Raw genomic sequence first — 67,240 nt, 5'->3', positions numbered from 1 at the left:
AGCCTTGAAAACAAACAGAGAAAGGGAGGAGACAGTCTGGTCCACAGTCCGAGGTCCATGCCACAATCTAGGGCCTACTATGGAGCCTTGAGACTGGGGTGCAGCTTTCAAGGAAATGGTCTGTATGGGTTAGTTACTTGGAAGGAGTCCTCCAGAGAGGCACAAGGCCTCCCTAGTCCAAAGAAGAATAATTCAAAAGCTTCTGATAGGAAAAATATTTTTTCCTAAAGATGGCCTTTTTCAGCCCAGAGATGATGGCACACGCCTTTAATCCCAGCACTTGGGAGGCAAAGACAGACAGATCTCTGTGAGTTCAAGGCCAGCCTGGTCTACAGTGAGTTCCAGAACAGCCAGGACTGCACGGAGAAACCCTGTCTAGGAAGAAAAAAAAAAAAAAAAAGGTGGCTTTTTGTTTGTTTTTCAAGACAAGAGTCTCACTATGTAGCTCTGGTTGCCCTGGAACTCTCCTATGTAGACCAAGCTGGCCTTGAACTCAGAGATATCTGTCTGTCCCAGTCTACTGAGGGCTGGGATCAGAGGCATGCATGACACTATGCCCAGCAAGATGATCTTTTTTGAATAGGGGTAGTCTAACCAAGACTGATCCTTAGCCCAGCTTTAGCCCCAGTCTCAAGGACAGTGCCCAATTTCCGGCTGAGCTGCCCCCAGGTCTGCTGGTACCTCCTTAACCCCTCTCTGCTACCTTCAGGAACGCAGGCCCAAGGCCCAGGAATTCCTCTTATCTCTCAAAGCTGCTTCAGAACAAAAATGAACCCCTGACAGTAAGACTGTGTCTAAAATAAAACACCAAATTTCTGTGTGAGGGCTCTCCAGAATTTTATGCATGTATTAGGTGGCATGTGGAACAGCCATCCTGACCCATGTATGCAAGGCTGTGTAGGCACTGGTCTTCTCTGGGGGAGGGGCTGTTTTACATGCCATCTGGAGTCCTTCCTCAGCCATTTAGCTTGTGGTCTTGAATGAGGTTTTACTTCACATCTGAAGTATAAGGGACTTGCACAGAATCTTCCAGAACCTTCCTGTTTCTGTGACTGTGGAGATAGGATTTTGATATGTCACCCAGTCTGGTCTTGAACCCCTGGACTCAGGCCACACTACCATCTCCAGGTAGCTGGCAACTGCAGCCACGCCTGGCTTCTCATGGGTATTTTAGGATTTGGCGTGAAGATGGTGACCCCTTAAACGCCCATGCTTGTCTCCTGAGAGCCCCACTGGGCATTCCTCTCTCGGGTCCAGGATTCCTTGTTTCGTGAGCTGGGGGATGTCCCCTACTCCACCATGCCACTTAGTCCTTTGAGGTCCTAACTTCACCTCCCCAGACACTAGAGTACAGAACACGGGTTGTCAATGAGGACTCTGCCTCTGGCTTTGGAAAGAGAGAGCTGGGAGGTTTCCAGAGCATATGGCAATCAAGAAGTCCTCCTTTGGTGTTCTAGTTTCAGATTGCTGTCTGAACCCACCTTGGTTGGGTTCTCTTTCTTTTCCTTTCTTCCCCTTCCTTCAGTTCTGAGGATCGAACCCAGGGCCTCACACATGGTAGCCAAAGACTCTACCATTGAGCTGTATCCCCATTCTCTTTCTACTTGTATTTTGAGACAGAATCTCACAAACTTGCCTAGGATAGCCTTGAACTCACTCTATAGTCCAGGCAGGCCTTGAATACGTGATCGCCCTGCCACAGGCTCCAGAGTCGCTGGGCTCTGTCTTAGGTCAAAACAGAAAACACAAAATGCAAATCACATTTTCCTGTATGGGTGAATGTTGGGTAGAAAATAATTAGATAATGTAATAGAGACCTAGCTGGGAGGGTAGAGGTGGGCAGGTGGGAGGGTAGGGGGTGGGCAGGTAGAGATGCCTACTTTGGGGTCGGGTAGAGAACACCTTTTGGGGGGGTGGTTGAAAACCTGTCTAACCAAAAAGAAGCCACCCTGCGCAACTCCTAAGGGGCAGATAGTTCTAGACTGAGGAGCAGTGAGTACAAAGACCTCACGCAAGAGCAAGTTTAGCATCTCAGCAAAGCAATCGGGCTGCCTGGGGAGACAGACAGGCGGTGAGATTGAGGCAAAGACAACCCGAGGTCGGCCTTTGGGGTCTCATGGGTCTGGTGAGGGCTTCAGGCAATGGGCAGCCACAGAGCCCTGGGTGAACCCATGATCTGATTTCTGCTTAAGAACAACTATTTGGCTTTGTAGCGAAAGAAAAAGGATTGTAGGAGGCAGGAGGCTGGTAAAACGGCCCGGAGGAGCAAGGATAAGGGCTCAGGCCAGCGGATGATAGACGAGGAAAAGGTGCCAGGGTAAAGAGGAACTGAAAGTTGTTCCGTTTGTTTTTTGTCTTTATGTCACTAGTTTATTTACAATTTTATTTAGCAATAAGAGGTCAAGAGTTTAATCCAATTTTCAGATCACATCTCTTAGACAATCTTCTATCTGTTACAGGGATGAATTAAATATCCTCATTTTTTAAGTAGCTGGTGCCTTACTATAAAGAAGGGAGCAAGCCGGGCGGTGGTGGCGCACGCCTTTAATCCCAGCACTCGGGAGGCAGAGCCAGGCGGATCTCTGTGAGTTCGAGGCCAGCCTGGGCTACCAAGTGAGTTCCAGGAAAGGCGCAAAGCTACACGGAGAAACCCTGTCTCGAAAAACCAAAAAAGAAGGGAGCAGCAGGGGCTGGAGAGATGGCTCAGCAGTTAAGAGCACTGACTGCTCCTTCCAGAGGGCCCACATGGCAGCTCACAACTGTCTGTAACTCTAAGATCTGACACCCTCACATAGACATACATGCAGGCAAAACACCAATGCAAATAAAATAAATAATTAAAAAAAAGAAGGGAGCAGTAAATCCAGATCCAAAGCACACAGTCATCATAGCCAGCAACTGCCACTTGTGAAAATATGGAACACTTCACGAATTTGTGTGTCATCCCTGAGCAGGGGACATGCCAATCTTCTTTGTATCGTTCCAATTTTAGTGTACGTGCTGCCGAAGATAGAACTGTTTTTGTTTTGAGACAGGGTTTCTCAGTGTAGCCCTGGATGTCCCGGAACTTGCTCTGTAGACCAGGCTGGCCCCAAACTCACAGAGATCCACCTGCCTCTGCCTCCTGAGTGCTTGAATTAAAGGCGTGTGCCACCACCACCCAGCTCAATTAATTTAGTTTTTTGAGATAGTTTCACTATATAGCTGTGGCTGTATGTAAACCAGGTTTACTCTGAGCATACTTTTACTCTTCTCCTTGAACCCCCACACCTGGCCAGATATACTTGTTAAAATAACGACCATAATAGGTGCTCTTCTTCCTCTTCCATTTGAATAATGTATATACACAGGTGTGTGTGTGCACATTTTTCACTTAATGAAACTATTATGAAGATTTTTTGTATGTCAGTACACAACACCTATTGCCCATTGCTATGAATCTCTAGTTCACATTCCATTTTAGAGATCACTTCAACTGACGGAATTCATTGTCTATTGACAGATATTCAGTTCTTCCTTTTTTTTTTCCTTTCCTTTTTGAGACAAGATCTCACTATGTAGTTCTGGCTAGCTGGTCTGGAACCTGCTAATGTAGACCAGGCTGGTCTTGAATTTACAGAGATCTGCCTGCCTCTGCCTCCCTCCGGAGTCCTGGGATTAAAGGTGTGCACCAGCACGCCTAGACTTCTACCACGTTACACTTGGATGGGTATTCATAGGAGTGGAAAGGCTTGGTTAGATGGTATGTGTGCACTCCAGTCAAATTATTCTTTTTTTTTTTTTTTTTTTGGTTTTTCGAGACAGGGTTTCTCTGTGTAGCTTTGCGCCTTTCCTGGAACTCACTTGGTAGCCCAGGCTGGCCTCGAACTCACAGAGATCCGCCTGGCTCTGCCTCCCGAGTGCTGGGATTAAAGGCGTGCGCCACCACGGCCCGGCCAGTCAAATTATTCTACAGAGCAGTTGCACAGCATGCTATTAACCTAGCAGCGAAGTTGCTTTAGTGGTTTGTTTACTCGTCTCCCTTCTCTGACCGCACACCATGCCTTGCTCAACCCTCTGTTCCTTGTGCACCATAAATAAGGCACCCTTACTGTGGACTGTCTCCCAGTGTTTGCTCTAAGAACACAGCCAGCTTGCCTTGAGCCCTCACCACACTGTACAGCTGTCTTTCTTCTCCCTGGACTCAGAACAGTTCTTTCTGAGGGCAAAGGGAAGTGCTGGGGATTGAACATAAGACCTTGAATGAGTGCTGGGAACCACTGCGTCCGACATGGCTTGGTCCTAGAAACCTGACTAGGGTAATGAGGGAATGAAGAAAGGACAGACACACAGACACACTTACAGAAAAGCTGAGATCAGGTGAGCTGTGCTTGCTCTGGTGGTGGGCGTGAACTACACAACTCCAAGAAGCTCCATGTGTCCATTATGCACAGGAGAAGGAGGACTGACTTAGGCTCACCAGAAGGCCTGGGTAGGGAGCAGTCTCAGGTTGCAGGCATCTCTGAGGAGGGAGGCTGAAGTTACTAGCTTTTGCACACACTGCTCAATTATTTGTAAACACTAGTATTTCGACCGGAGAAAAGCTTGGCCATTCCTCTGAGCCTCGTGGGGAGGAAGGCTTTGCCAATTTCCATGGGTCTGAGGCATTGCTGCGCCATGTCAACACTGCAGATTCACTCCGAACTTCCTTGGCTCCGTCCACTCCTTACACATTCACTCGGGGCTTACTCTGCTCCCCACGAGGAACCGCTTCAATTCATCACCTTTCTCCTCTCACTGATGGAATGGCCGCCACACGGTAGAGCTCAATAAGCTCAAACTGAAGGAAGAGTCCATGAATTTCCAGCCTGCGGCTCACACAGCAAACCAAATGTGAGTTCGAGAGCAGGTTAAACTAATGGAATGCATTATGAAGAGGGGCAGGGTTGGGGAATTTAGCTCAGTGGTAGAGTGCTTGCCTAGCAAGCGCAAGGCCCTGGGTTCAGTCCTCAGCTCTGGAAAAAAAAAAAGAAAGGAAGGAAGAAAGAAAGAAAAGAAAGAAAGAAAGAAAGAGAAAAGGGGCTCCAGGCTGAAAACCTGAGAAAGGGGCAACGGGTAAGTCTTACCAGGGAAAATGTTCCAGGGACAACACCCTGCCAACAGACAAAAAAATCCCAGGGAGAGATGTCTCAGTCGGTAAAGGGACCTGCCGCCAAGACTGACCAGCTGAGTTTGATCCCTGGCACCCACCTGGTTGAAGGAGGGAAGTCCCACACGTTGTCCTCTGACCTCAACATACCATAGCATGTGCATCTCCAAGACAAAATAACGACAAAGTCACTCATAGATCTAACTTGCTTTCCTTCGTGATTCATAAATAGTCTGCCCCCATTCCATAAATAGACTGCAGATTCACACTAGTAGTAGCAGAACACAGTGGGTCTTGTAAAGTGGAAACAGAGAAATAGAGCAAAGGGGGAAACGCTGACCAGTGGGCACCAGGAAACCCAACAAGAGAAAATAAGGATCGAATCACTTTTCCTTAGTCCCAGTCCTAGGGCTGAACCCAGGGCCTTGGGCACACTAAGCTAGAGCACTGTGACTCACCTACACCCCCAGCCCACTTCTGCTTCCTTTTTGAAAGGCTCAAAGCAGACAGAGAACTCTTTAGTACGATGACTCAAGATCAGGACCCTCTGTATTAGTAGCAGCTGGTCCACCGTGGGGTCTATCTGCTTCTCTAAATACTCAGTTTGATGTTATACAGCATTTAGTACGACTGACTCCATGTTGCCTCGCTCTGGTTTCCCAGAGCCTTATGCAGGTGCTCAGTCCAAACAATGGCCTTCCAGCTGGATAAAGATCAGAAGTCTCCACTGGAATTATTTTTTTCCACCAGGCACATAGGCATAGGTGTTTAGGGTGCTGCAAAAATGTTCACTGAGCTCCAAAATATGAACATAAATTTTATTTGTTTTTTTTTCTCTTTAATTTTTTACAACTATTTATTTATTCTGTTGGAGTTTTGTTTTCCCCCTTTGGGGCCCTGCCACCCAGCTCCCAAATAAATACACGGAGACTTATTCTTACTCATGAATGCCCAGCTTTAGCTTGGCTTACTTCTAGCCAGCTTTTCTAACTTAATTTATCCCATTTCCCTTTATGTTTTGCCTGTGAGCTTTTTACCTTTCTTTATTCTATATATCTTTCTTTCCTTCTCTCTCTGTGCCTGGCTGTGTGGCTGGGTAGCCGGCCCCTTGGCATCCTCCTCTCCTTCTCCTTTCTCGCTTCTCCCTCTTCCCTAGATTTCTCCTCCTATTTATTCTCTCTGCCTGCTAGCCCTGCCTGTCCTTTCTTGGCCCAGCTACTGGCCATTCAGTTCTTTATTAGACCAATCAGGTGTTTTAGACAGCCAAAGTAACACAACTTTACAGAGTTAAATAAATGCAACATAAAAGAATACAACATAGCCGGGCGGTAGTGGCGCACGCCTTTAATCCCAGCACTCGGGAGGCAGAGCCAGGCGGATCTCTGTGAGTTCGAGGCCAGCCTGGGCTACCAAGTGAGTTCCAGGAAAGGCGCAAAGCTACACAGAGAAACCCTGTCTTGAAAAAACCAAAAAATAAATAAATAAATAAATAAATAAATAAATAAATAAATAAATAAAATAAATAAAAGAATACAACACATCTTTGCATCATTAAACAAATGCTCCACAGCATAAACGAATGTAATACATCTTAAGCTAACATTCCACCACATTCTCTGTGTGTGGTGAGGGTACCTGTGTAGAGGCCAGAGGAAGACTTGTGGGAGTTGATTCTCACCTTCCACCAAGTAGATTCCAGGGATGGAACTTAAGCCGGTTTGGTGGCAGGAACCCTCACCCACTCAACCATCTTGCTGTCCCTGTCTTTTTTTTTTTTAATCTCCCTTTCTAACTTTCCATGTGCATGCTGGGAATCAACCGTGAGTCCTCATAACATCTGAGCTATCTCTCCAGCCCCCTGTCTTTGTTTTTTTGAGTCAGGGTCTTGTGTAGCCCAGGCTTGCCTTCAACTCATGATCCTCCTGTCTCCACATCCCAAGTGCTAGAATTATAGGCATGGGCCACTGCAGGTACTAAACAATAATTTTTTATTAAATGTATATAAATATAGTGATATTTCAATTATTAAGCGCAACTCAACTGTATTATTTATGAATTATATATTTAATGTGGAATTTCCCACATTTTAATGTCTTGTATAGAACAGGAACCTAGGAAACAAGAAATGTAGTTCATTAGTACAGTGACTGCCAAGTAGACTTTAAATTCATTTTAAAAAAGTAAGTCTCATTTAGCTCAGGCTAGCCCTGACCTATGTAGTTGAGCCAGGCCTTGAACTACTAATCCTCCTATATCCCCATTTCCTGGTGCTGGAATTGTAGGTGTGTGCTACCACACTAGCTGCAAACTCTAGATTCTAATCCCAGAACAGGAAAAAGAAAAAAAATAAATGGAAACTAAAAAGTTTTGTTTGTTTTGAGACAAGGTCTCCCCAAGTAACCCTGGCTGGCCTGGAATTCAAAGAGATCCACCTTCCTCTGCCCTTTGAGTGCCAAGATTAAGGTATGTGTGACCACACCTGGCTTCCTTTCTATTTCAGTTTCCCAGAGTGAACTGAGGTGGCACATGCACCTCCCAGCATTTAGGAGTCAGAGGCAGGGAGATTCCAATTTGGAGGCCACCCTGAACTATACATTGAGACCTTATCTCCACAAAAAATAATAATTTCCGCCGGGCGGTGGTGGCGCACGCCTTTAATCCCAGCACTCGGGAGGCAGAGCCAGGTGGATCTCTGTGAGTTCGAGGCCAGCCTGGGCTACCAAGTGAGTTCCAGGAAAGGCGCAAAAGCTACACAGAGAAACCCTGTCTTGAAAAACCAAAAAAAAAAAAAATAATAATAATAATAATAATTTCCTCATCCCTACCAACTGGATGGTCAACTTCAAGGACACTATTTATGTTATATTTAAATGGAAGAAGTGTCATTCATAGAAAATACAGGGTGAATGATGCACCCCTGAGCTGTTGGCTGGGTGAATGAAGATAATCCCATGATAATTCTTGTGAATTCCACATCTCATTTTCATAACCTTTAAATTCTACCCTCCAACCCCAGTTCCCTTTCCAGGGTATAGAGGAAAAAAGACCATGAATGAAAAGAATGGAGATGGGGGAGGGTTTAGTTACATGACTTCAAAACTACAGTGAGATTTGGATGCTGTTGGTTGGGCAGAGTGATGGGGGTCACAAAAGCAAGCCTCTAATTCCCAAGTGTCTGACTCAGGGTATGTGCATATAAGTGCAGTGCCTGCCGAGGCCAGAAAAGGTCATCAGATCTTTTGGAGCTAGAGTTACAAGTGGTGTGAGCTGCCACATGTGGATGCAGGGAACTGAGCTCCGGTCCTCGGCAAGAACAATACTCATTGTTAACTTTTGAGCCATCTCTCCAGTCCCTGAGAAATTTTATATTATTGTTGTTGTGCATGTGTGTGCATAGTGTGTGTATGTGCGCGTACACACGTGCTTATGTACGCGAATGCACATGAATGTCAAGAGGACAACTTTATGGAGCTGGTTCTCTACTCCCACCTTTATGTGAGTTCTGAGGATCCAACCCAGGTTACCAAGATTGTGAATCAAATTCCTTCACTCACTGAGCCAGCCACTTGGTTGGCCCATTCAGACAGGTTTTTGTTTTGTTTTGTTTTGTTTGGTTGGTTTTTGGCCAGACAGTTTTAAGTTGTTCATTCACTTAAAAAAAGGAAAAGGTGGCCGGGCAGTGGTGGCCCACGCCTTTAATCCCAGCACTCAGGAGGTAGAGGTAAGTGAATCTCTGTGAGTTCGAGGCCAGCCTGGTCTACAGAGCGAGTTCCAGGAAAGGCTCCAAAGCTACACAGAGAAACCCTGCCTCAAAAAACCAAAAAGAAAGAAAGAAAGAAAGAAAAGAAAGAAAGAAGGAAGGAAGGAAGGAAGGAAGGAAAGAAAGAAAGAAAGAAGGAAAGAAGGAAAGAAGAAAAAAGAAAAGGTTCTTGCAGTGTCTCACATGAAGCCAAAGTTCGCTTTAGTGTCAAAGGTGAACAGGACAGGAAAGGTCTCCATGCCTTACAGGAAAAACATGCCACTGCATATTATCCTGCCCATGTTAACAATCATCCTCAACAGGTGGCCTTTAATTGATAACAGAAAAACAAGCAAGCAAAAGGACCAATGACATGATATAAACCAGAAAGAGCAGGAGGCTCCGGAGACACGGACCTTTGGAGTCGATGTCTGGAGCAATGGGGTAGAGACCAGCAGGCCAGGTCATGCAGGGTTGAGAAGTTAGTAGAAAATTTTAAGAAAGTGATGGGTCAAATTTGAGTTTTAGAAAATGGAGCTGTGATGAGGTTTTTCTTTTTTTTTGGGGGGGGGTTTTTTTTTTTTGAGTTCTTTGTTTTGTTTTGGTCAGCCTGACACAAGTAGGGTCATCTGGGAAAAGGGAACCCCAGTTGAGAAAATAAATGCCTTCATCAGATTGGCCTGTAGGCAGCCTTTGGGGGACACTCTCTTGACTAATTGATATGGAAGGGCCCATGCCACTGTGGGAAGTGCCAAGCCTGGGCAAGTGGTACTGAATGCTATAAGGGACCATGCAAGCTAGAAAACAGCACTCCTTCGTGGCCTCCACTTCAGTTCTTACCTCCAGGTTCCTGCCCTGGCTTCCCTCAATGATGGGCTGTGATCGGGTCTTGTAAGACAAATAAACCCTTTCCTTCCCAAGTTGCTTTTGGTCATGGTCTTTATCACAGTGACAGAAAATTAACTAGGACAGAAATGTCTACTGGAGAGGACCAAAGTAGGGACAAGGACACCTATTAAGAAGCTCTGCAGCTATTTTAACGGCAGTGTCTTTAATCAAGGTGATGGCACAAGAAATAGAAGTGGAGAGCCCAGAACATTTGGAAACTGGAATCTAAGAGGGCTAGTGACAGAAGGGGCCCGCTTGAAACAAAGAGACCGTGGAGATAGAAGAGAGAGAAATACAGTAGTTTGCTCCCGAATACACACCACCCCTTCCCCGTGAATGCTGTGTTAAAAGTAGATAGCAGATTAGAGGCGGGGCTCCCCGCCCACTAAAATCCGGGAACTTTTATTTAAAGTGGGCAGTCGTCAGCGGAGGGTGCAACGATGAACACAGGTACTTCCGGCTGTCACGGAAGTAGGACTTCGCACTCTCCCAAGCTCCTCCCTCGGCGGCCGGGCAGAGTGACAGGATGGCCGGGCAAACGGCGCGGCTGCTGCTGCTAACCGTGGCAGTGGGGCTTGCGTGGGGCTCCCAGGGCGACCGCGAGCCGGTGTACCGCGACTGCGTGCTCCGGTGCGAGGAACGGAACTGTTCGGGGGATGCACTGAAGCACTTCCGCTCCCTCCAGCCAATCTACATGAGCCTAGCTGGTAAGCCCCACCCTCCCCGGGTAAGTCCCGCCCATTGGTTTTAGCCCCGCCTATTGCGCCCTTCTGCTTTGGAATCTCAGAACCTCAGTTTCCCTATGGGTTCTTTCACAAGTGTTTATGTATGGGACCTCTTGAGTGTGTGTGTGTGTGTGTGTGTGTGTGTGTGTGTGTGTGTGTGTGTGTGTGTGTGTGTGTGTGTGTGTGTGTGTGTGGTGGGGAAGGTCTTACCAGCCTGTCCTAGCTTTCCAGAGGCTTCATTATGTTTTATTCAAACCACCACTTGTTAAACACGGCGTACAAGACCTGAAATAACACAGGAGGCAGGCCTGCCTTTCGGGTTTATATTCCCCCCAAGCTGGTGAATAGTATCCTTCACAAAGACAGAATGGTTTGAGCCCTAATAGACCCATGCATTAAGCACTATATGCATTTGGAACTGGAAAGAATGGGGTCTGCTTCAAGGGGTGGAGGCAGGGGTCACCATGGAACAATTTAAAGAGGAGGGAATTAATATGAGCCGACATATTGAGCCCCCACACTGGACAGGCCTCATGGCAGGTCAGTTGACTTTTCACAACCCTCTCGGCTAGTGTCCCTAATCTATTTTACAGATGGGAACACTCAAGAGAGATTAAATACCTTGCCCAAGGTCACACAGTCTATAAAGTGGTAAAGCAGAATTTCCAGTTCTGACTGTTTGAACAACAGCTCATCCTCGTTATTACCCTTTCCCTTCCAGAAAGAGGCAACAGAGAGCTTGGAGGCCCTGGGAAGATCTGGGTACACAAAGCAGCTTGGTTTACCCAGAGAGCAGGGAGCATGCTGAGTAGTGGCAATAAGGGAATAAAGACAACTTGGAACCTGAGGAGTGGGGGTCAAGGGTCTGAGCTTTATTTTCGTAGGTTGAGGGAAGACACCTCCCTGGACTCAGAATGGAGAAGTATAAACCCCGGTCCCAATAGAGGGGCCTGTCCGATGCCAGGAGCTTTATCTTGCATAAAAGGAGAAGAAACTATTTGCTTTGCTCCCACTGCTAAAATCGCCTCCTCCCCCCTTTCCCCTGTGTGTTTGCCTACCCTCTCTTCTCTGTCCAAACGTGAAGGAAGATTTGAGATTTCCTCTGGTTCTCTCCAGCCTTCAGGTCCTCTTGGCCGCCATTCATGCCTGGGCTGCACCAGGCTGCGTATGCCTCCCTAAGCTAAGACATCTGCAGTCCTGTCTGTCTGTCTGTCTGTTGCAGGCTGGACTTGTCGGGACGACTGCAAGTATGAGTGCATGTGGGTCACTGTCGGCCTCTACCTTCAGGAGGGTCACAGAGTGCCCCAGTTCCATGGCAAGGTGAGTTAGAGAGTCAGGTAAGGTGTGTCCTGGTGGCCGCCAGCCCCCAGTGGGCCCAGCAGTCTGAGATGGGGAGTCACAGGGAGGGAGGGATGGGACAGGTACTTGTGCTCAGAATTGCTTTTCCAATGGTGCCAGTGTGTCCTGCTTCTGAATTTGGAGTAACAATGCCTGTGTCTCAAGCCAAGTGTGATGGCGCACACATTTGATACCAGCACTTGGGAGGCAGAGGCAGGTGGATCTCTAGAATTTGAGGCCAGCTTGGTCTATGTAGCCAAGGCTATCTATGTAGCCAAGGCTACATAGAGAGAGGGTCATAGGGAGACCCTGTCTCCAAAAAACAAACACACAAACAAAAAGGTCTGTGTCCTCTCACAGTAGTGCTGAGCTTCTCAGGACTGCCTGAGAGATCCACTGATCCTGAAAAGGTGTTTTTCCTGTAGCTTCTCCAATAGGAGACTAGATCATCAGAAATACCCCTTACATCGGCCAGCTTCTTCGTGACGTTTGACCCAATGTTATCTCATGTTGGCCTGTTGGCAGGAATTACTCTTCCCAGTTTAGCACAAAGTAATCCCGCACTCAGAGGACTATAGGAAGTAGTTGAGGAGAGATGGGACCCAGATCTGGATGGCAAGTCTGTATGGTTTCACCTGGCCTGTCTGCTGTCCCCGAGAGTCAGGCTCCCATTTCAATGCCTGCTGACCAGGGAAAGACTCATCTTAGCCAGAGACTTCTGGAGCGATTCTCATTGACTTGAGAGGATGTAAGGCTTTGGCCAAAATCCTGAGCTGAGGAACCAGCTGGAGACTTGGTGCAGCTGTGAAGGAAAGGTTGACCAGGCGGACAGGGGCTGCCTCCCCTCAGGCCTCCTCCCTATGCTCCTTTTTCAGTGGCCCTTCTCCCGGTTCCTGTTCATCCAAGAACCAGCTTCTGCCGTGGCCTCGCTCCTCAATGGCCTAGCCAGCCTGGTGATGCTCTGCCGCTACCGTGCCTCTGTGCCAGCCTCCTCCCCCATGTACCATACCTGCATGGCCTTCGCTTGGGTAGGTAGCCTGGCAGAACACTCTACACACCCTGTTCCGAACAGAGGAGCGCTTCCATCCCCAACAATGGGCTTCTAGCGACAAGCTGTTCTCTTTCCCAGGGCTAACGTGTGTGGTAGTCGGGCACAGTGGAAATGGAAGGTGTGACACCTTCCTTCTTACCAGGCCAGTCTTCTTGGGAAAGAGGGAGGACACACACTCTTGTCCTAAGTGAGGAAACTACAAAAAGACTCCATCGGGCAGTTTAGTAACATGGATGGGAAGTGGGTTGTAGGGAACATGTGCTGGAACTGCTGGTCTTTCCAAGACCTCTCTGGAGCATTGATGTGTCTTTTGTTCTGGCCCAGAGGTCTTATTAGAGCTCAGCCTAGTACTGGTCTGTCCCTGGAGAACTCGGGTGGGTCCATCTGAGTAGGAAAAAGTTCTCAGCCTCACCAGTATGGCTGGTCTGAGGAACTAGAATCCGGGGCCTGGGATCATTGGAGAACTGCAGACCTGAGTACAGAAGGGCGCTGGGTACAGTAAGAAGGTGCAGTGGATGTCTGTGGGGCAGAGCTTCTCTGACAGATCTTAAGGGGAAAAACCATCTGCTCAACTCGCCTTCCTGCTCTAAGAGCCTCCCTTTGTGTTCACTGGATACCCGCTGCATGCCAAGTACTTTACCAGGTACTGGAGCCCCCAAAACATGTGAAAACACACAGGTCTTGCCCTCCCGTATGGGCTCACAGTCACACAAACGATGTCAACGCACAGCCTTGAAGAAACACAGAAACGGGAAGGAGCTGTGGGGCATGTGATGGGGCTGCGCCCCTACAGGGCAACAAGGAAAGGCCACCTGGGATATGAGACAGACAGGAGGATTGGAGGTGTCTGGGGAAACATGAGGAGAGCAGGGGACTCTTCTAGACAGAAGACAGACAGTGTGAAGACAGCAAAGGGCATCTGTAGGCCAGAAGAGCCAGGAGTCACAAGGCAGGACAAGGAGAGAGGGGCAGCTCTGGGATCTAGTGGCTGGAGGACTCTGACCATAGCTGATAGCACAGGTGTGCTGAGATGCACAGGCCGACCCTGCCATGGCAGGGAGATGGACATGGAGTGGGGAGGCAGACCTAGTATCTGCCCTTCAGTGGTAACATTAATTGTTAAGGGCTATGGAAGAGCAGCGAGGCGGGGCGGGGGGAGAAAGTTAAGAGTTTGGGGCAGTTGGGCAGAGTGACGAATCCTGTAATCCCAGTACTCAGGAGGCTGAAGCAGGACTTTGAGTTTGATGTCACCATACACTGCATATTTGAGATCCTATCTTTATAATTTTTTTTTTGCAGGATATGGTGACCCTTAGTCCTAGCCTTTAGTCCCAGCACTCAGGAGGCAGAGGCAGGCAGATCTTTTGAGTTCGAGACCTACCCGGTCTACAGAATGAGTTCCAGGACAGCCAAGGCTACACAGAGAGACCCTGTCTTGAAAAACAAAAAGAAAGCAAAGCAATTTTTAAAAAATTGAAAACAGTAGTTGTAGCTGTATGCAATGTTATTCCAAGGCTGTCCTGAACCCCAGTGAGCTCTTGAACAGCAAGCACTATGGAGGAAGACCACGTGCATGTGGTCCTGGTCTTGTCCCCAGCATTTGACCAACGTTTCCTCGTGGGGTCCTTGTCACGTGCCTGTGTTCTCTGAGTAAGATCGGGCACACAGGGCATTGGCCTCAGATGACAGCTAACAAGTCAGCAAGGAGAGAAGACAGGGCTAGCCTTTGGCACCAAACCACTGGGCTCCAGGGTCTGAGTGCTCGCTGGAATAAACACTGGCTGAGCCAGAGCCAAGTTTTGCATCTGTGTGACCCAGGACTCCAGAGCAAAGCCTGGGCCTAGGCCCAGTCAGCCTGGAAAGCAGGACTAGATGTACCCAAGAGAGCTCAGCAGGACCTAAGAGCTGGAAAGCAGGGCGCAGGTCCTCTGGTAGGGGACAGATGCCAAGGTTGTTGGAACCCCTTCTTGCCTTTATGAGATCTTTCAGGGACACAGGGTCCACTCTGGTTGGATGATTTAGTTTTTCCTTTGCTGAGACAGGGTCTCACTGTGTAGCCCAGGCTGGCCCTCAGCATTCACTCTTCCGGCCTCGATCGTCTGGGTGTTACTGTGGTAAGCAGGCACCACCACACTTTGTCTAGTTTGGATTTCACACTTGCCACTGAGTCTTGTGTTTCTGCCCAGAGGGTGTGGTAGCAGACTTTGTCCTGGGCCGGGTCTTCTGGAACAAGTGTGGCCCTCATTTGTGCTGGGGTGTGGATGGGAGGGCCCTTTGCCAGCTCCAGGTTCTAACATGGGCCAGGGGTGTCTTTTCTCTGATAACTCTGTCTTTCAGTGGAACCCGTAACACTTCAGCCCGAGAAGGCGGCCCCTGCCTTGCTATTTAGACCCAGGTGCAGCCTGGGCAGGTACTGGGAAGGCCTGGGGAACCTGCCAGCGTTCTGTATGCTCTAGCCCTTTGACTCCATGGAGTGGGGGGCCTGGCCCTCTGCCAAAGCTAGGAGGCCAAACCAATTCCCCACCTTTATCTAGCAGGGAAAGGTCCTCAGGTGTAGCTGTGAGATGAAATGGCGGGAACTGGTTGTAGCGTCTCTGTTGAGGAAACGGCAAGAGAAGAGACAGGCCGAAACTGTAGCGGAAGGATGGCTAGACTTCAGGAAGGACTTTCCACCTGTCAGACAAAAGCCAGTGAAACAGACAATGTTGAGAAATGAAAAAAACCTTTTAAAGGTATTTGTTTATTTATTTATTTGTGTGCCTGGGCATGCAGATACACATGCTATGGCTTGATGTGGAGGTCAGACAACATCTCAGGGGAACTGATGCTCTACTACTGTGTAGGTCCTGGGATTTGAACTTGGGTCATCAGGCTTGGCACAGGTGCCTTCATCCAAACCATCTCACGAGCCCAGGAATCCTTCTTTGATGATGGAAAAAAGCCCCACCTCCCCTTAGAGTGAACCCGAGGCAGTCTTGCCCTGCTGGACTGTGGCCCCAGGGAGGGGGCAGGAGACATCATATTTAACATTCTGCCTCCCCCACTTCTGAGACACCAAGCTATTTAAAGATCCACTTGTCCCCACCATGATGGTGTCAATGACAGCCCCGAGCACTGGGGCTTAACACTGGGGTCAAATTCCTGACAGATCTGGCTCTCTTGGCATCCAACCAGTTTCATGGCTGATATTTTTGTCTGTTTTAGTATTTGCCAGCAGACTGAAACACCCTCCGGCCTCCCTCCACCCTTCCTGTCCCGCCATCCCTGCTACTACTGCCCCCCAGCCCTGCGTTGCCCCCCCCCAGCCTCAGTGTTTACACAAAACTCTCACCTATCCCGCTGCCCCCTCCCACCACGCTGAGTGCAACCAAGGGGTGCGGAACAGTTGTGGGGGGGGGGCCTTCCCCTCCCTGCCTGCCCATCTGTCTTCTGCTCCTGCCTGACTCCAAGCTCTGAAGAGAAACAGCACCTGCTGGGACCGTACTGATGGGACAGGGTTACCAAACTCATGGGTCAGTGCCTTGGGAACACGAAGAGGGGCTTTTCCCATAGCTGAATTGTCCGCACCCAGGAGCCAGGGCCCCTGGAGCCCCGTGGCTTGATCTTGAACTTGGTGGCCCTTGAGGAAAGAGAAGTTAGAGGTCAACTAAGGGTGGGGTCAGCCTGGTGGACGTGACGACAGAAACCAAGGTTCATGGGGCACCTGTGTACCAAGTAGCGGCAGGAAAATCCATGTGTATCGGGAAACTGAGACAGAGAGGGTAAATAACTTGCCTGAGACCACACAGGAAATGCTGCCTGTTGTAAAGGCCCTAGATTTGGCTCCAGGGCGTACATTCTTTTTTTTTTTTTTTTTTTCAAGACAGGGTTTCTCTGTGTAGCTTTGCACCTTTTCCTGGAACTCACTTGGTAGCCCAGGCTGGCCTCGAACTCACAGAGATCCGCCTGGCTCTGCCTCCCGAGTGCTGGGATTAAAGGCGTGCACCACCACTGCAGGGCGTACATTCTTAACACTGCCTTTGAGTTTGAGGAAAGGATCTGAAAGACCCCACCCTTCATGGGACACTCCTTAAGAGATGGGCATCTCGGGGTGCAGAGTCCAGACTTCAGACAGGACTCAGTAAGTAGATGGCCTCTGGGAGGCAGCAGATGAAGAGCCCAGCAGCCCCTACCGGTGCGTGGGGCTTAAGGGCTGGCCCAGCACACCTCTACCCTCTGCTTCCAGAGTTTCAGCTGCCACTTAGCTCAACCCTCTTGTCACCTCCCCCTTCCTGCTGTGGGTGACAAGGAGGCCTGGCTGGCTGCCAGTGCCTGCTGCCTCCCTCTCCTCCCTCCCACACTGGTTCCAGGGCCACCGTCCTCCCTAAGATATCCCTGCACCTGGCCTGCCCGGTCCTGTCTCCAGCCCGGGTCGCTCCTCTCCCCACACTGACCCAGCTCACCACTGACCCTTGGGAGGGAGGTGATGAGGGCCACTCATGCCTGCCCCATCTGAGGAGAGAGGGACTTGTTCTGAACTTGGGGTTCACAACCTGTGTCCCAAGCCAGGGTTGGCCACTCATCCTCAATAAGCCAATTTGAAAAGCCAGATTGAGAGTGGAAAGCAGAAAAGGGAGATGTATTCAGTGAGGCCACACTGGGAAGTCAGCTTATTGAGGATGGGTGGCTGAACCTGGCTTGGGACACAGGCTGTGACCTCCCCCTCTCAGGTTCCATAGCAGGCTGAGGCACAGCCAGGTACCACAGTAAAGCTGCCTCCCAAGTCTGAGGAAAGGGCCAGAAGAGGAGGCCTACCTACCACGAGACACACCTCAGAGCCCTGTCAAGGCTGCAGAGGCCGTTCCTCAGGTGGCCCTCTGTAAGAGGAAGGCATTGTATGGGACTGGCTGGCAGAGAAAGCCGGGCTCCACGGGTGTGTGTGTGTGGGGTGTGTGTGCAGAGGACTCCCAGGCCAGATCCCAGCATCGAGAGTACCCGCCGGGCTCTAAGCCCTGCCTTGCCTCCACCCTGCCCTCTGTCACCCTCAGCTCCTAGCATGTGCAGGAACTCAGCTGTGTCTGGTCCTCCTGCTGTGGGACCCTACAGGCTGGCTTCTTGACCTGCTCTGTATCTCCTGACTGGCCATTTGTTGTGGTACCTAAGTGGGCAGCTCCTCCAGGCATGTGTCCCGAAAGAAAGCATCTCTGTGGACCTTCCTGGTATGGCAGGCCCGGCCCTGCTCTTCCTTTTGTAACTAGCTGCCACTGATTTCTCAGCCTCTGTCTCAGTAACTTGGGCCTCTGCTGTGGACGCAGGCCTTGAAGAAAGTGCCAGCACAGACTCCCACAAGATGGTGTATTTGCAAGTCTGTCTCTGCTCCTTTCCGGGAAGAGGGCCCCCAGCATTCCCCTGGGCCATTCCACGCTGCTGCCTCTTCAATCCTGCCCCTTCTCCTCCCTAGACTCCAGAGCAGCTACTGGCCCAGCGGGTTAGGCTGGCCCAGCCAGGAGGAAGCTGGGTTAGGTTGGCCACAGTCTTCCTCAGAGGCTAGGTTCCAGTGGGATCTGCTACATCTCCCTCCCTGGACACACCCCAAGCTAGCTCAAGCCCCCCACCCACCCACCCACCTCATTCCCGCCCCCAGAAGCTGAGGTCACAGGCTCCCATGGGCTGGGCCCGGCGGGCGGGGTTGCCATCACCTGGCAGTGGGGGAGAAGGCAGGGCCCTGGGGGCTGTTGTCTTAGAGATTGGGTAATTTGGGAGCTTGTTCTGCCAGGACTGGTCCCCTGGCCAGGCCAGAACCTGTGGAAGCTGCAGCTCTTTTGGCCTGGGGGACTTGGGTGGCGGTTTACAGTGGTGGGAAATCCTCCTGTGGGGACCGGCTAGGTGAGAGTGGAGCCTGGATTTGTTCAGAGGACTCTTGGGGCACAGGAAACACATTTTCCCCCAGCAGAGCCCGACGGGTCTCCTCCACCTTGGGAAGCATGCTGACCGACCTCTCCTTCCTCAGGTGTCCCTCAATGCTTGGTTCTGGTCCACAGTCTTCCATACCAGGGACACTGACCTCACAGAGGTGAGCACCTCCCAGCCCCGCTGCACGAGACAGTCCCAGAGGAGCCCAGGAGAGGGCAGAGCAGGCTCCATAGAGTGAAGGCTGCTCCATCTGCAGAGCCCACCTCTCTGTCTGGCACCCCAAGCCTGGCAGCACACGGAGCCTTACCTGGATCTGGCCAGGAGACTTTTGTCATTGGCTTTCTGATCTATAAGGCCACTGAGCCTGGGAGAGATGAAGTCATTTTCCCAGGGTCACCCAGCTAATGTAGTCAGGATTGGGGGCCAAGTCTATCACACCCCAAGTGGCACTTTGAGTTCCACGGTGCGCCCTCATAGTGAGGTCCTTCTCGATGGCATGACCCTCTCACTGCTGAGAAACTCTGGAACGTTTTATAAAGTGGACACAGTGAGACAGCCAGAGGACGGGGCTCCTGCAGACTGCAAGCCTAGACTCTGCCCCCCCCCCAATCCCTGTGGCTCCTCTGTGGGCCCTGCCCTGTGCCATGCTCTGCTCCCTCACCTGGCCCTCCTGGGCTCTCCCCACCCCCAGAAGATGGACTACTTCTGCGCCTCCGCTGTCATCCTGTACTCTGTTTACCTGTGCTGTGTCAGGTGAGTCCCTGGGGCTGCGGGCAGAGAGGGAACTGCCCAGAGCTTTCTTCCTTGCCCATAACACGTTTCTACAGGGCTGTCTTGGGTGGGGGATACTAGGGTTAGAGGGGCTTCCCCAGGAGTTGTGGCCCTTGGTCTCTGGGAAACAGTTGGTGTGGCGGGGAGGGGGAGGACGGTGGCTTCAGCAGCCCCTTTGGGTGAGGGGATCGTTGAAGGGACACGGCTCCATCTGAGTTGCTCTGGGGGGCTGGACAGGACCGTGGGACTGAGGTACCCATCAGTGGCCAGTGCCTTTGGAGCCCTGCTGCTGCTGCTGCTGACAGTACACATCTCCTACCTGAGCCTCATCCGCTTCGACTACGGTTACAACATGATGGCCAACGTGGCTATAGGTGAGAGCGGGGGGGGGGGGGATTCTTGGGGGCGGGGGCATCCTGGAGAGACTCTTGAGAGCAGGGAGGAGTTGAGATGGGGGCTGGGGGTGGGTGGAGGCGGGCAGGGCAGCTAGAGTCAAGGAGGACATGGAGTGAGTGAACGTCTCTGCCCCTGGCCCCCAGGCCTGGTGAACCTGGCCTGGTGGCTGGCCTGGTGCCTGCGGAACCACGGGCACCTGCCTCACACGCGCAGGTGTGTGGTGGTGGTGCTGCTGCTGCAGGGCCTCTCCCTGCTGGAGCTGCTCGACTTCCCACCCCTCTTCTGGGTCCTGGATGCCCACGCCGTCTGGCACATCAGCACCATTCCTGTCCACATCCTCTTCTTCAGGTCAGCGCCACCCCAGCCTCGCGATGTCCTCGCCTGCTCCTAGAGCAGACTGGGGCCCCCTGTGCCCACTTGGGCTTCCCACTTGCCTTCTGTCACCCCACTGTCTGGGCGGTTCTCAGGACGGGGTGACTGCCTCAGTGGGGTCCTCTCTACACCCACAGATTTCTGGAAGATGACAGCCTGTACCTCCTGAAGGAATCTGAAGCCAAGTTCAAGCTGGCCTAAAGACCCTGGGAGGGGTAGATCTGCCTCGTGCCTGAGGCTCCTCCCTGCTCCCCCTTGAGATGATTGTTTTTCTCCTTCTAGCCTCTTGAACTTGAACGTGCGGGGTATGGGCTTGGGATCCTAGCCACCTGCCCCTGGCTGGCTCTCACAGGGCAAGACCCCTGTCTTGGGGGTGGCCTCCTCAGGTCTGGGGCAGGGAATAGGCAGCCCTCCTGTGCCTGCGGCTGAACTGGGAGCAAGTTTTGAAGTTTTACAGAGAGGAGTGCTGCTTTGGTCTCCTTAGCCTTCTTCCCTTTTCCATGTCACTCACCCCGATAGTACCACCCCAAGCCACTTACCCCTAAGTGCCACACCCACAGGCCTTTGGGGTACATTGGGGGTCTCTTTTTGTCAGGGAGCCACTAGGTGGCACTGGAGGCCTGCTCTTCAGCTGCCCAGGTTTCTTTGTGGGTCTGAGGAACTGAGCTGCTGGGCTGGTTCCAGCCATTCTTGCCTTCGGGGCCAGGACCCCAGGGGGCTCTGGATTAGAACCCTGGCTGCTGTTCTGGTTGGGAGTGGACACACTGACACATAGAGGGATATGGACCAAGCCAAGAGCAGAGATGACCAGATAGTCAATGAGCTGGGTTTGACAGGACTGGGGCATCGCGGGCCTTCATTTATAGTGTAGAGAGGATGTGTGTTCAGGGGGGCAGGTGGGTGGGGATGGTTTGGGGAAGGCATGTGTCTGAGAGGAACATGCCTAAGGAGGCTGGAGGGGAATGGGGAAATGAAGTCATCACCAGCAGTCATTTGAGCTCCAAGTCTGCTCAAGACCCCAAGTCCAACCAGCTGCGGGTATGTGCAGAGGACCTGACGGGGCCTGTGAGTGTGGACGCCTGCCCAATGCCCTTTGCACTCCACTCCAAATCACAGCCCCCCACCCCCACCCCCCACCCCCACCCCACCCACATGTCTTGAGAGCACGCTGCAGAACTAGCCCCTGGAGGGCAGAGAGGGGAAGGGGGAAAATGCCCCCCTTGCCTCCAATCTCTTTACCTTGGCATGGTGTGCCTCCCACTCCAGTTCCCCGCTGTAGCCCCTGGTCACAACTGGACTTCGGGGGCCTCAGGCAAAGGGGGAAGAGGGTGTAGAGCCTTTGTCTGATTGTGGTCTCTGCCCTCCATAAAGGAGCTTGCTCTCCCAGGGTAATTGCAGGGCAGGCAGGACCCATACAGCCTGTATCCTGAACAGTCCATCAGGAAGGCAGTCTGCAGCCGGGCCCTGCCTCTGTCCCCTGCCCTCTTTTTGTGGGGAGAGTAGCTATGCCAGGGCTCCAGCTCAGACACTTGGGCAGCCTGTTAGGATTTTTTGATACTAAGAACAATTTTAAGGCCGGAGACAGTAAAGGACATGCTTAATAAACCAATTCCTGGCCTCACTCACCCTGGTTCTGCTCCTCTGTGTGTATAAAGCAGGCTGGAGGGAAGGAGACATTGCTGGCCAGTGGCAGATCTCTACCTGGGTACATGGGAGTGAGGGTGGCATGGATCCCAGCAGAGCCCGAGGCGTGTGTGTGTGTGGGGGGGGGTGTGTGGGGGGGTGGGGAGCTAGTACCACTGGCTCTTGCCTTCTTGTTTCTCAACCTGTATTCATGTCTGGACCCGGCATATGGGGCCCTCACACCTGCACCCCCATCTTCTGAGCCCAGGCAAAGATGCCCTCAACGTTCTCTACACCTGTGCAGAGGTGGGCACTTCAGGCCCTCAGGCTTTGGCTCTTCTCACTCAGGCTTTCTGAGCTTTGACTGGAGACAAGCTGGCAGGCCCTCCTACTGAACTGAGGCAAACTGATGGGCCACTAGAACCACACAAGTGCCTGGCATGCAGCAGGTGCCGCTTAGACCCTCCTGAACTTGACCTTCCTGGGCTGGAGAGAATGGCTGGTACAGAAAACAGCCTTCATGGAGGCTTCTAGGGAAAAAAGAAGAGCTAGGATCGGTCCCTCCTAAACCTCAGAGGCCTCTGCATATTCTTTGCTTCTAGGAGAGCCACAAACCACACCAACACAGCAGGGACTGTTGCTTTATTAGGTGCCACTTAGATAATAAGGAAATTGAGGGCACCCGGCATGTGGGGCCCTCACACCTGCACCCCCATCTTCTGAGCCCAGGCAAAGAAGATGCCCTTGACGTCATCCACACCCGTGCGAAGGTGGGCAGGCATGATGTAGGTACGAAGGTCTCGGACCTCATAACCGCCAAGGACCAGGGCCTCCCTCACCTCCTCCTCTGACACTGGTACCACAGAGAGCCTGGCCTCCCCAGCAAGGTACCATGACTCCTCCAGGGCCCCAATGAGGAGGAGGTGACCCCCAGGCCTCAGTAGTGTGGTGATGTGATGCAAAGCCCGCTGGAAGCTGGCGAGATCTGGGCTCACAGCCTCCAGGCAGAAGGCAGAGACCAGGGCATCGGCAGGCAGGGGTGCCAGGCTGGAAGTACCCAGGGGCTGGGGCTGGTGCACGTCGATGGGCAAGACTCGCTTCACCCTCGCTCTCAGCTGGCGTTCCTTCTCCTGCCAGGACTCGCTGTACAGAGGGCACCAGGCAGGGCTCAGGACTACCCCAGGCTCAGTCCTCTCTGCCCTCCACCACCCACCCACCACTCCACAGACGCTTGCAGCCCGACTCTCACCCCTTGCCCTCAATGAGGCAAGCGTGCTGGCTGTACACACTCCAGTCGAAGGCTCCCGGGTCCTCCCGAAGCCAGAGTCCCAGCTCCTGCCGGTTGACCTCCAAGAAATCCGTCATGGTGATGTCCTCAAAGTGGGCACAGGCACTGAGCAGCTGGTATATGGTGGGGCCTGAACCAATGTCTATGAGGGCCTGTCCAGACACCTCACCTGGTGAAGCAGAGAACCGGAGTTCCAGGTAGTCCCTGCCCCAGCCACCCCTTCCTCCCTCCCGTGCTCTCCCAGCTCTTCCAGGTAGTGTGAGTGCCTGGAGCAAGCGCCCACGGAAATCAGGTTCTACTGGGGCCATCCTGGGCTACCTACATTGGAGAGAAGCTTGGCTCCTCTAACTCGGGTTCCACCATTGAAAAGCTAGCTTCAGTGACGATCAAATGGGGAGATGCTAAGACAACTAGCCTTTCCCTCTGGAGTCTCCAACCTCTGCCTCAGCCTTGACCTGTCTCTCTCCTGTACCCCACCCTGCCTGTCTCTCAATCCTAAGCAGCCTCCCCTCCTAAGGAAAGGGGTCTAAGTTGTCTAGTCAGGCCTCCAGTTCCGGGGCTCAAGCGGTCCTCCAGCCTCAGCTTCCCTAGTATCTGGATCTAGAGGCCGGCACCACCACGGAGCCTTGCTGACTTGCTGACTCTTGATTGCACAAGCTATCCACCTATATTTCTGCTTCTTGGTCCCCATCTAGTGTACATTCTTGTTTCTCTCCTTCCCTTTTATTTTTTTCCCCCATGACTTCTGCTCTCTCATGCCTCAGTTTCCCATGCTCACCCGTGGCAAAGGTTTGCGCCATGCAGCGCAGCTTCCAAGGCCCGACGCCATCAGGGCTGCTCAGGTCCCCACGCGGAGGAGCGTAGTTGTTGCGGAGGTAGGCGCGGGGCTCGAAGCGCTGGTAAGCCCAGGCGACAGCTGCCCGGCCAGGGTCCGAGTCATTGGCCATCCCTGCAGCGTGGTTCAAATCTGTGCCACTGTTCATGCTTCTGCTGGGGCCTCCTATCCCCCAGCTAGCCTCACCATCCCTTTATCTACCACTGTCCCCCCACCCCCCACCGCCCCGACTCCCCCCATCGCGAGGGCGGAGGCGGTAGCTGAGAGATGAGGCGCCTGGGGCCACTACATCTCTGTCACCCCATCCATCTCTGTTAGTGTCTGGAGCAACGGACTCATGGGGGCGGGGGGGGGTGTATGGGGGGCACCCTCTAGAACATAGCTTCTGCTCCACCCTCGCTCTGCACTTGAGCTGACAACCCTCCACCCATACACACCTTCCCTTGTTCACCCCTTCCAGTGCTACCCTGCACCCCCAAACTCAGTTCCAGATCCCCTGCCAGGCGCTCTAGCTCCTCTCCAGCCTCCCACAGACACTTGTGCCCAGCATCCCATCCCTTTTCTTTCCCAAGGTTTGGATAGCCCAGGTTCCCAGTCCCAGCGTCCTCTCCCAGACCCCCTCCCCTCTCTTGGGGCACCCCTTACAAACTCCCCTTCTTAATAATGCCGTCCCTTCCTCCAGGCCTGGATCCCAACTCTCTCCTCCAAGGCCCCTTCCCTCCTCCAGAAAGGACACTCTGTTCTGGCCTCTGTCTTGGTGGCCCGGGGGAGCCCCTGAGCAGGTACTTTTCTGCCCTGAACATCTGATGGTAGCAGAGATAGAAGAGGTGAGCAGACTAATGCTTTTAGCAAGCAGACCATCCGGGCATCCCCTGCGGGCCTCCGGGGCTGTGCGTGTTGCTTATCTGGGGGCCAATAAGCACAGCCAGTTCAGGATGTTCCTACCACATCAGGACACCAGGCTCAGGTAAGAACGGAAGGAAAAGTACTGAGCGCAAGCTTGGTACTGCCATGGCCACCAGAGGGGTTCATGGCACACTTTTGGCATTTCAAGGGTGCAGGTCCCCGATGGTTCTCCCCCAGTCATCACTCCTGGCCCTACTGGGGAGTTGGCAGGGCCTGGCCTCAGGTCTTGCTTGGTGCTCCGGGTAGCTGGCACAAAAGCTTCTCCTCTTCCCTCCCATCTGCTCAAAATGGCAAACCACCCTGCCAACAGCATCTCCAGTCTTCCGAAAGCAGAATCCTCTGAATGAAGCCTGTGCCCTCTGGGGTGGGTAGGGTACCAGTCTCTGCTAAGATAGTCCTGGCCTCTTTCGATCCAGTCCTCCTCTGTGCCCCTTCCTTATTCCAAGGGGACAGTCTCCTTGTTAGGCCAGACACCCGGTTGGGACATGAATCATCATAACAGCTGCCGGGGTCACATACAGGAACCTGACCCTGCCCTCCCACCCAGGCCAGGGAGGGTGGAACACCTGATGCCAGCCAAGGATTGATTCTGTCTGGATCTACAACCGACAGGCCTTTGGGTCATTGACCCCATCCACACCCCAAGGCACAGCCAAGGACAACCCTTGTGCCAGCCCCTTCCATATCCTCCACAGATAGCATTTAAACAACCCCCAATGCCAGCTGGCCTGCTAAGTGCTCTCCAGTGCCAGGGAGTGGACATGGAAGCCAGGACTGGGCAGTGACACAGGAAGGGGGACCAGACAGTTACCCTGTTTACAGCTCTTCCCCTGTACCCCACCCCTAAGAATGAGTATACCCTCTGGCTGTGCCATATTTAGCTCAAATGCACGGCTGTTCCCAGAAGTGCATGGGAGACATTAGTGCTCATCCCCAACCACAAAGAAAGAGAGAAGCCTGGAACACGGTTGAGCATTTATTGCAGTGCTAACGGAGGGTGCTGGGGGCCTGCCCTGCTTCTGCCCTCTCCACATCCCCCTCCCTCTAGTCTTCAAGCTTCCTTCCCAGAGCATTGCAGATCCCTTCCATGTCCTACTACTCCGTCTCTGTAACCGAACAGGTCACCGTTTCCAGGGGCCTCTTGGCCTCGCCAGTATCTCTTGTCCCTTCTTCTGGGGCTGAGGGTGCTCCACCTCAGCCCACCATCCTTGATGCCCTCCCTTCGGGAACTCAGGACAACTAAGTATCCTGGCCTCTGGCTCCCTCCTCCCATAGCCCCCACCTCTGGGCAAACTACAAAGCAGCCGCGGCCAGCAGCTCTCCTCCATGGTCCTAGCCAGGAAGGGCCCAGCCCAAGGCAGACACAGTGGAGCCTGAGTTACAGTCCATCTCAGCCTCTCTGAGCTTCCTGAGACATGGATCTAGACAGGGTTCGCCGCAGGGTCCCGGGTTTGCTGACAGGCACCACTGGGGGAAGCTGCTTGGTGATCTCAGCCACGTCCTGGCGCTCCGCGCACTGGCCGCCCAGAGCGGTCTCCAGTGCCAGCAGCTCCCGCAGCTGGATGGGGGTCTCCTCGCGTTCCTCCTTGGCAGCTCCCACCTTGGCGGGGGTGAAGATGGGCAGCGGCAGCACCCGCTGGTATGGCAGCTGGTATTCCTGCAGCCCGCGGCCGAGGATACCCAGGCGCATCACCAGCCAGGGCGAGCGCTGCACCACTGCCTGGCACTGTCCCTGCCTGTGGTAGGTCTCATGCCTCTGTGTATCCTCCTCATGCAGGGAGCATCTGAAAGTAGAGAAAAGGGTGATGAACTCCTGAGAGATGCCGTTCTCCTCCGGTCTCAGGCTAAGTGGGGTCTCCCTGGACGGCCAGGTCCCTGGGGTAGGCGTCTGCACTTTGGTGTGGAGAGGGTACTCTGGAGAAGCAGAGGCAGAACTTCCAGAGGACCCATCACACTCACCCCTCTTCCGGCCGGGTGGACAGGGTCAGATCTTTCCACTCAGCCCAGAAGGCTTCCCGGCGTTCCTGGTTCTCCTCGGACACTTGGCAGCTCAGCTCTGAAGTGGCCATGATCCCTTCTTGCTCCCTCTGCTGCTGTGCCTGGCTCCTCTGGAGCCCTTTAAATAGCCCCTTCTCCCTCTCCTCCAGGGACTATTTCCAGCCCCTCTGGCGTCAGATGCTATAAGCAGAGCCAAGACTCACTGGTGGTGGTGGGGCTCTGAGTCCAGGGCGGGGGTTGGGATACCTAGATTCTGGCTGCTCCCAGGTCAGAGGTCAGCTTCCAAAGCAAGGAAGGTGCTCCAGTGGGGCCTGGGGTCCTCGGACTGGCACCGCCAGGTATCTGGCATTCTGTAAACGCCATCTCAGACCAGGCACATGCCCAGCCTCGTGCCACCTTGGCACTGTCCTCTGCCCTGCCTGCTCCCCCTTGCCCAGGGAGGAAAGCAGCTTGTCTGTAAACAGAACAGGAGAAGCAGGAACGGATGCCCCCCTCACTCTGCCCAGGGCTGCCGTCTCCCCTTCCTGAGCTCAAGGGCACATACCTCAGTAAGGCCCCTTGACTTAAGAAGGATCATGTAACCATGTCCTCAGGCGTCTACACAAAGCCTGGTTCCTAACCCGCAACATGCCAGCAGGGGAGGGGGCACCATCGCCACCCCTGAGACCCCTGGGTATGAATTTCTGTGCTTTTATTGCCCAGGGCCAGTGGTTAGAGTAGTCTCCTAAGGGCCACAGGTCAGGGTGAAGGAGGCAGGCGTGGGAGGTGGCACTCACCCCGAGGCCTATGTGGAGAGAAACGGGGTTTGCTAGAAACTCTAGAGGGTCTATTAAGCAGCAGCCGGGAGACCCAGCGCTTGCCTCAAGCTGGCTGTCTTATGTAACCGGGGAGCACAGTCCCTGTCCTTAAGTCTCACTTTCCATGTTTTTCTGGCCACAGCGGAATGACACGGAGAATTCATGGACTTGGCAGCTCCGTGGTTTACCTGGGAGGGGACTAGCTCTCTCGTATGAAGCAGAGGAAACAGATGTCATGAGACCACTCAAGCACCCAGGGAGCAATGCATGGTACAAGCTGGTGAACAAGGAGGTGGGCTAGGGGAGGGGGCAGGGGAGAGGGGCAGGAAGGAGGGCATTGCTGAGGAGTAAGCAAAGGGCACCAGAAGAAGCGGCAGAGGCTGAGGACTCCTGGGGACAGCAGAGAGAGCGCCCAGCTGCTATCAGATGCAGAATAGCACATTACTGATTGCCGGGGCCTCTGCCCACTCAGTACACCATCCATTTCACAACCCTATGGCACTGGCCCCTTCTGTTCGACAAAGTAGGAAATAGAGGCTCAGGGAAGGTTTGCCCAGGGTCTTGGACCCAGCCAGAACCAAGAAAAACCCACCCGGCTCCAAGCTAATAGACTCCTTTAGAAGCCCGTACAAGAGGGAGGAAGCAGGAGTGGGGACAGCCGGGCCTGGAACCCAGGCTCCAAGCTGCTCGCTCCCTGGTGCGAGAGCAGTGGGACACAGTGACAAGGCTGAGCCTTGTAGACCCAGGGTCTGTCTGGGGTGCCACAGGTACCTCAGGAACCCTAAAGCCAGGTGCCACTGTGGCTTGGCCTGCTGTGGCCCTGTGGGCATCTCCCCAGCCTCCAGCACTGGGCCTGTGACCATGTCAGTAGAACCTTTCAGGAAAAGAGAACCTAGAAACCGCTCACCCTGGGTGCTGGGGAGGGACTGGGTGGTATTTTTTTCCAGGGCTTCCAGGCTCAGCTCTGCAGTGAGGATTAGGCCAAGGCCCCACAGCAGGCAAAGCTTTTGTTTATTTGCTTTCTAAAAAGTATTTTATTTTCGTGGGAACAAGGTCCATCTGTGTAGTCCTGGCAATCCTGGAATTTGCCATGTAGACCAAGCCGCTCTCAAATTCAAGAGGTCTACCTGCCTTTGCCTCTCAAGTGCTGGGATTAAAGGCATGCTCCACCACAACCAGCATTTTTATTTTTTTAATCTCATGTTTTTTATTGGCTCAAGTTATTACAAAAGTCCCCAAGGAGGCCTTGGGAGGGGAGAAGGCTATGGAGAGGCAGAGATGGAGTGCCATCCCCATCACCTGCCCTTACACACCGCAGTGTGTATGGAAAAGGGTCACAGACCCTTCCACTAACGGTACAAAACCATCCTAGCAGCTGGAATGGAAAGCTCCCTCACCCTCACACTGGTGATGGGCAAGCCCAGGTCCTCTGTGACCAAGTGAGATCCCCTAGGGAAGCATGGGGAGGAGTCTCCTCCTCCAGAAGGCAGGGACTTTGTGTCAACATCAGGAGGCCAGCCCTGGCTCCTCCTCCAGTCTGGGGCACCCCAGAGTCCACGTGCTCAACCCCACAACTGCTCAGGACCATGCTCCACGGCTCAGTGGGAGGGTACAGCCAGGGAATGAGGCGGCAGCTGCTGCTTAGCATATAGGCCTTCATGAGCAGCAGGAAGCCCAAACAGTCCCTCTATCCGGCTCCGGAGGCTATGGCGACAGAACCCTGGCCCGCAGGGTGGCGAGGGGACATGTTCAGGCTCGGGCCCCCAGCTCTCCAATGCGCTGCCGCAGGTGAAAGGCAAATTCAAACATGGTGGCTGCAAGGCTCTGGTGGATAAGGTACCGAGGCAGGCGGCCCTAGGCGAGGCAGGAAGAAGTCATGCCACGGCTAGCCTTCAACAGGGTCTCCCATTAGCAGCCCGCACCAGGAGGGGTATCCTGGGCCAGAGAGGGGGCCCCCCCCTCCCCCCCTCACTCGTAGAGGGAGGAACATGTTGTACTCAGGTCTTGGCACTAGCCACACCAACAGACCCGGGTGGGGGTGGGCTGGCTGCCAGCCATCCTTGCTGGGAACTTAGGAGTCAGGAGTAAACAAGGGCATCACGCGTCTCTCACAACTCAGGACTGGAAGGCCATCTGGACCTTGCCACCAATCCAGTAAAGGAGACTAAAAGGGGGAGTCCCCGAGGATGGCAGGGGGTGCTAAGGTCACACAGCAACCAGGACTCCACAGGGCCCTGCCTCCTGCTCCCTGCCATGACCTCACCTTGAGATCTGTGTTTAGAATCCAGACGAAGGTGCAGACTCGGGGGTTGCTGGCTGACTTGAGCACAATGAAGCCTCCAGGACCGTTCTCCCCCCTGAGGAGGAAGTACCACAGGTGAGGGGTGCTGCACAAAGCAAGTCCCCCGGCCACCCCTGCCCCCATTCCTGGCCCAGCTGAACTGTGGAGGAAAAGGGGGCACAGATGACAACCTAAGAACTACCTCCCTGCCTCAGTATGGCTCAGAGCCAGTGCCAGGGGATGCAGGACCAGCCCTCTACCCACACCCGCCCTTTGGCACTCAAGTCCGTCTACCTCGGCCTGCTGATGCCTACTCTCACCCCACAGTGGCAGGGAGCTCACACTTTCCCAGTCTTATCACTCTGGACAGACTCGGAACGTAAGCTGTAACTGGGAGAGAGTGGCCGAGGGTGGCACTTTTCACTGTCCCCATCCAACCCTGGGTGGCATGGCCTCCAGAAGAGGGCGCCTTCTCAGGAGGCAGCTGGCCCACAGTTCACCTCCCGTGGCCTTTTTGCCGAGCACGCTTAAGCTACTGCCACAGATGGAGTGACACAGAGGACATGGCCTGCCTATCCCCTAGCAAGGCCACCGCAGGACCCAGACAGAGCCCTAACCTCAAGTTCTTCAAGAGTGCTCTGCTGCAGCCACTTCTTGGGGGCCTAAGGTCTACCTGGCACCCCGGGAGTCTCTAGATCAGCCATGAGGGTGGAGAGGGGGTGCTAGGGTAGCACTCCCACCTCCGGCAGCAAAAAAGCCTGAACCCCACTCCCCCTCCACACAGAGGAGGCCGTGAGGACAGGGCGGAGAGGGGGCTTTAGCTGACGCAGAAAGGTGAAACCCAGCGCCGCCTCTCTGCCCCTCAGCCCATTCCTAGGTCCATCTCAGTCAGCTGCCCACTACACATACACCCCCTCCAGCCTCAGGAGCGGTGGCATGGTTCCAGGCAGCAAGATTAGCAGGATTAGGGCTGGGATGGACAAGGCTGGTAAGGAGGGAACAGAACAGGGCTTGAGGCTCAGACATGGCGGGAGGCGGGGAGGGGGGGGGGGGGACACGACACACGTTCCAGATGCACACACTGTACCCTGTGTTGTTCACAGTTTGAGGGAGGCTAGACTCACCTGACGTATTTGTGCGTGGGGGGTTTGGCGCAGTGTGTGGTGGCAATCCCAGAGGACAGGTAACGGTCTCTGCGCCGCTCAATGCGCCGGACATTCACAAAGTCCCTGGGGGGGGGGGGGGCGCGGGGGCAGGGGTGGAGGCAGGTTAGAACAGAGGTCCCAGGTGTGGGAGGCTCGGCTGAGAGGAGAGGACCTGGGTGCTCACCTGGGGGACACAACACCACCTGCAGCCCCTGAGGACACGTCGTAGGAGATGAGGGTGTTGTCCTCCACCCGTTGCAGGATCTAAAGGCCAACCAGGTAGATCTGAGGTACAGCGGAAGCCCCGACATGGCCCCGGCACCTCAGGAACTCCAGAGCAGCCTCCTCCCTGCCAGGGACACTGTACTAAGAGACACTATCACCTACAGGCCCAGGGCTGGGTGTAAGACAAGCACATTGAGCCTTCCCGCCTCTTGGCCTTCTCCAAAGGAACCACAGCAGCACCCACTTTATAGAGAGAAGCTAGGTCCCCTGGTGGAAAATGGCTATGAGAAGGTGTGACTGTGCCCTGATCCATGGCATCAGAGGTGGCAAGCAGGACTGGGGTGGCTCACCTGGCAGGCGGTCACTGTCTTGTTCCACAGCACCATCCTCTCGGGCTGCAGGATCACTTCCTGGTACACCAGCTCAGCAGGACAGGGCAGAAAGGTCTGCAGGAGGGGGTCAGGGCTGGGTGGTGCCAGAGAAGCGACCCCCCTCTAGTTGGGAGACTTGGCAGCAGCACCCCAGATGGAGCAGGTGTCTCTGGGACTCCCTTCCCTACTCACCTTCAAGATGAAGGTCTTGCCGTGGAAGGGAACCTCAATGGTGTACACGGTGTCCCCATACTCCTGTGGCAAGGACAGAGAGTGACGGGGAGGAGGGTGGAGGGCACCGGTGGTGGGGGGAACTTGTGGCCCAGGAACGGCTGACAGGCCAGGTAGGTTTCCAACAGCCTGAGGTGGAAACCCCGGGAATCTGGGGACATCTGGGCAGACCTCAGAACACGGCGGTTCTGGTGAGCAGGACCACGTGCAGAGATCAGCTCTGCACTCACGTTGAAAGTCAGGAGCTCAGCTGTGACCGCGGCCGTGACCAACCAGAACCACGGCTCCAAGCTGCCAAGGGCTGCCAGAGGAGCTGGCCAGCAAGGACCCGGGCACGCTTCCCTGTTTCCCCAGCTCTCGGTAATCTTTTTAGATAATGTTCTTTTGATCATGAAACAAAACACCACACCCGGGACACAGGTTGGCTTCCCCTCAAAACCTGAATCCCAGGAACCCAAACATCAGGGAGACGAGGCCTGGGCTGTGGGAGACTTGGAGACAGAGTCCAGTCCAGCTTGGCCTCCTACTGAATGGCTGACTCCAGGCTGTGGCTAGCTCCAACTCTATCCACCACCTCCCTGGGGCAGATTCCAGTTTACTCAGCCCTCAGGTTCACTTCCCGGGGCTCAGAAAAAGGGGTGAAGACTGCTACCACACGCAGATCGGCCAGGCGGGGCAGGGGCTCCTTACATTACTCCTCTCGAACTTCCAGTTCTCTTCCTGGGCCAAGATCTGGTCCACGACTGCAGTGGCTTCACGGCCCTGGCGGATGTACTCTCGCTCCTGAACCGGGGGGACGGAAAGGGGTCAGCTGGGGGCCTGTGCCCTCCCTGCTCCAAGCCCGTTCCTTCCCCACACAGTCCACAACCCTTCCAGAGAGCAGCCCAGCTGGATGTGGGGTTCAGGCTGGTGTCCCTGACCCTGCATGCTGTCTCTGGTCTGCAGGACCGGCTGCTGTTCCTGTGTCCTCGGGCATGGGGCAGGCCAAAGGGCCTGACCAGTCAGTGATGGGGCAGATACTCCAACAGATGGGCACTAACGGGCACTCAGGCCGAGGTCTTTCCTCTGCAGGGAACCCTGTCCAGCCTGGCAGAGCACGGCACCGACCCATTGCCGGGGTCGGGTGGACGTGGGCAGCGAAATACCTGGGCAGAGCAACTTTTCTTCCCAGGGACGTCCTCCTCTGATTCATTGTCAGACCCTGTGAGAAACAAGGGCAGATAACAATGGTGAGGGGTGGGGAGCGAGAGTAGGAGGCAGTGGGGTTCGGAGATGAGTGCAAGAATGTGGGGGCGCAAAGCGTGTGGGAGAGGGCTGCTGGCTTTCCCCAGGGAGCCTGAGCGAAGGAACAGAAAGAACAGACCCAGCCTACCTGGCTCCCCACACAGCCCCTCCCTGGAGGCAGCTCCCCACCCAGCAGCTCTCACCTGCAAAGGATTCTGGGGGAGAGTAGAACTGGCCCTCAGACAAAGCACTGGAGAACAGCAGAGGTCCACGGGCAACCGCAGCCTGGGCAGCAAGATACCCTGCATGAGGAGACATAGGCAGCCGTCATCCCAGACCGAGGGTCCCCAACTTCAGACTCCTCCTCGGGCTCAGAGAGCCTGATGAGTGGCAAATGGCTCAGGCTGACTAAGGCGGGCAACTCCCCTCTGTCGGAGCTGAGAGAACCTTCTCAGAACCCAGCCCACCCAGGCCCTGACCCCCAGCACTCACATCTCTCCTCTTCAGCCTCCTGGGGTAGGACTTTGAAATCAAGGAACCAGGTCTCCAGCCAGGCCAGGACAAAAGAGACAATGGGCAGTAGGTAGCCGAATGCCCCTTTGCTGAGCAGCTGAGACAGAAAGAGAACACTGAATCTCATGGCAGGAGGGGTGCCCCAAGCCTAGAGGCCCCTCCTGAGGCCACCAGCTCTGTCTAGCCAGATTAGTATACGCCCTATGTCTGGTGCTAGCTATTTAGAGACTGGCTATGGCACATGTCTCTAAGGTGAATTATATGTGTGTCAGGAAAAACTGATTCGGCTAGAGGGGGTATCTCGGGTAGTAGAATACTTGCCCAATGTGGACAGAGCTCTGGGTTCCATCCCCAGCACTTTATAAATCAGCAAGGTGGCATGTGCTTGCAATCCCAAACTGGGGTGGCAGGAGGATCATAAGCTCATGGTTACCACTATATGAAATCTTGTTTTAGTGAAAAAGAGAGCCGTGTGTGGTGGTACGCTAGGGAGGTAGGGAGGCAGGGGCAGGAAGAGCACTGTGAGCTGGAAGCCAGCCTGGTCTACATAGTGAGTTCTAGGCCAGCCAGGGCTACATAATAAGTCCCTGTCTCAAAAACAAAAAAATAAACAAGATGGGTGGTGGTGGCGCACGCCTTTAATCCCAGCACTCGGGAGACAGAGGCAGGCAGATCTCTGAGTTCAAGGCCAGCCTGGTCTATAGAGTGAGTTCCAGGACAGCAAGGGCTACATAGAGAAACCTTGTCTCAAAAAAACAAACAAACAAGGTGTGTGTGTGTGTGTGTGTGTGTGTGTGTGTGTGTGTGTGTGTGTGTGGAGAGAGGGAGAGAGAGGGAGAGAGAGAGAGAGAGAGAGAGAGAGAGAGAGAGAGAGAGAGAGAGAGAATGAATGAATGAATGAATGATGGAACCTTGGGTGGCAGGAGTGTATGTTAGAGAAGCCAGTAAGGACCACTCCTTGCAAATAATGAAGAAGATTCCCTTCTCTCCAACATAGCAGAAGCAGATACCCCAAACATCCAGAAGAGACGCCCACCCTCAGGCTAGAGGCCTACCAGAGACGCTAGAGCCTGAGCCACTGACCTCAGAGAGGATGACCTTGACGATGAGGAATGCACTGGACACCAGTGTGGTGACCTGCTGGGCAAACAGTGGGGCAAGAGCGAAGGCGGAGGCTGGGGAGTGGGTCCTCTCCACGCAGCCCTCACACCAGCCCCGACCAGGGAAGGCCTCAGAGTTGCCACAGAAGGCATCTTACCGCAATCACCCACCAGTGCCGGAGCCGCAGCACAGCATAGCCCAGGAGCAGGCCAGAGAAGCGGAAGAAAGCCAGAACCTGGTGTGGAGATGGGAGGCATCGTAACATCAGACGCCGGTTGGCTTCCACAGCTCTGCTGCAGGGTACCCTTCTACTGCTGCCCCTCCAGACCCCGACAGGGGTGCCCTCACCTCAGGTGAGGACAGTGGCTCAGTGTTTCCTTGGCATAAACTGAATGTAAACTTCCTACTCCAAAGCCTTGTCTCCCTGCCCCTGCCTTGGGCTCTCTGAAGGTGGGGCCCCACTTGGGAGCTTTGTGAAGACTCAGGGCTGCCAGAGCTCCATCTAGAGCTGACCCTCCCCTACCGGGCTGGATGTGGCATGTAGAAGGAGAACCCAGGCAAACTGCACTGTCTTGGAGCCTGAGGTCACTCACAAAGATGTCGAAGAATGAACTCTGAAAGCTGTAGTGAATGATCTCCTGCTCCAGGTTTTTCCGGATGCCAGTGTTGGTCTAGAGAGGAAGACAGAAGGACTCTGAGGGCAGAACTGAGCTCAAGACTGCCCCTTCTCCAAGAATGGTGAGGAGCCCATGCCAAGGGGACCTGGAGGAGATGATAGGCCACCACCCAAGAGGGCCCCAGAAGCAAAGAGAGCTGAACCAGCAGCCCAAGACCCCAGGCACCAGTTTGGTTCCTCAAGGATCCAGGCAGCCCACACAGGCCAAACTGAGTTCAAGTACACCACCCAGGAAGGTACAGGCCTGGAGGCCTGTGGGCTGTGCAGGGGAGACTGCCTCTTCTATAATTTCATTTCCTTCCCAGCATTCTGGTTCTCCATCTTCCCAGCCTCCACCCATGCGGGATGAGGGGGGCTGGGGTGGGTGGTGGTGCCAGACAGAGCCCCAGGTGACAGATCAATCAATTAGGCTTGCACTTAATGGGTGAGATCCATCACAATGCTGCTGCTGCCTCAGGACCTTGAGAAACCACACAGAGAGTCAGCCCACTCGTGCTTGATCCTGTCCCTGCCCAGGCCACCACGGACTTTCACCAAGACCCTTAACACCTTGGCTCAGACCTCAATGTCTGGGGATCTGGACAGATTCCAAATGCCAGACTCTATCCCAACTCCTCAGAGGGGATGGAGATGCCAGCCCCTGGGGAGAAGGTAGGATTTTGGTAATGGAACCCAAAAAGACCTTTAATGATCAGCTAGACTGGAGGACTCCTACTCTGGCAGGTCATCTAAATTCTGGAGTGATTTCTTGGGCAAGTTTGTTTGATACAGGGTCCTGTTTAGTCCAGGGTGGCTTTCAGCTCACTATGCAGATAAGGATGACTTTAAAATCCTAGTCTTGCCGGGTGGTGGTGGTGTACGCCTTTAATCCCAGCACTCGGGAGGCAGAGCCAGGTGGATCTCTGCGAGTTCGAGGCCAGCCTGGGCTACAGAGTGAGTTACAGGAAAGGCTCCAAAGCTACACAGAGAAACTCTGTATCAAAACAACAACAACAACAACAACAACAACAACAACAACAACAACAAAATCCTAGTCTTCCTGCCTCTGTCTCCCAAGTGCTAGGATTACAGGTGTGTGTCACACCCACTTTGGGGACACTTGTTAAAAGCTCAGGCCAATATTAGGAACCTTCCAACGTTTAGAAATCTCTCCAGTGGGGCCATCAAGACAGCTCAGTTAGTAAAGGTGTTTGCTGCCTAATGATGCAGACCTGACTGTCTAGGTTGGACCCCCAGTGCACGTGAGAATGGGAGAAGAGAACTGAGTCCACAAGGCATGGGCTCCCCAAATTACTCCACCCACCCTTCAAAATCAGAAAAAAAAAAAAAAAACACCTGGAAATTAATAACATTCCAGCCCCGAGGCTGAGGCAAGAGAATCGTTGAGTTCAAAGCCAGCCTGGGCTACACATGCACCTCTTCTCTCCCTCTGTCAAGTGAAATATCGCACTGACTCTACTAGGAGTTAAACCCAGTACTCTGAAACTTTTCATTCCACCTGAAAGCCGTTTGTTTGTGGGTTAGGTCTATCACTTCGCAGGAATTCTCAAAGCTGCACAATGACTGCTGAGCAATCTCGGCTGTCAGCAGAATTTCAAAAGCAAACTTATCAACATTCTCCCAGCTCTTCTCTGGTTATAAAATATGTATTGAATGAGGGTGTGGGTGAGCCGTAGGGATGCTTGGATGCTAGCTGGGACCTTCAAAAGGAAGGTGCCTACGACCTCAGAAACTCAGCCCTTTATCAGGAAGATAACCCGACGTCCTCTTCAGTGGAGCCTGCAGCACCCCACGGGTACCAGCTGCTCTCCGATACACAAGGCAGTCACCCACCCTCAGAGCCCTGCCTTACCCTTCCAGCTCAACATCTTGCTGCTAACTAACCCTTTTCCCAAACTCTTCACTTTTATCAAGAAAGGCAAGCCTGAGACCTGGAAAAAAGATGTTTGCCAACTGTAACTCGGACTGTGAGTCCATACTTCACACAAGGCCCTGGCGACTGATCACAAGTTAACAGAGAAGAACCTGAGCGAGACCAAGCCTGGGACACCCTGCTCTAGGGCCCCTGACTTTGTGTACGCTGAGGTTCGGTCAGACCAGGCCCAAGGGTGGGCTAAGCATTACGGAGGTGTGGACACTGCACTCTGAGACAGTTCCATCTCCAGGCCACCAGGTAGAAGCCCCCAAAACCGGGGCCACTAACCAGGAACTGGGAGTTTTCGCCCCTCTGTATTCTCTGCTTTTAGCATAGCACCCGGGACACCTCAGGGCCTCCGAGCATGTTTGATGAATAAATGGATGAACTTGAGCCAGAGAGCAAAGTAAGGCGGAAAGAAGGCAAAAACGTCCTTAGCTCAGCTAGAGGTGCAGCTCCTCCTGTTCGCAGAGTCTCCACTAGGGGGCAGCATGGTGCAGAGGCTAAGTGCCCAGCTCTGGGTATAGAGATCTGTTCAGTTCTTGCTGGGGAGCCTAGGACAAACGACCACGACATCCCCTCTGGTCCCCCTCCCCTCCAGGTCCCGTTCTCTCTCTATGTGGAAGATAACTCTTCTTATTTCCTGGTTTCCACTTAACTCAGATCAACACCAGGGGTGAGGCAACCCTCCCAACGGTGCAAGCGGGCGAACTAGGAACCGGGGACTCCCCTCCCCCACTACATGGCCCCCACTCACATTGAGCTCGATGATCCACAGGAGGGAGATGAAGAGCAGGTCAAAGGTGACAAAGAGACAGAAGGTGCGGCGGACGTCAGAGATGGCCCTGCGTTTCTCCGGAGGTGGTGGGATGGGGTGTGAGGACAGGCTCTGGCTGTGGGACAGCGAGGTGCCCAGGGAGGCCAGGACTGGCAGACTGCGCTCCAAGTCACAGGCCAGCTCGCCGGGCAGCTTGCTCATCCTGGTGGGCCCCCACGTTGAAGTGGGGGACAATGTGGCCTCAGCGGTAGGGCTGGGGGGAAGAGGTAAGAGGCTGTCAGGGTCCTGGTGGTCCCAGGAACACCACCCCTTTCCATACCACCCCCAGGGACCCTATTTATTTCACCACATATCTGGGCTCCCCTGTCCTACACCAAGGCCCATAGCTCTGCTCAAATCCCCTCATGAACCGGGCTCCACAGGATGGCAAGACTTGAGCACCCCCTCTGCTCTGTCCTGCAGCCTGCAGGTTCTGGGATCCCCCAGCGGGGCACTTACTGGCCTCTGAATCTTGGGGATGTAGCCTGTTCCCGCACAGACTGGAGCTCGGCCTCGGGTCCTGTCCACAGCCTTTGGCCTGCCCCTGCCCCCATCTCCACCCCCACCCCCAGGCTCTGTTCTTTGTTTTCACAGCACAAAGGCACATTCCCTCCCGCCGGCCCCTCCACCCCAATCCATGGCCACTGGGAGGGACTCTGGAGCGGTGTCTCAGTGAGTCTGGACAGCAGATATCTGGGTCCCTTCTCTGTAGCTCTAACACCCCACCCCAGGCCCGACACTGTCAACTCCTCACCCTCAACAACCCTCCTTCACAAGGCAGCCAGGGGAGTATTCAAAGCAGAAACCTGCCATTCTCCCACCTACCGCCCTCCCTCGGCTCCCCAAGCCCTGGCAGAAGGGTGAGGTAGGGTGGGCACTGTGCCCAGCTCTCCTAACTAGGCAGCACCCTCATCTCCTGACTTATCACAGCTACTTGGGCCTTCAGTCAAGTCCCTCCATGTGGTAGCCCTGTCCGTCTGTGGCCCTTGGATCTGGCCTTCCGTTGTTTGGAATGTTCCTCGCCAGCCCCAACGCTCTGCCCACGCAGTGGCCCTTCCCAGCCAGCGCCCCCGCTCACGGTAAGGCACCTCCCACCACTTTCCTTTCTTCCAGTGAGCTCACTGCTATCTGAAATCTCATCTTCAAGCTTTACCCTTTCTCCCACCAGACGGTAACATCCGAGGGCAGGCACAGGGCTCTGGTTGACTTGGTCACTGCTGTCTCCCATGAGCCTGGCACTAGGCTTGGCAGACAGCGGGTGCTTCATAACTGTTGGGTAAATGGACACTCCAGAAGGACTCCTGGCCCTCAGATCCGTGATGCACAACCAGTCTAATCTAGTGTTGATGCCTAGAGTCCACGTGGCCGTGGCCACGTTCGTGCCCAAGCAGGACAGGATGGATCTTCGTACAAGTCAGACAGCCAAGGTTCTGGGGCAAGTGGACTTGCCTAGCCCTGAATATTCTACACAACTACAGGACCCTAGTGAACTTGAAAGACAAATGGGTCCGGGTTCTTTGGTGCCATGGAGGCCCCATGCCCAGGGTCCCTGCTACACCGGTCTGCTGAGCTACAAGAGGCGCTGGGTGAGAGACAGGAAGGCCTGTGGGGAGGCAGAGAGCAGCTAACTCCAGCAGGAATCAACGCAGCAGCTGGGGGGGGGGGTAGTGGAGGGGGAGCCCTGGAGATCTGGCCCCACTCACAAAGGCAGGATGGAGCCACCTCTTTCCCCTCTACTACCTACTGGGTCCTAAAGAGGACCCAATCTGGGCTGGAGAGATGGCTCAGAGGTTAAGAACACTGGCTGTTCTTCCAGAGGTCCTGAGTTCAATTCCAGCACCCATATGGTGGCTCACAACCACCTGTAACGAGATCTGGCGCCCTCTCCTGACCTGCAGGGACACATGCAGGCGGAACACTGTACACATAATAAATAAATAAATCTTTAAAAAAAAAAAAAAGAGGACCCAATCTGTGGCCAGCAAAAGGTCCATCCCTCTGAGCAAACCCCACACACAGAAGCAAACTGTTCTCAGCAGAGATCCCAAAGCTACCCGAAGGACCCAAAGACATCCCTGTACGTGATCACCTAGAGAGTGCTGGGGGGAGGCTGGGCTCAGCTCCAGAAGAAAGCTGGAGGATGTGACAGGCCAGGGGCAATGGGACTCTCCAGCATCCATCATCGGCTTGATGCCAAATGGTAACCTCAGCACACCCCTCATTGTGAGGTGCCCCAGCTCCAGGGCTAGTGACATTTCCTTGTGTGCTCCCCGACTGTCTCCCTTCCTCTCTCGCTTCATCTCCTCCTGTCTCTTCCACAAAGTGGTGACAGAGCACGCTGTGACCAGAGAGGCCTAGAATCCAGTATTGTTCTTCTCTTTCTTTTCTTTCTTTCTTCCTTCCCTTCCTTCCTTCCTTCCTTCTTTCTTTCTCTCTCTTTCTGTTTGTTTGGTTTTTTGTTTTGTTTTTTTCCAGACAGGGTTTCTCTGTGTAGCCTTGGTTGTCCTGGAACTCGCTCTGTAGACCAGGCTGGCCTCGAACTCAGAGATCCGCCTGCCTGTGTCTGACTAAAGGCATGTACCACCACCCAGCTATTTTTTCTCTTTCATTTCCTCTTTCTCCCAGATGTTTGTTAGCTTGTTTGTTTGAAGGACAGGGTCTCATGTAGCGTAGGCCTATGGAGCCAAGGACAGCCTTGAACTTCTGACCCTCATGCTGCCACCTCCTGAGTGTTGGGAATAAGGTATGCACCACTATACGGGTTTATACTGGGGATTGAACCCAGGGTTTCACGCATGGTGCGCACAAACACTCCGCCAGCTGAGCTACGCTCTCAGCCCAGCTTGTATAAAAGAGAAACCTGAGCTGTGTAGAGGGATTCATGCCTATAATCCAACTGAAAAAAGAAGACATTCAAGACCAGCCAGGGATACACAGTGAGACTCAAACTCCCCCTCATGTGCCACACAAAAATCCAAACCCAAAATGAACTCTATAGGAATTTGGGGTGAGGGCATAGCCCAGAAATAGAACCCCTGGCTAGCATGTGCAAGAAGCTCAGAGTTCAACCTCCAGCATAACAAAGAAGAAAAGAAAAAGACAACAAAACAAACAATTTTAAAACAAAGAAATATCATGTGCACCCTGCCCAGCTTAGAGTCTAGAAGTCTAAAATCATGAGGCCAGCAGAGTGGCCGAGGTGTTCGGCTCTCCTGCTTCTGGTGGTGCGTGGCAATCTGGCACTCCCTGGCTGGAGCTATCCAGCTCCACACTCTCCCTGTGTCTCACTCATAAGGACACTTGTCACACAGAACCACTTGTTGGATTAGGGGCCACTTGCTCCTGGGTGACTGCATCTTATCTATGACGTAGCCAGGGATGTCTTCTATCATTTCCAGGTAAGGTCACATCCTGAAGTACAGGGGTGTCAGAATTTCAACACATCCCTTTTCAGGGACACAACACAATCCATAACTATACCTTATTTTTAAAATTATTATCCCAATGTGTGTGGGTGTTTTGCCTGCACGTGTGTCTGTGTATCACATACATGTCTGGTGACTATGGAGGCCAGAAGAGGATGTGAGATCCCTTGGAACTGAGGTTGTGAGCGGCCACATGGGTTCTGGGAATTGAACCCCAGTCCTCTATTTTTATTTTACTTATTTATTTAAAAATTTATTTATTATGTATCAGTGTTCTGCCTGCATGTATGCCTGCAAGCCAGAAGAGGGCACCAGATCTCATTACAGATGGTTGTGAGCCACATGTGGTTTCTAGGAATTGAACTCAGGACCACCGGAAGAGCAGCCAGTGCTCTTAACCGCTGAGCCATTAACTGCTGGGCCATCTCTTCAGCCCCTTATTTATTTGTTTGTTTGTTTATTGAGGTAGTATCTCACTACGTAGCTCTGGCTGTCCTGGAACTCACTATGTTGACCAAGCTGGCCTTGAACTCACAGAGACCCTCTTGCCTCTACCTCAAGTTCTAGGATTAAAGGCGTGCATCATTATGCCCAACCTGAACCCAGGTCCTCTAAAAAGGAGACAATACTTTTAACCTCTGAGCCATCTCTCCAGCCGTTATTTCTTTTAAATGTGCATGCATGCATCAGGGACGGACACACACGCGCACACACACACACACACACACGCGCACACACACACACACGCACACACACACACACACACACACACACACACACACACGCACACACACACGCCACAGCATGCATGCAGAGGTCAGAGAGTAACTAGTGGGAGTCGGTTCTTTCTTTCTACCAAGTGGGGACCGCAGGTATTGAACTCAGGTCATCAGGCTCGGCAGCAAGCACCTTTAACAACTGAGCCACCTCATGGGCCCTATTTTGTTGTTTCGAGATGGGGTTCATGCATCCAAGGTTTGCCTTGAACTCTGTACGTGCCAGGGATGTCTTTGAGTTTCTGATCCTCTCGCTTCACCTGCAAGATTGGTGGTGTGCACCACCATACTGTGTGTGTGGTGATGGGCTGAACGCAGGCTAGACGACACTCCAGCAACTGAGCTACGGCCCATCCTACCAGTTTTATAAAAGACGTCTTCATCTGCTTATAAAACTGATCGTTACTTTTTTTTTTTTTTTTTTAAGACTAGGTCTCCCTACCTAGGCCAGGCTGACCTCAAACTCACAATCCACCCCTGCCTCTTGAGAGCTGGGATTAACAGTCAAGTCACCGCATGAGCCTTAGTACCCTATTTATATCCCGTTTTCCCACCCTGTGCTGGGGATCGAATGCGAGGCTGTGCGCGTGCTTGGCAAGCGCTGCGCTGCTGAGCTGTATTCCCAGCCCTCGCCACTGCAGTTGACAGATGAGATACATCTTCCTGAATCCATGTCCTACGAACAAACAGTTAGATTGGTAATTAGCAGAAACACTGCACTGAGTCACGTGGTATGTGTACACTTTCACGTTGCCGGGAGTGTATCTTCCAGATCAGAATTCCCTAGAAGCAGCATTGCTGGGTCATCCCGCATGTGTGGTTCGGTTAGGCACTGCCAGATTCCCTTGGCAGCTGGCATGCCTAGCGTAATGTATGAGAACGCCTGTTTGCCCACAGCCCACAGGAAACACTGTCGCCCGTGTCTGTCTGGGCCTTCATCTCCATTTCTCTCCCATTCAGGGGCCTCTCTCTGCCCCCCTAGTCGTCTCTGGGCCTCTCCCATCTCGTATCTCTCCATCCCCCTTTCTGCCTATCCCACTTCGGAGTGCTGTGGCTTCCCCACTCACGGTCCTCTCCTCTGTCTGCCTGTCCCTGGCTCTCCCGTCCCTCCCTGGGCACAGGACTTGGGTGGCAGCAGCTTGGGTGTGAGACGCGCTTGGAGCAGCAACCACCCTGAAACTCACACCCAGACATCCTTGTGGAGGCGAGAGACTCGGATGGGGCTGAGAACAGAGGTGCTGGGGGGCCTGGGAGAGCTGAAGATGCCAGTGTGGGGGAGCCATGCACGGGGGGCTTACAGGGTGGCCGGGGAGGGGCTGGCCAAGAGCCACCCTCCTCACAAAAGCAGCTCCAAGTCCCCAGAGGAGACCACAGCCGACCCTGAGCCACAGTGACAAAGCCTATTTACAAACTTCTAAGCAGGAGGAACTTAAAAATAAATAAATGAATGAAACTTTATCTGAATCCTTGATAGATAAAAAAGACAAAAATCAGATTTCCGGTACCCAGGTGTAGCTCAGGGGTAGAGGACACACTTAGCATGCACAGGGGCCTATCCTCAACCTACAAAAACCAAACTCCAGTCTGCTATGGGTAGTAGCTGTGAGAGACCCACACATCAGCTTTTTTCCAGTGCCAGCACCATCCTGGAGACCTCCTGGACACGGCATGAAGCTCAGTTCACCCAGGTGACTTCAAAAGGCCTTTGGCAGGGCTGGAGAGATGGCTCAGGGGTTAGGAGCACTGACTGCTCTTCCAGAGGACCTGGGTTCAATTCCCAGCACCCACATGGCAGCTCACAACTGTCTGCAACTCCAGTTCCAGGGGATCTGATACCTTCACACCAATGCACATAAAATAAAGTTAAATAAATTATAGTAAAAAGCTACATAGCAGGGGGGGGACCCTAGGATGACTGTGGCTTATAATAAGTTTTGGTTTTACCCAATCACCGGGCAAGCTTCAGTGAAACATTTCACTATTAGGATAAGAATTTGTACTGTTTTGCCGGGCGGTGGTGGCGCACGCCTTTAATCCCAGCACTTGGGAGGCAGAGCCAGGCGGATCTCTGTGAGTTCGAGGCCAGCCTGGGCTACCAAGTGAGTTCCAGGAAAGGCGCAAAGCTACACAGAGAAACCCTGTCTCGAAAAACCAAAAAAAAAAAAAAAAAAAAAAAAAAAAGAATTTATACTGTTTCAAGCTGATAATAGAAAAAATAAAAAATAAAAATAAATAAATAAAATAAAAATTATAGAAAAAGAAGGCCTTTGGGAGCCGGATCACCCGAGGGCTCACAGTAAAAACCACCTCGACTTGGGCCCTGCCCCTAGAAATCCTCCAAGCACTTGTCCAGCCCAGAACACAGAGGCTGCCAGCCACCAGAAGAACAGCCTGCTGGAGACAGAAACGAGCCCCTGAAAGCAGCACCCCACCCCCAAACCCACTGCCTGCTGCCACCGGCCCCTCCCAAGCACCTTCAGAGGTGTTAGGAGGGGAACAGCACGTGTGGCATGAAGAAGCTGCCCGCCCGCCCGCCCCGGATGGCTGCAGACTTGGCTGACACCTGTGTGCTTGTGGAAGCCGAGCTGTGAAGGGTAGGGAGAGAGCAGGGTGGGAGAGGACCCGAAGTTCTGCCACCCTCCCTGGGTCGGAAGAGGGAGAAGTGGGGGATGGTCGTGGCAGGTCCATGAGCACAGTGGATCGAGATCTGAGTTCTGCGGCTTCCCAGGCGAGGACTGCAGCCTCACCTGCTGCCCAAGCCTTCTCTAACTGGCTCCCAGGACACAGTGGGCTGCTGAGCTGGGCAACAGACTCTGGAGGTGGCACAAGGAATAGATGCAGGATGCAGTACGGTGGAAAAGCACAACTACCCGGTACACACGGACCTGGGTTCAAAACCTAGCACCGTGGCTAGTTACTTTAGCCGAGGACAGAGTTCAAAGCCTGGCTGGCCCCCTCCTCAGCCCTGCGGCCGGAGCAAGGCAGAACCTTTCTGAGACTCTGTCTCCTCAGCTTCATCATTTTCATTTTCTCAGTACAGGAGAGGGGACCCTTGCCGGGCGGTGGTGGCGCACGCCTTTAATCCCAGCACTCGGGAGGCAGAGCCAGGTGGATCTCTGTAAGTTCGAGGCCAGCGTGGTCTACAAAGTGAGTTCCAGGAAAGGCGCAAAGCTACACAGAGAGACCCTGTGGGGGGGGAGGGGGGACCACCCAGAGTCGTACATGTTGAGCAAGGGCTGCATTGAGAAACTATAGCCACAGCCTCTAAGCCAAGAATGACAATGAACTTCTGATGCTCCTGCCTTTACCTCCCAAGTGCTGGGATGACAGGTAAGTGCCACCCGCCTCCACAGCACTGGGGACTGAACGCCATGCAAGCAGTCTATAACTGAGCTGAGCTGGATCCCTAGGCCTAACTAAGCTGGGTTTTTGTTTTTTATTTGTAGTTTGATTTATTTTATGTGTGTGGGCGTTTTCCCTGCACGTACGTCTGTGCACCGCGTGTGTCTGGCGCTCTCAGAGGCCAGAAGAGGGCACTGGATCCCCTAGAACTGGAGTTACTGATGGTTGTAATCCTCCATGCAGGTGCTAGGACTTGAACTCAGGTCCTCTGGAAGAGCAGCAAGTGCTCTTAATTGCTGAGCCATCTCTCCAGCCCCTCCTAAGTCGTATTTTTTTAAGCATTTTTCATTATTTATTTATGTGTATGTCTTTGTGGATGTATACACTTGCATGTGGGTACCCTTGAAGGCCAGAAGAGGATGTTGGATCCCGAGAGCTGGAGTTACCGGCAGTTTTGAGTATATCAGTCCTGGGAACTGAATGAACTCCAGGCCTCTGAAAGAGCAGCCAATGCTCTTAACTGCTGAGCCATTTCTCTCCAGCTCACAGCTATAAATACACATATATATTTAAAGCAACAACACACTTGGCACACCTGGACTACATACTTAAAAGTGTTAAAACTGGCAAACTTGGTTACATATTTTATCACACATACCGATTCCTCTCTCTCCTGCCCACCGGCTCCTCCCCATACCCACCCCCAAGTTTTACAGCCTAGCTTCTACAAACACTGGAGGCACTAAAATTCTTACCTCACAGGGATGCTATTTATCTAAGCGCCAGAGGGGAGGGAGGCCAGGGTTGGTCAGAGGCTGAGGTGCATGTGTAGCTGAGAAAAGGGAGACAGAGCTTAGTCACTGGTGTGTGGAGACTGATGCTCGCTACAGGAACAGATAGTAAGAGCCACTCCGAAAGGCCTGGGTTCAAAGCCGTGCTCTACAATCAACCTGCTGGGTGGCACAGAGCAAGCTCCCCAGCTCCACATTCTGGTGCCCTGGTCATACAGAGGGCCAGGTTATTCCATCTCCAGGCAAAGGTTGATTCCCAGGCTAGGGTAGGGGCAGAAGTTGGGGTCTGTCCTGGCTCCCTGTAGAGGGCCTTAGGGAGTGTGCCAGGATGGCTCTTTAGCACTGGCCCTTCCTGTCACCCTTCCATGCAGATGGGGGAAGCAGATAGGAAGACCCCAACTGTCAAAATTAGGCCCTTAGGTGAAAGGGGTACAGACAAGGTTCTTATGGCTCTCTTCCCCAGGCCGGTCAGAGGCCGCGGCCACCTGCCTGCACCTGCCTGCAGTCCCACATCCTGGGACTCCAGCTCCCAGTGGACACTTCCTACCCAGGGCAAGCGTGTGCCATGACTCCTGTGACTTATTGGCTACTGTACCTGCCCACTGGGGACAGTGCTGGCCTTGACTGTCTGGAGGTCCAGGGTCTACAAATAAATCCCAAATACGTCCTGAGGACAGGCAGGCAGTCCACCCCAGGAGGATCTATGTTCCCCAAGAAATGTGAGCCTCTGGGTTTGACATGGGGGACTCTAACTTGGTACAAAGGAGAAGAGTCAGGGGAGTCAGATGAGAAATGGGCACCAAGCTGAGAAAAGGCTCAGACAGCGGCATCTCGCCTTCTGAGCCCTTCTGTCCCTCTTCTGTAGACTGGGACAAGCATCAGTGCCCCCCAGCACGGCAGAGTTGGCTCAAGGAGGGAGGGACCCATTTGCTGCAATGGCTTACAACATTCCCGACACGTCTGCCTCTTCTACAGAGAAGAATCCATGAGTCTTTGGATCAGAACCGAGTGAAGAAGGCACAGGATGCCCAGGTTAAAAGTGAGCAGCAGCGGGGGCTGGAGCCGGGCTTTGGGTATGAAAGAGAGTAGTAGTCCTGGCCTGTGTCCTGAGGCAAGCGCAGAAGTCAGCAAACGGGGATGGTAGTGGCCCTGGTGCCATCCTGTACACACCGCCTTCCTCACTCACCACACCCGCAACAGGAGAGGCAAGGATAACCCCCTGGGAAGGAGGAGACTGAGCTTCCAAACCTGCCCACTGTTACCGGATAGAAGAGCCCAGCTGACCCACCCCAGGGGCCGAGACCCAGCACATGGGAGGCTTTGCTAGCCCCCAACAAGCTCAGGAGCCATTCAGCCTTCATCTGGGGAGCCCGTGCCTTCTCACCACATCCAACAAAATCAGGCTCGTCCTTCCCAATCCAGCCAGTATCCACCTTCTTTTCAGTGACCGCCATGTCACCCTGCCTGACGCATCATCTCTCACGGCTCACATCTACCTCCTTCCTTCCTCCTTGTACTGGACCACAGTCTCCTCTTAACCCAGCAACCGCAGGAACCCTGTTAGGTCAGACGGCATCTCCCAAATGCCCAATCCTCAGTGGCTTCCAGCTCAAGCAGAATGAAGGCCAAAGTCCCCACTATGGCTCACAGCACACACCCCTTCTTTTGTCTCTTCCCCTCTGAACTCTCCACGTCACCCACATTGGTCCCTTGCTGTCACATCAACCGTGTTCCAACTCCTAGACTCTTGCCCAGCCTTCCCCTTACTCCAGTCTGGTTTCTATGGAAACATCCCCTAGAGAGGACTGTCCTAAGCCCCCTGTTTGAGCTCCACCCCCTTCGCTTTCCTCTTGGTCACAGCACTTGTTGCCCTAACATGGTCATCTCCTCTGTTTCCTGCCGTCTTCTCAGACTGGAAGTTAAACTCCAGTCTGAGAACACCGGGGAGTCCCTGGCCCTGCCCACTGCTGCATGCCCAGAGAAGCACACCAGGAAATGTGCAGACGAGTCCTTCTTCACAGGCTTCTCTCCCCACATGAGCTGGGATGGATGTACAGGGTCACTCATGCCCAGCCCTCAAAGCAACCTTCCTGAAACTGGATCTTGCCCGTCTGGCATCCTGCCCTGCTCAGAGCTCAAAGAACAAGGGACTCACTTCCCAGGCACAGGTCGGCAGGGTGGCTGTCTTATGGCAGTGCAAGGAAAAGGCCCCAGGTGAGTTAAATCCCTCGGGTAAGGAACCGTAAGAGGGAGGAAGGACCCTCGCATTTTTCTCTAGACATGGGGTTTAATACCTGACCCCACATGACTGTGGGCTGCTCCCAAACACAGCACAAGCTCCCCACTTCCTCATTCCAGAATAGCCTCCTCCACCGCCAGAGAACTCCTGCCCTTCAGAGACCAGTTCAAATGTCACCTCCTAGGCAAAGCTTTCCTCTACCCTCTAGGTTCCTCTGACCTCAGGACTCCAGGTCAGCACCACCCCTATCCCATAGCTAGACCTGAGCTTTGGCTGCCCAGGTCACAGTGGCAAGCCACAGGCTATCCATGAAGGAAGCTGCTCTATGGAACTGCAGAGAGGGAGCAGGTCTGGGGTTAGCATAGGACCTGAAATACTTGGGGCTGTGTGTCCTTGACCAAGTCATTCAGTCTCATCCAGTTTCCTTCTCCGTAAATAGATATCAAAAAGTACCTACTTTTCCCCCTCAAGACAGGTCTCTCTGGGTAGCCCTGGCTGTCTTGGAACTCTCTGTAGACCAGGCTGGCCTGGAACTCACAGAGTTCTGCCTGCCTCTGCTTCCTGACTGCTGGGATTAAAGACATGTGCCACTACTGCCCGGCTCGGAGTACCTACTTAACAGGGCTTGAAGGAATGAGAAATTCCACCTGCATGGTGTCTGTGCCTAACTAATGAGAGCTCCCCCTACTATTTCCTACCACACGACGCAGCAGGGCACTGTGCCCAAACTAAAGGTCCACCTGACTGCTGGACAGGAGGACTCTGCCTCAGGCAGCTTATCAGGGAGGGTTCTGTTCGGTGACTGCTGCCCTCAGCCTAAGAGTAACTAATCTCCCTAACCACACACCCACAGAGGGCTAGGGAAGTTCCCTGGCCCTGGGGAAGTGGAAGTTTAAGGAGAACAGAGCATACAGCAGCAATGAGATACACAGCTGCAAACCCAAAGTGGAGTCCATTTCCCCTTTCCTCCGGGTAAGTAGGAAGAAGCGTCAGGCTAGTCCTAGACATGGTTTCTGACCACACAGTAACTGGAAAGTCCAACCACATGACAGGTTTGCTCAACCCCCTCCCCCATCCTGCCCTGCAAGAATGCCCCTAGCTCAGTGACTCCATGACCTCTGACCCATGCTGGTGAGGCTGGTGAGTCAGAATCCACTCGACTCTTAAGGGTTACTGGGTAAAAACTGAGGCTGAGGAGGTCAAGTTCCCAAAGTCAGTCTGAGAAGGGCCAGTGTCCCGAATAGGGCTCTCAGCTCTCTCTCAAAAAAAGGCCTGACTGTGCAGACTCCTCCCGGGCCCAGCTCTGACCAGACAAAGGCCTCCATTTGCCTCACTCCAGACAGAAAACTTCCAGGGGGACACACAACTGACAAGATGGCACGCTCTCCATTGTCCTCTGTCCCACTGAGGTGCCAGCAGCTCTCTCGGATGCTGGGACAGAGGCAGTGCCTGGGACATAGCTACGCATTGAAATTAAGGTAAAGTCTTTAAATCTCTACTGAGTGGCCTTGAACCAACCTCCCCGCAAAGGCTCAGCTTCCTCCTCTGGAGAATGGAGGCAACAAGCACTCCCGTTCAATGGAAGAAGCATGAGCCATCAAGTCACAGGACTTCCGGTCATACCTACACTGCAGTCCTCCAGCGAGCCTAGGTGTGTGAGAGCTCAGCTACAGCAGGATGCAGGACGCAGGAGAGCTGCAGTGTGTCACAGTGTGTCCGACACTGGCTCAGTCTGTCAGGGTCACCAGGTCCAAGGAGGAAGACTGACAGAGAAATCCCTGCTGGCCTGATGTGACGAGTATTTTCAGAAATGAACAAACAAGGACCCGTGTCTCCCAGAGAAGGAAGACTCTGCCTGGGGCTGCTGAGAGGTCGGGAAGCCACAAGGAGGAGGGACTACCTCGGGCCTAGAAGAATCTGCCTCAGGAGGAGGGAAGGGGGATGGGCATCCCTGAAGGCAACAGAGTGGAAGGACGTTCACTGGTCCAGAGTACTTGGTCTTGCAGAGGACCCAGGACCCACAGTACCAGTTCCAGATAACCCAACACTCTTCTGAGCTCCAAGGGCATGTGTCATACTCATGGTGTACAGACATACATGCAAACAAAACACTCATACACATAAAATAAAATTTTAAAGATCTTTAAAAAAAAAAAAAAAAAGAAAAAGAAAAAGAAAAGCTGGGCGTGATTGCACACGCCTTTAATCCTAGCACTTTTGGAGGCAGAGGCACGAGGATCTGAGTTCAAGGTCAGTTTGGTCTACAGAGCAAGTTCCAGGACAGCCAGGGTCACACGGGAAAAACTTGTTGTAAAACACCAACCAAACAAAAAAATTCTTTAAAAAAAAAAAAAAAAGTCGGCCAGGTGGTGGTGGCAGAGGCAGGTGGATCTCTGTGAGTTCAAGGCCAGACTGATCTACAGAGCGAGATCCAGGACAGGCACCAAGACTACACCGAGAAACCCTGTCTTGAAAAACAAAAAAAAAAGGGGGTGGGGGGGGGAGCAACAAAGTCCTAGACATTGGTCTAAGGCAGGACCTGGTTCTAATACATCCAAAACGACCCCAAACACCAACATTTTAAGACATCCTCATATCATCCCTTCCCACTCCTAAGTCAAGGGGACATTTCTCATAGCCAATCATGGAAAGGAATCACTCCACGGAGGAGGACCCAGCTCTCCTTTCTCTTGAGTCCACTATGGTCTCTACACTTGGGCTCTTTTCACCCCTGAATCTTTACTTAGTAAATCCAGATCCTGTTCCCAGTACCTTCCAGTCCAAGACTTCATTTAGGACCCAGGGACAGAATGAGAAGTAAGCCACGTCAATCATTCTCAAGCAATGTATGAAATTAAAAGTCATAACCAGTGAGTTCTTATATGCCACGTTAACTAATGTGTGCATATTGGGCACTCATAGGCCTCATAGTTTTTTGTTTGCTTTGTTTTTTTAAAACAAAGTCCCTCCGTATAGCTCTGACTGTCCTGGAACTCACTCTGTAGCCCAGGCTGGCCCTCGAACTCACAGAGATCTGCCTACCTCTGCCTCCTGAGTGCTGGGTTAAAGGCATGCACCACCACCATCACCCGGTGACCTGGTAGTTTTATGTTTTATGCATATACTATTTCATTTATCCTCACAACTCTACAAGGTGGACACATTTACTATCTCCAACTTTCCAAATGAGGAAAGTGAGGTATTGACTTCATCAAGATCTCAAAACAGTATCAGAACCCCGCAGTCTGGTGCTGGGGTCTATAACCTCAGCCATGAGGCTAGGGGCATTCAGGGGACACAAAGGGACATCCAACCTTTGGGGTAGAGGTAGGTGGTGTGGGGATGGTGCTGTCTGAGCAGGACACTGAAGTACAATTTAGAAGGAAGCCCAGCAGATCATAGAGGAAAGAGGTGCTGATGTGTACGGAAGCATGGAGACAAGAAGAACCCTTTGTGGTAAGGCACGCCCTACAGAACCATACTGTTGAGATTTACAGGGAACAACACAATCACAGTGCGCCTTCCTCAATCATTCTAGGAATTCAGCCTTTCCCCACAGGCAATGGGAAGCAAGCAGGGGCCCTGAGGAAGGAAATGACACAATCAGACTTGTGATCTAACTGTTTGCAAGAGCTAGAGTTTGGAGACTGGGCTGCAAGCCGTTAGGACCTCAAGCTGCTGGGACTGGTGAGAAGGATGGTAACAGAGAACGTTCGGGGAGTTAGCTATATTGGCAGCTCTGAGCAAACTGATTTGTAAAGGATGTAAGGCAATTCTGTTGTTTGTCTTTGGGATAAGACAAAAGCAGAAGAATGGATTGACAGAGAAAAGATCAGCTCGGGTTTGAACATGCGAGCTCCATCTGAAGTGGAAGTATCCATAAGCAGCTGGACAGGCAGACACTTTGGAGACCCTGGACAGGGATGTGCTGGCATCATCAATCTGGATAGTCAGTGGATGTGGACCTGAAGCTACAACAGGGGATGAGGCCATCCAAGAAGAGTGCAGAGAGGCCGGTTGGGCCAGAGGGAATGTGAAGCGGTACTTCCGACCTCTTGTCAAAGAGACAGGAAGAAAAAAAAAATCAGGAAATATAGGAGTGTCAAAGGGTAAGAGAGCATGTCAGGAATGAGTCAATGGTAACAGGCACTTCTGAGGAATCAAGAAAAGTTTAAAGAACCTTTCTGATATCATTAGGAAGTTATTCGTGAACGTTTCCGACCGAAGTTGGAGAAAACAGCGGAGGGCGGAGGTACAGACAATATTGCAAAGTATGTTTTTCTCCTTCTGATTCTGCCCCCTTCCCACACCCAACCGTTTCCCCATAATACTCAGATACCGACCCCTCGCCTCTCCTCTCGCTATCAAGACGAATGCTTAGGAAAGCGAGCAAAGACGTCTCCCAAGCCCTCCAGGGTGGGTAAGGACGAAAACACCCGCTCCCGAACCCGGTACGCGCAGCTGCAGCTGGCAGAGAGAAAGGGGGCGGAACCCGGAGCGCGAGGGGCGTGGGAAGGGTCGGACGGAACCAGAGACGGACACCGGGCAGGGAAGCGGATTCCGTTGGCTAGGGACAGCTCTCGTACCATCACCGGTTCCAGCGACCGCTGCAGGACCCACCTGCTTCATGTCACCACGGCCCCCACTCTTCCTGCCTCAGCTGCAGCCCCGCTCCACGGCCCAGGAAACTCCTCCGAGCGGAAGGAGATCTCCTAGCGGCGCAACTTCCGCCGCTCAGCCCGCCCCCAAAAGCAACCCGGGAATCGTGTGGCTCTGCAGCTCCGCCCCAGTCCCGCCCCTCTCCACCCGGAGCCTCAAGAGACAAGAGCCGGAAGTCGGGCGGCAGCCGAAGTTAGGCTGTAATAGCGTGGAGGAACGGCAAAGCACTCTAGGGTGTCGTGGTTATTGGACCGTACAGGCCTGGCACTGTGGAGTAAAGGGGAATTGCGTGAGGGGCGATCTGTGGGCACAGATCCCTTGGAGAAATAACATTTTTGGTTTTTGCGACAGAGTCTCAGGTTGGCCTCGAACTCAGAATCCTCTTTCCTCGCCTCAGCCTTAAAGTGCTGGGATCACAGACGTGCACCACCACATCCATCACACACTTTTAAAGGACTTTTGTTCTTCCTCTGCTTTTAGCCATCTCCCTCAAGAGCTATTATGCTTAATGCTCATGCTTAATGCCTGTTATATGCAGGAAAAGCTCCTGGGGAGGACTGGACACCAGGGTCAAGATCTTGACCCTTAGATAACCACCGTTTTCCCTGTCAGGACATGCCATTACTTCCCGGTCTCTCCTCCCTCCCCTAAAAGAGGAGTCTCAGGACAGTTATTTACAAAGATTTATTACAGCATAGGAGGAGTTCAGGCCTGGAGTCAGGGAAGAAGGGGAAGAGAGCCAAGCAGCTGGAGGACAAGGAGAACCAAGCTCCCCACACTGTGTGGCCCCTCTAAGGACATATACTAAGTGGCATTCCTGGCACCAAAGCACAAACGAAACGCAACAAGCAGCCTCTGCCAGTCCAACTTGCAGGCACCCAGCAGGAATGGGACAATAGGGGAAGACGTTCAAAATGTTGAGGCTGTGGAAAAGAATGTCTGAGACCTGAACCCCTGGTGAGAGGGGTAGGGACTCAAAGACCCCCCCCCATAGGAAGAGGGGACAGAGGAGGAGATTTCAGGGCACTTGCAGGCTCTCGGTACCTCCTTTCCCCAGACCTTAGAGTCCTGCCCTGTGGGTCTCCTGTGCCCAGCGGAGTGGATCTAGAGAGGAGAATTGTGAAGAGGGAATATTTGTTTCTGGTCTTCTGAATTTTCCAGTGTGGGCTCTCTCCCCTCCCCCTCCCACCGGGTAAATAGAAGAATGACTGGCAGGGAGAGGCATCGGGGACTCTGGGCTTCAGCCAAAGCAAACATAGATCAGCCTTAGTCTTCTAGAAGTCAGAAGCCGCAGCCCTAGCAGATGAAAGAAAGGGTACAAAGTAGGGTGTGGACAGAGTGGGTTTCTGGGGAGCACTTCCTCCTGGAGATGCAGGACTCTGAGCTTATGTATCAGGCTCATGGAGGGGTAGGGCGCTGAGGCTCCTCCCCGGGCTCTGAAAGACAAGTAGAGAGGACTCAAGGCCTGGCTTGATCGACGACGAGGTTTCCATCCACCTCCCCACCCCACACTCCAAAGCTCACCACTTAGTGCTGCTCTGCCTTCCACTTGGTCCTCAGAGTTTCCATCTCTCTGGGGCTCGTCCAGAGGAGGCGGACGCTCCCAGGGCCCCTCCAGACCCTGGCCACAAGTTAGCTTCTGCCCCACTGGAAAAGAGGGCATACAAACATAGACTGAGTGCCCATCTGGTGCCCTGCAGCATGAGTGATGACTGGTGGCTTGTAGCAAGTTTCTGAGGCATCATCAAATAATGGGTCGAACACTGGACCGGACAGCTCTCCCTATGACCGGCCATGTGACTTAACTCATAGGCACTTTTCTGAAGGAAATATTATATAAGAAGGTAGGTGTAGATTACCTTAGATAAGATTATACCTGCATGCCGGGCGGTGGTGGCGTACGCCTTTAATCCCAGCACTCGGGAGGCAGAGCCAGGCGGATCTCTGTGAGTTCGAGGCCAGCCTGGTCTACAGAGCGAGATCCAGGAAAGGCGCAAAGCTACACAGAGAAACCCTGTCTCAAAAAACCATAAAAAAAAAAAAAAAAAGATTATACCTGCTGGGAAGCTGACTTACGCCAGTAATGCCAGCAGTCAGGAGGCTGAAGCAGGAGGATTGCTTTGAGTTCAAGGTCAGCCTGAGATACATAGTTAAGATTCAGGCCAACCTGGATTGCAGAATGAGACCCTACCTCACACAAACAAGGAAACCAAAAAACCCTCTCGAGCAGCCCAGAACTGGTGGTACCCTAGAGTCACCCAGGAGTGCTGGAAATTGATGTTGCTCCTTGGTGGTCCCAGGGACTTCTTCCCCTTCCTAAGGAAGCATCTCTCATCAATTTTCCACCTGTTCTGGGGGGGGGGGGGTGCGTCTCAGAGGGAGCTCACGCAGCCTTTGCAGCCCGCTCACACCCTCACAGCCAGAGATGCAGACAGGAGACCCAAGTCATCTTGTCCGGGCCCAAGGGCTGAACGTTTTAAGTGGGAGACTGCTTGTCATTCCCATAAATGATGGAACTAAGTCAAGCAGTGGTGGCACATACCTTTAATCCCAGCACTGGAGAGGCAGAGGCAGGCAGATCTCTGTGAGTTCAGGCCAGCTTGGTCTACAGAGCGAGTTCTAGGACAGCCAGAGCTTTTGCATAGAGAAACCCTGTCCCAGTGGGGGGAAAAAAAGAAAAAAGAAAAAAAGGTCCAAAAAAAGGGGTCCAAAAAATTTGATATTTGCACCAGGCGGGATAGACGTTGCATAGCCTCCTGTGGCCAGGCCTGGAAGCTACAACCACAGGAGGGGGTGAGGTCTTTCTGCCCAGTTGTTTCGGTGTCAGTATCTTCTGTGGGTTTTCTGGCTCTGCGGCCTTCTATGTAGGCATTAGGTGCCCTATCTCCAGGCTGCTGAGTGTAAGGGGTGCTGACCAGATCAGTTCTTAAATCCTTGATTCCATATCTGGACACTAGAGGGCACTCTCCCAACTCATACTAGGAAGGAAAAAGTCTCAAGGGTCCTGGAGAGGGCAAACCAACCAGTCTCCTGAAGCACAGCAGGGGATTCAGAAATGCCCGAAAGGGAATACTGGGCTCTCTCTTTATCCCTGAACCTCCTCACAATTTGCTTCTATGGATAGGAAGTTCTTTTTTGGGTCTAGCTTCAACTGTCATGTGCCTTGCCTTAATTTTTAGAAAGAGATGAACAGTGGGAAAAACCTAGTCAAGTGAAGGATTAACCAAGGCTAGGGGATGCCAGGTCTCCCCAAATCTGGCCATAGAAAGACATCACAGGATACTTCTGGAAGAGCCATGCCTGAGCCATGGTAGCGAAACCACAGACCACAGCCCCTTCAGCTTACCAGTTCCCCTGCTGAATTTCAGGACTTCTGCCTGGCTATCTTCCTCTTCGTCCTCCTCTTCATCCTCATCCTCGTCTTCTTCATCATCTTCTCTTGGGTACCCCAGCTCCCGAAGCTCCCCTAACTCATCCTCCTCCTCCGAGGCCTGGTTCTCGTTCAAGTTGCTGATGGTCTGCAGGTGGGACTCAGCAATGCGCTGCACAGCTGGTGAGGGGAGGGACCCAGGGAGACCCAGGGTCAGCCAAGCTGCAGAGCAGCCCATGCATGCAACTGAAGCAGAGACGATGCCCTAAGGAGCCCAAGGTCAAGGGTAAAGGGCCACAGTTCACTTCACTGGGAGAATCAAACTAAGGTGGGAGCAAAAGGGAGTACATTTGATCTTATTGGCTCTTAAGCTGTTCCCAGATGCTAGGCACCCCCCCCCCCCCGAAACTGGCACCAGAAAACTCCCCTACACCACAGGACACCAGGCTGGGCAAGACCAGGCTAGCATGGCAGCAGCTTAACATTCTCTGGCCAGGGAGCTTACACAGCCAGGTGCCCAGTACTGGAAAGTGTCTACCAGGGCTAACCCCAGGCAGAAAGTGTCAGGCCCATGGGCCAGAGCCATTTTCCCTGACACTGTTCACAAAGACCCACCTTGCTGGGCTTCCCTGCCCAATACTGCCGCCATTAGATACCAAACTGCACCTCTCCCCCAGGCTTCCAAAACAGGGACAATCCTGAGCCTGAGGTCACAGCACTCTGCAGCCAGTAAAGTCCTTGCCGGGCAAATGGACCATTCAGATGCAGCCCTCACAGTCTTGACCCATATCCCTAATCTCCCAGCTCCCTCTGCGGTGACCCAGAAAGCAGCAACAGCCCACCACCAGCAGCACCAGGAAGACCTGCTCAGATGCAACCTAGGAAAGGAACAGTGTGGGCGGCTTCCCCAAGACGGAAGGGGGGGGAAGGGGAAAAAGGGATGGGCTGGGGGTTCTGGGGAATGGCAAGGTTTGAAGGAACATTGTTAGGTTAAGACTGGGATGGAGGGAGCGGGGATGCAGATCAGTCAGACCGCCTGCCTAGCACAGGCCTGTAATTGAAGCACCCATAAGGTAGAGGCAGGAGGATCAGGGGTTCAAATGCATCCTCAGCTACACAGTGAGGTCTAATCTAGCCTGAGCTACATAAACAACCCCCTCAAACAAAACAAGACACTAGAGCAGAGTCAGCAAGGGACCAGGGGCTATCAGGATTTTAGAGCAGGTGAGAGGCTTGGTCCACAGCCTCCAGCCTAGACTCTTTGCAGTGGTCAGTGCTTCTTGGCTAAACAGCCCAGGGGGTAGGCTGGAAACCTCCGGTGCAGCAAGCAGGGCCCTGCACTCCTGCCAACTCAGGGACAGGCACAGAGGGCGCATTGTGTGTGCCCAATGCCCCGCCCTGCCCCCAGCTCCAATCCTACCTCTTCCCGCTGGCTGTGGGCAAGCTACCCAGGCAATAAAATCGCAATAAATTGCCCTGCCCTGGCCTTGGGGACCCGGCAAAGTTTCACCTTGAGCCAACTGAGAGAGCTCTGACCTAGGAGCACCCTTTACAGCCCCCAACCCCCATCCCCGCTCCCCTGAGGCTTAGTGCTGTCCACCCTTCCTGGAGGGCTCTTGAATCCTGCCCTACAAAACCCAAACCCTGCCAGACACTTGCCCTTACCCAGAAAGGGCTAAGCTTGCCAAACAGAACCATCTTGGTACAGAAGGCCTCTGGGCTGGGGGAGAGGAGGTGGCAGGCAGTCGGGGGAGGAGAGTTGGTTCGTGATCCACCGTGATGATAGGTGTGTACAGCACCCGTGCGGTGCCCCGTGAGCTCCTGTTCGCCTTACTCAGTCTCTCATGCCTCGCTGGGCCTTCTAAAATCTACTCTTTCCTTGCCACACTGTCTCCTGCTTTTACCTCTCCATGTCTGGGACCCTAAAATCCCCCTACTCCAAGTCTTCCTTTTCAAAATTCAAGAACCCCAGTACAGCCCTCTCCTGACTCCTCCTTTGCACATCCCTGCTCTCCCTACCCAGAAGCTGGGACAGGTATGTCTTTGGTCATCTTTTGGTACACAAGAAATTTCCTGGCCCTAAACTCCTACCTCAGCACACTCCCAAAGTGCATAACCAAAGCCAGGGAGGACTGAACTGGAGGGGTGTAGCTCAACATTACATTGTGTGCTCAGTGTGGAAGACCCCGGCTTCCATCCCCAGCACCTACCTCCTCAAAAGACTCGGGGGCCGGGCTGCTTTCCACCCAGCCTGGAGTGCAGACCAGGCAGATTATTTCTTTTAAGACACAGTCTTGCCTGGCGGTGGTGGTGCACGCCTTTAATCCCAGCACTCAGGAGACAGAAGCAGGCAGATCTCTGTGAGTTCAAGGCCAGCCTGGTCTACAGAGCGAGATCCAGGACAGGCACCAAAACTACACAGAGAAACCCTGTCCCGAAAAACAAAACAAAACAAGAACAAAAAGACAGAGTCTCTTGATGTATCCCAAGTTAGTCTCAAACTCACTGAGCATGATCTCGAACTTCTGATCCTCCAACCTCCACCTCCCGAGTGCTAGGTTTACAGGCCTGTATGTCACCACACTTGGCTTATGCGGTGTTGGGGATCGAACCCAGGGCCTGGTGTGTGCTATACAAGCACTCTCGTCCCCAGTCTCAAGGCCAAGTTCCTGTACCCCCCCCTCTTGGAAATGTGCCCCTTGTCTTCACGCCTGCTTTCGGTCCTTCCACACATCCCTACAGGAAGTCCTTTCACCCTGCCACTCGTTCTGCCTTCCTTCCTCCCTTCATTTTCCTGTCCCGTTCTCCTGGCCTTCTCTCCTCTGTCCCCGGGCTTGGCAGGCAGGCGGGGCTGCCAGGTGCACCTGTTGACCTTGGCTGGTGCTGGGAAACCATATTAACCGTCCCCCCCCCCCCGGGGGGAGGTCTCAGCACACCTTTCCCCCACCCCCTCTGAGGAGAAGGGGTAGGCTAAGCAGGAAGGCCTCCCGTGGGGGTGGGAGGCAACTGGCACCTAGTCAGGAAGAGGCCCTAGGCATGCTCATTTGCAGCTGCTCCTCCTTCAGGTACATCCCCACAGCTCCCTGGCCAGAAACTGAGTCTCCAGCTGTCCCTAAAATCCTGATTCATACCTCCCAGCCCTTTGCACACCTCCTTCCTCTGCCTGTCTTTTCTGGCCCTTTGATTCCATGAGCCTTCTTAGCCTCCTCCCTTCCGCAAACTCTCCCTGACCTTTAGAGGTGAGGGTCTGGGGACCAGGGAACAAGTCCCTCCTTTTTCACTCCCCCCCCCCAAGACAGGGTTTCTCTGTGTAGCTTTGGAGCCTGTCCTGGATCTCACTCTGTGGACCAGGCTGGCCTCGAACTCACAGAGATCCGCCTGCCTCTGCCTCCCCTGGGACTAAAGGCGTGTGCCGCTGCCACCCGACCATTTTTCACTTCTTTATGAGACATGGTCTTGCGGTGTTGTCCTAGCTGGTCTGGCGGTCACTGTGCAGCCCAGGCTGACCTCATGTCCATAGCAATTCTCCTGCCTCTGCCTCCTAAGTGCAAGGATTACAGGTATGAGCCACCAAGTATGACAGGGGATTTTATTTTTGAGTGGTTTTTTGTTTTTTTGTTTGTGTTTTGAGACAGGGTCTCACTACGCAACTCTGGTGGCCGGGCACTCTCTACAGACCAGCTTTGCCTTGAACTCACAGGAACCTGCCTTCCTCTCTGTCTCCAAAAGGCTGAGTTTACAGACCTGTGTTCCACCACACTGCCTTTACCCTTTACCCCAGCATTAGGGCTGTAACCTGGGGCCCTCTGCATGTCAGTCAAGTGATCTGCCACTGAGCTACACTGTGAGCCTCTAAATCTTCCTCATCTTATTTTCCCACCAATGAGATCTGGTATACATGTCAGGAATGACATCTTTTCATCTCGACAGAAAAGCAGTCAAGGGGGAGTCCTGGACGCAGACCTGCACGTAGGAGTGGGACCTGAGGAGAAAGCAGGGGTAAGCACTGGCCCAGCAGAGAGGTCTCCAGAGAGTCTCACTTCAGTGCTTGTCGTCCTGTGGGGCTGGCCAGCTCTCCCTCCCGCCCCCTCAACTTACTGTGAAGCCAACAGCAGCCCTCTCCCTGCCTCTGGGAGCCTAAGAAAGAACTAGTCTCCCAAGTCAGGCAGTGATTTGGTGGCAGACCTTCCCAGGGACAGTGGCACCAGCTTACATTTCCTCTTCCTCCCCTATGTCAGCCCAGCTGCAGGACTCCGGGAGACCACAAGACAGATGGAGGGGTGAGGTTAGTACCTTTCAGTGAGGGGGGAGTGTAGGCACAGGGGTTGGATCTCTTCGACTTCAGGTGGTGCCCCTCTCCAGAGGTTCTCTACAGGGAAGAGGCAGTTGAAACGGACTTCCCAGAGACCCCCTTCCCTCCCCCCTCCCTCCAATGGCACAATTCTGACAGATGATCAAGCATGGGACACCTAGGCCAAGCCTCGTCCCCATCGGCAGAGGCTTAACTCTGGCAGGACCCAGAGTCATGGACACCCCACCCCACCCAACTCAGAGAAAAGGTGACCCTCAGAACAGGATCTTTCCAGGGAAATGCAACTGATATGCTAACATATCCTGTGGTGGCCCCGGTGGCTGGTTGGCTCAGCAGGCATCAGTCTACCCCACCCCCGGCAGCTCAGCTAAGTGTCCTTCCACCTACCGGAGGAAACTCACCTGGTGCGGAGAGGCCTCCTCCTCTGAGAAAAGTCACCAGGCATACACCAACCATGACGGAGGAGGAGGAGGAAAAGGAGGAAGAGAAAAAGAATCAGGTTACTTTCCCCACAGCCTCAGTCTTTGGGACAGCCCTTCCCTCCTGGTGCCGACAGGTGTCAAGACAATAAACCAACCCAGCGGAGTCTCCAGCCTGTCCCCCTCACATGAAAGGCACCAGAGTTGGGACAGAGAGCCGGGAATGGGCCCTACTTACCTGGAGACGGATGCTCTGAGAGCCGGAACAGCATGGCAGGGGTTGGTCTCCGACGCCGGATCTAGGGAGAGGGGAGACAGGATAAACCCTGGATAGGGCCCCTCACCATCACTCTGAGCCAGCTGGAGGCAAGGCTTTGGAGTCCTCAGGGAGCCTGGGGATCAAAGGCAGCTCCAGGGATGAAAAGCATCGGGAGGCCCAGCAATGTGTTCAAGGTCACACAGCACACTGGGTCCCAAAGACTAGAGAAGCCGTCCACGGAGGCCCAGACGGTCCCACGGCACAGCTGCTACAGAACCTTCTCTAGAAGCCCGAGCGGGTTAAACTCCTGCCGCCCGCTTGAACACGCTCAAGGAGGAGGTACCCACGGCTCTACCCACCAGAGGTCAGCCTGAGGACTCCAAAGCAGCCGGACTCAGCTGTAGGAATCTGAGCCCCAGACACCCAGTGGTCTGCTGGAGTCTTTGGGGGTTGGAGTCTGGGTCCCTGGCACAGTCTTTCTCAAGCTGTGGGATTCCTCACCCAGTTCTCATGAAAAAAATGTAAAATCGTTCTCCTTGCCCACCCCTAGCTTGGCAATGAGACCAACCGTCAGTTAATTAGGTCCCCTTGGAGCTCCAGGGAAATGCGGAAAGGACTAGGTAATTGAAACTCAAACACTGGCTGCCAAAAAGCTGCTTAGGTCCAGGCTTCAGCCCACCCCAGCCAAACACCCCAAGCAGGGTTTTGCCCAATTCGCACTGCCCTCTTCAGAGCCAGCCAGTGGCATCTCAGCAACAAGTGTCCTTGCTAGGTCGTGGAGTACAGACCTCTGCCTCCACCACCTCCCCCTCACGTCTTTGTAGATCTCCCAACCTCCAAGGCAGGCAGTTCACCTCCCTGGGGTTGCGGCTCTAGGTCCTGACAGCAAAAAGTAGTCAGAACAAGGTTCTGGGGACCCCAGACCAGGCCTATAGGGTGAAACTGTGGTCAACTAGACCATGAAGTTGAAATGACAGCCCCAGACGCCTAAACTGGGTGCATCCCCGGGGGTGCCACCACGGTAACTTGGTCCCCGTGGGAAAAGGTCTAGCCTAGCGGGACTACGTAAGGGCCAAAAGGGCAATCCCACGAGCGGACTGTCTCCGGACGCCCGCTGCCAGAATCCTCCTGCCCAAGATCGGCTCAGAGGTCTGGGGAAAAGTTGCTTGGAGTCTCCAGCGAACTTCCCGCCCTGCGGGGTACCCGGCCGCGACCCAGGCGCGGTCCAGCAGAACAGCTGGGCTGCGCTGGGGGGTGCGTGCTGAGGGCGCTACGCGAATGGGGCGCGATCCCCTTACCATCTCCACCTGTCGGGGGTCGAGCTGACTGGGGGGCGCGGGCACCGAGAATTGGATCTTCTTGCGGTCCTTGGGGTCCATGGCGGGCTGCACGCCTGGGGTGTTGGGCTGATCCCTGCTCCGCTGTCCGGAGCTGCGGGGGGCGCGAGCTGTGCGGAGGAGAAGGAGCGCTGTCCCCGCACCCAGGAAAATCTCCGCGACCCGCGAGGGAAGCGCTCTAGGGCCAGGAGGGCTGGACCGCGGGGCTCGCCTGAGGCGCCCGGCTCGGCGTCCCCTGCCCCGGGCTCGCGGTCCCCGCGCCTCGGTTGCGCGCTACCGGGCTGGGGTGCGGGGGTTCCGGCTCCTGGCCTGCGCTCCCCACGGGTCTCGGTGGGCTGCCCTCGGCCTCGCTCCACCAGCTTCTATCTACCTTCCCTCTGCCTTCTTCCTCTCCGCGCCTCTGCCTCTGCTGGCTGCACCCCACAGGTCCCAACCCTGGGGTCCCAGCCCGTCCCCTCCGCCAGGGACTGGCGCCTAGGCGCTCGGAGGGAGGGCTTAGGAGAAAGCGGCCAATGAGCATCGAGAAGCGTGTTCTCCCGGGGATGGGAGGAGGGTGCAGAGAGCGAGCCAGGGCCGGGGGGAGCGGCCTGGGGGCCCCCTGCCGTCTCCCCAGAACTCGGCTTTGCATTATTGATGGAGTCCAGCCGCGAAGCTAAGGGGAGGGGCGGGGGGGGGGGCAGCTGGAGCTGGGACTCTGGCCTTAACCACTTGGGGGGGGGGGGGGCCCCCGGGACGTGGAGTTTCAAGGGAGGCCTGTGAGGTCGAGAAGAGAGTGCCAGCATGTCACGCTGTGAATGGGGGTGTCCTAGAAAGCGAGTGTGAGAGAGGTGTGCGGGGGAGGACACCTGTCAGTCATCGTGGTAGGGAGTATGTGCAAGTGAGTGCCAGAGGCCTGGAGTGCTAGAGCTGGGGAGGGTGGGGGTCGGTGTGGTGTGAGTGTGTGAGTCTATGTAAGTGTGTCAGAGTGTCAAAGATGCGGGTGTGAGTGGCAGCGTGTGGGAGGACTGCGTGTGTGCGGGGGAGGGTGTGGGTGTGGAGGAGGATGTTAGAGGCTGTCAAGGTGATGGGCAGGCGGGTGCCAGCTTGCGGGGGGCCTGTGAGGAGAGCCTGTGCAGGAGAGGGGCTTGATGAGGCTGAGAGTGTGAGAGCAAATTCCCCGGGGGAGAGGGGGATGAGTCCCTGCCACCACGTACCCAGCATTCACGTGTCTCCTGCCTTTTCTCCCCATCTTCTGGGGGAGGGGACAGAACCAACCAGGGGGCAGGGTTGGGGGGCTGCCTTAGCAGTACACGTGCCATCACGTGTGTGGGCTTGGAGCGTTGGGGAGCAGAGCTGGGGGAGAGAGGTGGGTGTGTGATCATTCTGAGGTGCCAGCCTCTTCTACAGATGTGTGTGTGTGTGTGTGTGTGTGTGTGTGTGTGTGTGTGTGTGTGTGTGTTATGGAGGAGAGGGGCTGCTTTGTGGGTTAAGTGGCCCGGTTTATCTGCCCAAGCCCTCGAGTCGCTGCAGGAGCTGGCGCTACCCTCTGTGGGGCTGGCAAGAAGGACTGAATGCCTCTCTGTAGCACCCAGAAGGGGTGTGTGTGGACCTGTGCCCGTGTGTGCCCTCCTGGGGCTCTGTTTGTGTTGGCTGTCCTCTCTCCTGGTCACTCTCAGGCCAGGAACAGCAGGGGCCCTCCTCACCACACCCCCAACTCCGCCAGCAACTTTTCCACTCCCAGCCCCAGCGCTGTGGCTCCGGTGGAATGAGAGGCCGCCGAGTCTTATGGAAACGAGGTCAGGGGCGTGCTGTTCTGCCCCAGACTCAGTGCCCTCTGGGGGATGAGAGGGAGAGAAGGTGCCAGGGGCCAAGCTTTGCTCTTGGGAATAGGATGTCCTGGTGGCCAGGCCCCACGTCCTCCAGCCCAAGCCTGGCCACAGCTTGTTGACATATATTCTCTGGGAAACAGCCCATGCTGGGTTGCTGGCCCAGGACATGGGCATCTCTGCCAGTCCCTAGCTTGGCCCAGGACCCCTCTTCCAGATGGGGTGTGGTGGGGAATGTCAAAGGCCAGTTGTCAGCGTGTTGGGAGGATAAAGAGGTACATGGCCAGACAGCAACCTGGGCAGCCTTTAGGCCAAAGTTGGAGTAAGAGACAGGAGCATACCCTGCTGGGGCACTTGAGGAAGGGTATGTGGTGAAGGGCCGAGGGCAGGGATGAGGCTCTGCCCCCGCCCCGCCCCGCCCCCAGTGCCCATTGGAAACTTATGGAAACACACTGGTTGACCTAAACAGTTAGGACGGGTTCCCCCTCCCAGGGTGCCTGGGTAGGGAGACAAGAGCCCAATTTGTTCCCAGAAGAGGGGTCCTTGGGGACAGCGGTGGTCTTCACCTCTTTGCCCAGCTGTGTCTGGGTGTGTAATGCCTCTGGTTCCTCAGTCCTGAAAGGAACCATGAAAGGTAGGGAGAGATATGTGTGCATGGGGGACAGGCAGAAGGGGAGGGACACAGAGCTAGGAGGGCCGGGGAGGGGGTCGCGGAGAGAGTGAAAAGGAGAGACAAAGGGAAGTCGAGAGGAGAAAGCCTCATGACAGAAGAGATGGAGAGAGAGTAAAAATAGCTGGCATTAAAGATAATTGCAGCTCACAGCTCTGCCCTCCGTTAGGAATTAAATGAGGTTTTATTACTTTGATTTTTCTCTCCTGGATCCTACGCGACTTCTCAGGAACTTGGGGAAAAGTTTTTCCGGTGGGCGGCCAGGTGGCGGAGGCTGCGTGGGTGACAGAGAGGAAGGGAACAGGGAACTGGGGAGGGAGGGACAGGGGCGAGGAGTGGGTACAGGACGGTGGGGGTGGCGGCGGCGGCGGCGGAGCCCAGCCAGAGTTAGAGGGGGGGGGGCTGGACAAACAGGTGGGAGGGCTGAGAAGCCAGCGTGACTTCCATTCACTTGGGCTTGGAATTAATCATATGCAAATGAGATGTAAAAATAATGTCACTCCTGGGTTATTATTCTTGAGTTGGAGGCACAGGCGGTTAGGTCCAAAGAACAATTTCAAGTCCTCGTTTGACTTCATTCCTGCTTGCTCGGACTAACGAGGTTGTTTAGTGGCGTGTCCGTTACCTCATCTCGGGTGTGAGCACTGTCTGGAGGCAATGTTCTCTCTGGTATTTGCTTTCTCTTCTTGACCCAGTCCCTGCCTTGCAAGAGCCATTACACCCTCCTTCTCTGGAAGACGACTTGGGGAAGGTGCTGTGAGGCCTTTGCTCTCATTTGAGGAGGTGAAAAAGGTCAATCACCTCCCCCCACCCCCTTTTTTTCCCTTCCTCAATCCAAGCATATAAGTTCACATGGACAAAAAAAACAACCCATAGTGGGACATCCTTGGATAGGAATCTCAGGTCCGAGGCTTATTGTGTGAACGTCGACGACTTTCTCTGCCTCTCCTCGCTTCTGTAAGTTTCATAGCCCACCTTGCACAGTGGCTGTGGTGTTTCAACAGGATAAAAATTTAAGCCCCAGTGCAGTCTTCCACGGTTTGGTCCTCCCCGCTGTTTCAGAGATGAAGTTCTGTCGATGACCAGCAGGTGGCAGAATCGGCCAGGGTTCGGGCCGCTGCACCGCTGGCGATGTGGGTCTGTAGTTGGGCATCCCACAGGTGACCTTGGCACCACCACCGAGCAGAGCTGGAACTGCAAAGAGTGGCATTGTGGCAGCTGAAAGGGAGGAGGCCCCAGGAAGTCCTGGGACGCAGCTTTAGAGGAGCTGGGGAAAACTAGCTGGATACACAGGGTCATCTTTCCCTGCTGCGGAGGGAAGAGGAGAGCGATTGGGGAAGCGAAGGAGGAAGCAATTCAAAAAGGAGGACAAGGGGATTCTTAGTCAAGAAGATGCTGGGCAGTCATCTGAGACATTCGACTACACATTCATGCACCTAGTTATCTAGCATCTATCTTTTCACCCTTAAATATATTCATATCTGTGCTTTAAAAAACAAAAACAAAAACAAAAACTTACAGTCTGGGCATGGTGACGCACACCTTTAATCCCAGCACTCATTTGGGAATGCAGAGGTAGGCAGATCTCTG

The 67,240-nt window shown here is 53.8% G+C and overlaps 5 protein-coding genes and 1 non-coding gene across 7 annotated transcripts; 1 reads left to right on the top strand and 5 right to left on the bottom strand.

Annotated features, from left to right (window-relative positions):
* Window positions 1–2,909: 2,909 nt before the first annotated feature.
* On the bottom strand, window positions 2,910–3,016 carry LOC131918081 (U6 spliceosomal RNA). Its single transcript, XR_009380830.1, has one exon. It is a non-coding gene; the product is annotated as a U6 spliceosomal RNA (small nuclear RNA).
* Window positions 3,017–10,181: 7,165 nt separating this feature from the next.
* Pgap3 (post-GPI attachment to proteins phospholipase 3) lies at window positions 10,182–21,911 on the top strand. Of its 2 annotated transcripts, XM_059271685.1 has the most exons (8): window positions 10,182–10,462; window positions 11,703–11,800; window positions 12,694–12,846; window positions 18,859–18,921; window positions 19,453–19,514; window positions 19,770–19,906; window positions 20,072–20,276; window positions 20,438–21,911. In XM_059271685.1, the coding sequence occupies exons 1-8, from the start codon at window positions 10,282–10,284 to the stop codon at window positions 20,499–20,501; spliced, it is 963 nt and encodes a 320-aa protein (XP_059127668.1). In that variant the 5' UTR covers window positions 10,182–10,281; the 3' UTR covers window positions 20,502–21,911. The 2 variants fall into 2 exon arrangements, with proteins under 2 accessions (XP_059127668.1, XP_059127670.1); XM_059271687.1 differs by lacking the exons at window positions 18,859–18,921; window positions 19,453–19,514; window positions 19,770–19,906; window positions 20,072–20,276; window positions 20,438–21,911 and adding an exon at window positions 15,404–16,092.
* A 653-nt stretch (window positions 21,912–22,564) lies between these two features.
* Window positions 22,565–24,194, bottom strand: Pnmt (phenylethanolamine N-methyltransferase). Its single transcript, XM_059269661.1, has 3 exons — window positions 23,990–24,194; window positions 23,173–23,380; window positions 22,565–23,066 (listed from the first exon to the last, which is right to left on the bottom strand). The coding sequence occupies exons 1-3, from the start codon at window positions 24,192–24,194 to the stop codon at window positions 22,622–22,624; spliced, it is 858 nt and encodes a 285-aa protein (XP_059125644.1). The 3' UTR covers window positions 22,565–22,621.
* A 1,721-nt stretch (window positions 24,195–25,915) lies between these two features.
* Tcap (titin-cap) lies at window positions 25,916–27,324 on the bottom strand. Its single transcript, XM_059269660.1, has 2 exons — window positions 26,912–27,324; window positions 25,916–26,736 (listed from the first exon to the last, which is right to left on the bottom strand). Exons 1-2 carry the CDS (start codon window positions 27,019–27,021, stop codon window positions 26,343–26,345), a joined length of 504 nt encoding a protein of 167 aa, XP_059125643.1. The 5' UTR covers window positions 27,022–27,324; the 3' UTR covers window positions 25,916–26,342.
* Window positions 27,325–28,351: 1,027 nt separating this feature from the next.
* Stard3 (StAR related lipid transfer domain containing 3) lies at window positions 28,352–53,567 on the bottom strand. Its single transcript, XM_059271684.1, has 15 exons — window positions 53,440–53,567; window positions 38,187–38,460; window positions 35,432–35,509; window positions 34,996–35,073; window positions 34,821–34,874; window positions 33,717–33,834; window positions 33,428–33,526; window positions 33,146–33,201; window positions 32,691–32,783; window positions 31,962–32,024; window positions 31,749–31,844; window positions 31,358–31,437; window positions 31,153–31,257; window positions 30,011–30,104; window positions 28,352–29,601 (listed from the first exon to the last, which is right to left on the bottom strand). Exons 2-15 carry the CDS (start codon window positions 38,406–38,408, stop codon window positions 29,497–29,499), a joined length of 1,341 nt encoding a protein of 446 aa, XP_059127667.1. The 5' UTR covers window positions 38,409–38,460; window positions 53,440–53,567; the 3' UTR covers window positions 28,352–29,496.
* Window positions 53,568–54,147: 580 nt separating this feature from the next.
* On the bottom strand, window positions 54,148–63,647 carry Ppp1r1b (protein phosphatase 1 regulatory inhibitor subunit 1B). The gene is made up of 8 exons (XM_059271683.1): window positions 63,546–63,647; window positions 63,137–63,285; window positions 61,818–61,878; window positions 61,562–61,584; window positions 61,142–61,217; window positions 56,825–57,028; window positions 55,003–55,125; window positions 54,148–54,914 (listed from the first exon to the last, which is right to left on the bottom strand). Exons 2-8 carry the CDS (start codon window positions 63,215–63,217, stop codon window positions 54,877–54,879), a joined length of 606 nt encoding a protein of 201 aa, XP_059127666.1. The 5' UTR covers window positions 63,218–63,285; window positions 63,546–63,647; the 3' UTR covers window positions 54,148–54,876.
* Between the last annotated feature and the right edge of the window lie 3,593 nt (window positions 63,648–67,240).

This window comes from Peromyscus eremicus, chromosome 8a (genome assembly GCF_949786415.1).
Source record: "Peromyscus eremicus chromosome 8a, PerEre_H2_v1, whole genome shotgun sequence".
NCBI classification, from domain to species: domain Eukaryota; kingdom Metazoa; phylum Chordata; class Mammalia; order Rodentia; family Cricetidae; genus Peromyscus; species Peromyscus eremicus.
This window is presented reverse-complemented; position numbering and strand designations above follow the sequence as displayed.

What these genes read in the sequence shown, in the direction of transcription:
- Stard3 (XM_059271684.1), bottom strand. Translation starts at nt 38,408, where the DNA reads ATGAGCAAGCTGCCCGGCGAGCTGGCCTGTGACTTGGAGCGCAGTCTG. An exon ending in TGTGGATCATCGAGCTCAAT is followed by an intron (nt 35,510 to 38,186) that starts GTGAGTGGGGGC and finishes CTTCCTCTCTAG; the next exon opens with ACCAACACTGGCATCCGGAA. An exon ending in GGCACTGGTGGGTGATTGCG is followed by an intron (nt 34,875 to 34,995) that starts GTAAGATGCCTT and finishes TTTGCCCAGCAG; the next exon opens with GTCACCACACTGGTGTCCAG.
- Ppp1r1b (XM_059271683.1), bottom strand. Translation starts at nt 63,217, where the DNA reads ATGGACCCCAAGGACCGCAAGAAGATCCAATTCTCGGTGCCCGCGCCC. An exon ending in ACCCCCGACAGGTGGAGATG is followed by an intron (nt 61,879 to 63,136) that starts GTAAGGGGATCG and finishes CCCTCTCCCTAG; the next exon opens with ATCCGGCGTCGGAGACCAAC. An exon ending in CTCAGAGCATCCGTCTCCAG is followed by an intron (nt 61,585 to 61,817) that starts GTAAGTAGGGCC and finishes GACTTTTCTCAG; the next exon opens with AGGAGGAGGCCTCTCCGCAC.
- Pgap3 (XM_059271685.1), top strand. Translation starts at nt 10,282, where the DNA reads ATGGCCGGGCAAACGGCGCGGCTGCTGCTGCTAACCGTGGCAGTGGGG. An exon ending in AATCTACATGAGCCTAGCTG is followed by an intron (nt 10,463 to 11,702) that starts GTAAGCCCCACC and finishes TGTCTGTTGCAG; the next exon opens with GCTGGACTTGTCGGGACGAC. An exon ending in GTCCACATCCTCTTCTTCAG is followed by an intron (nt 20,277 to 20,437) that starts GTCAGCGCCACC and finishes CTACACCCACAG; the next exon opens with ATTTCTGGAAGATGACAGCC.
- Pnmt (XM_059269661.1), bottom strand. Translation starts at nt 24,194, where the DNA reads ATGAACAGTGGCACAGATTTGAACCACGCTGCAGGGATGGCCAATGAC. An exon ending in GGCGCAAACCTTTGCCACGG is followed by an intron (nt 23,381 to 23,989) that starts GTGAGCATGGGA and finishes CTGCTTCACCAG; the next exon opens with GTGAGGTGTCTGGACAGGCC. An exon ending in TGCCTCATTGAGGGCAAGGG is followed by an intron (nt 23,067 to 23,172) that starts GTGAGAGTCGGG and finishes CCCTCTGTACAG; the next exon opens with CGAGTCCTGGCAGGAGAAGG.
- Tcap (XM_059269660.1), bottom strand. Translation starts at nt 27,021, where the DNA reads ATGGCCACTTCAGAGCTGAGCTGCCAAGTGTCCGAGGAGAACCAGGAA. An exon ending in TCCACCCGGCCGGAAGAGGG is followed by an intron (nt 26,737 to 26,911) that starts GTGAGTGTGATG and finishes CTCTACTTTCAG; the next exon opens with ATGCTCCCTGCATGAGGAGG.